Genomic DNA, 59407 nt, shown 5'->3' with positions numbered 1-59407 from the left:
GAGTTCATACCCTGAAGCACTCAACTGTTTGGCTTCATCTAAAGATGTCCAAGAGAATGTCCAGTGCCCAATTTTGTTTTATCAGCTCACACTCCCATAATCCCCAACTTTGCCTACTTAAGAGTTGTCATACTCAGTCTTTGTTAATAAGGTCAGTTATCCAAGCAGCAGAAAATTTCCTACCTGGCACATTATTCCCTACAATCCACAATTCCCCAGTACTGCTGAATACATGTAGCTCTTTTTGAGCCTTTCCTGTATGCTAACCTCTGCGAAGTCATTTTTATCTACATTATTTTATTTCATCGCTATGATATCCCTTTGAGGAGGTGCAATTATCTCTCAGGAAACTGAGGCTTAATTAAGGAGCTTAAATACCTAGCTGAAGGTCACAGAGCTAGTTAAGAGATAGATGTGGGCCTCAAACCCCACTGGAATTACTCCAAAGTCTGTACTCTAAAAACTGTTGCCTTAACTGCCTCTAGTATCATCTTTTGGTTGACTAAGCTTTTTGAATTAACATGACTTTTTTTTTTTTTTAAGATTTTATCTATCTATTTGTCAGATGGAGATCACAAGTAGGCAGAGGAGCAGGCAGAGAGAGGAGGAAGCAGACTCCCTGCTGAGCAGAGAGCCCAATTCGGGGCTTGATCCCAGGACCCTGGGATCATGACCTGAGCTGAAGACAGAGGCTTTTAACCCACTGAGCTACCCAGGTGCCCCTAACATGACATTTCTATAAAAAGCTGAAATATTTGTGAAACAAATTAGAAGTGGGTCACCAAATTATCTTTATAAAAGTGGGATGCTTGTAATGTTTGATGCCCTAACAAGCTCTTGCACACCCAAGAATGGTATGCGTATGTATGAGAATTTATAAGAATATTATAGCGTTGCTGTAATACCATACTCTTGAAAACACTGAATTGTTTGGAGGAGTGGTTAAGTCACCTGGTGCATATTCTCCCATAAGGATACCCTGCAACAGCTTTAAAAATGAGGCAGGCCTATATGCATGTACCTGGAAGATCTTCAAGACAGAAGACAGCAATCTGTAGCATAATATATTCAGTTCCATTATGTGAACAAGCCAAAACCAAGCTGGATGATCAAGTATGGAAAGAACAGAAAACCGCTGGTTATACTCAAAACTCTTAGCAGTGGCTCTCTTTGGGGAGGTAAGTGGAATGGAGAGTGAGTGGAGACTATTTCTACATTTTATTTTATTTTTTTAAAGACTTTGTTTATTTGACAGAGACACAGCAAGAGAGGGAATATAAGCAGGGGGAGTGGGAGAGGAAGAAGCAGACTTCCCGCTGAGCAAGAAGCCCGATGCGGGGCTCGATTCCAGGATGCCAGGATCATGACCCGAGCTGAAGGCAGACGCTTAACGACTGAGCCACTCTGGCGCCCCTATTTCTACCTTTTTAATCTATATACTTCTGTGTTGGAATTTATCCTACAGCAAGGAGGTATTCATGTTTGCAGTCTTCTAAATTAAAAAAGACTTTAAAGGAGCAAACACAAAATGATTATACATAGCCTGATTATAACAGTGTAGAAATGTAGAAATGTACAAAGTCAGAATTAGGTTTTGAGAAAAAATAGCTGGGGTTTTAACTTCCTGGTCCCCCCCCACTAGGTAATGTGCTTTACTGTACAAATTAAACTGTTAAAAAATAAGTGAACAAAACCACACCAAGAAAAATCTGCATGTCTGTTTTATTTCCATTAGAAAAATATTATCTATTAAAATTGTGGTCCACTTTATTCTCCTTCACTTCTACCATTCAAATTTTAGTACTTTAATTTTACTCAAGTAAAGCAGAATTATATAGCTCATGTGAGAACTAAGAATTTCACATCATTCAATTAACAGGATTTAACTGAATTGCGTGTGCTCTTAATTATCAAAAACAGTAACCCCTCTTTCCTATGATTTATTTCCCTTTCCTTTCATTTATTTGTGTAAAGATGTAATGAACGTCTCTTTCCCCACATCCAGGCACATGTGTGCGTGTGTGATTTATGACACCAGTAACTGGAGTTGTCATCTGATCCCCAGTTCAGGCTTAATTCCCCTTATTATATGGTATTTCCATAATGGCCTCAAATGTTTTAAGTCAGTCATATGCTTTCCAACGTCAACTGTAAAAATTAAGACGTTAATCTGAAAACATTGTTAAAATTCCAGACTAAATAACGCTGGACCCACTTAGAGCGATGCTGTTGTCAGAGGTCCTTGGACAGCCACTGCCTCAATCTCCACACGGCCTCCCTGCAAGGAAAATCATCAAGCAAAGGGTAGGTAATGAAGAGAGCTCTAGAATACCTACTAAAAACATATACAACTGATAGTGATACAGCATTATGAATGTTACATTTTCCAAAGAAGGGAAGGATAGGGAAGCATTCACGGAGAAGCCCGGACAGGCCAGGCTCCCATGCCAGATGTGCTCGTGCGCCTTAGCTCACAGGACGCTCTAGGCAGCTCCGTTAGACAGTGTTCTCCCTTCCATCCAGAGAACAATACGTGGAAGCTTGGAGAGGGGGTTTTAACCTGTCCCAGGATACCATGCTAAATGGCAGAGGTTCAAACCCATGTCTTGAGATTCCAAATTCAGAGCTCCTTCTACTATACCCAATACCTTAGTTTGAGAATACTGACCACTCCAAGTAACAACCGATTAAAACAAAAACATACCACTCAACAGGAGACAAATTTTCTTTACAGGGAAGTCAGTAGGCTGCTTTTTTTGTAGGTAGGTATATTGTGCTGCTAGGGGCTTCTCATCACATTCGAATATCACGGTAACAATGGTGAGAGAATATGTGGGACATGGGTTTTGAGATTATTTTTTGAATGGAAGTCTGGATGTTTCGTTATGCAAGTGAATTAAAAAAAAAAAGATTTTATTTATTTATTTGACAGAGAGAGCGAGATCACACGTAGGCAGAGAGGCAGGCAGAGAGAGAGGGAGATACAGGCTCCCTGTTAAGCAGAGAGCCCGATGCAGGGCTTGATCCCAGGACCTTGAGATCATGACCTAAGCTGAAGGCAGAAGCTTTAACCCACTGAGCCACTCAGGCACCCCTCAAGGGAAATTTTTAATTGCAGAGCTCACTACCCTGGCTCAGGGTATAGTCTCTTAAGTATGTGAAAACAATACAGCTGCTATTTTACTTTTTCTTAAAATTCAAGTCCCTCTGATTCTGTTGTTTTCATGTTCATGTGTGACCCTGAGTTCTCATTTTCTTAATTTTTAAGACAAATTTTAAAAATTTCTCAAGTTTCTTAATACCCCCCCTACATATAATACTGGGTATTTCCTTTTAGTCTTTAAGATCCTGGAAATCAGAGATTATTCCTTTTTTTTCTTTAAAAAATTTCCTGCCAAAGTGCTTAGTTTGTTATACTCAGAAAACAACATAGAAATTTATAACCATGTACATTAGTCAGTTTAAGATGTACTTACTTTGGGCAAAGCTGCAACCTGGTAAGCAGCTCTTGCAGGAAAACTATCCTTGAAATCTAAATGTGAAAGAATTTCATTTTAGTTTTCAGACCCTGTATTGTGACTACACAATTAAGACTGGTAAGTGCTTCATAGATCTGTCCATTCTTAGGTATAAGCAACACTAAGAAAAGCTCACTTTCATATCTGTTTGATAAAATATTTTGCCCTAAATTCCTATGATATTGAATACTTTTTATGATATTCATAATAATATTCATAATATTATATTATATATTATATATATAATATATATATTATATATATAATATATAATAATATTCAAAATACTCATATTGAATACTTTATGATACTCGAATACTTTCTGGAAAAAAATGAAAGTACATCCTTTGAGACTTTGATCTTGTTTGATATGAACAGGATCTTATGTTTAAAGCCATACTTACTGCTGTATGAACTCTTATTTAAGCATCCCAACAACTCTTTAAAGCTTTATCCCTATTTTGCATGTGAGGAAACCAAAGCATAAAAAATGTTAATGAACCAGCTAATGATTCTGGGAACAGAGGTGGTGGTGAGGCCTTATCACAGCAGTAAAAAATATAATCTCCGTGCTAAAAAAAATCATCAGGAGGGCTTAAAAAACCTGAGAAGCGTGTAACAATATTAAGCTTGGGGAAAATGAATTCGTAGGGTTGTAGTATATTCTCCTAGGGAGTGCCACAGAAATGTCTTAGATCTTTTTCGTGGGGTCTCACTGCATGTTCTCAATCTGACTGTTCTTTTGGGACAGAATCTATGACCATTTCTTTAGCATCTCGTATCACTCTTGATACCTAACAGACACTCAGTAAGGTGAAAAGATTCATGTCTTGTTAAAATGGAATACAGCAGTAATGCCAGATTCCTTACACTGTTTGTAGACGTCATTGACAGTGCTGAAGTCATTCATGTCCGCCAGCAAAACAGTTGTTTTTACCACTAGAAAAGAGAGACATTGTTAGCAGGTTGAGCTTTTCAGTCTCACCCAAAACATTACTGAGAGAAACATACAGTTCTGACGGTCTTGATTAAAATGGGCCTGAAATTAAAACAACTTTCAAAAGCAAGGAAGATGTGGCATGATGTATTACTGAGTGCTCTGTGCTCTTCAAAAAGCCCGCAGAAACATCAAACAGTAATCTGAAGGAGGATCAAGTCACTCACCATTAGAGAAGTCACAGCCTGCAGCTTTCAGAATTTCGCCCATGTTTTTAAGAGCCTAGGAAGCAAGGCGAGAAAGGCCAAAGGCACTAATGTTATATAGCAAAGCTTCAATTCAATGCAATTAATCAATTTTTGCTAATAACCCCTAGAATTGCTTACACTGCAGAAAAACTCTCCCGTTCTAGGAAATTCTATTCTTTCTAGGCCCACCTTTACACAATCGAATTGCTTCTTGGCTTTTGTTTAACAGAAATGGATCTTTCTGACATACAGTGAGACTTTGTCTCTTTTTGTGAGTAAAAAGACATGACTGAGGATTCTTCTTCAGTGTTCTAGTGTGTGAAGTTCTCAGCCGATGTTCACTCAGCTGAAACAGAGAAAGCTCCTAGAGTTCCTAATCACCACTTGGAGGATAAGTATGAGCTGGGGGCATTAAAACATACTTTCTTTTATTTATTTATTTTTAATTTATTTTATCTTTTCAGTGTTCTAAGATTCATTAAAACATATTTTCTTTTAAAGCAAAAATTCACTTTAAAGAGTACTTCTGTCTTTTTCTCAAAAAAAAAATCAGTAAACTAAGTATATGTTCGACACTCTGGACTTTGGAAAAACATTTTTCACTCTTTCCTTAATGTATTATTTTTTTCAATTCATTGCTCCCCTCCACTTTACTGGTCACATTATAATATTTGATATATATATTTTTAAAATCCATCTTCTAAATAAGTAACATACAGATATGGCAAAGAATTAAAAAGCTATTAAAAAGCATATCCATTGAAAGGATGTTTCTCACCCCGACTGCCCTTTTCCCAGTTTCTTTCAGAGGGAACCACTGCTTCTGGTTTCTTGTATATCATTGTGGAGACAGTCAGTGCTTATACCAGCATGAACAGGAATGTGCACACACATGCAGATGGTAGCACACTGTGCAAACTGTTTCGCATCTTGGTTTTATTTTATCACGTATCAATTTACCTTGGGGGACTTTTCTGCATTAATTCAATGTATGGCTCCAGCATGATTTATTTCACTAGTTCTTACGGACAGACATTTGGTTTGTTTTGTGTCTTTGGATAATACCAATGACTCAGTGAATGCATAAAATTATAAATTAATTCTATTTATTGGATTAGAATTGTACTCCCCACTCTTATTTAGAAAAACACATTACACATCATCTTTGATAGTTCTTACTAACAAATGTTGACTTTTACTTTTGCGGTGTTTTTCTTATAGGTCAGTGGCCCTGATAAGAAATTTCCCAATCCAGGGACGCCTGGGTAGCTCAGTCTGCTAAGCGTCTGCCTTCAGCTTAGGTCATGATTCCCGGGTCCTGGGATTTGAGTTCTGCACTGGGCTCCTTGCTTGGCGAGGAGCCTGTTTTTCCCTCTGCCTGCCATTCCCCCTGCTTGTGCTGTCTCTTTCTCTCTCTGACAAATAAATTTATTTATTTTTAAAGATTTTATTTTTTTATCTGAGAGAGACACCATTAGCAGGGGGAGAGGCAGAGGCAGACTCCCCACTGAGCAGTGAGCCTAACACGGGGCTCAATTTCAGGACCCTGGGATCATGACCTCAGATGAAGGTAGATGCTTACCTGATTGAGCCACCCAGGCATCCCATAAATAAAATCTGGAAAAAAAAAATCCCAATCCATGTAGAAGTGACAAGATACTATCTGATTTCAATACTTTGAGAGTTAAGTAATTTTACTGAGATAATGGACACAAAATATTGTATCAGTTTTAGGTATATAATATGATTCAATAATATGTATATACTGTAAAAGGATAACCACAGTTTAGTGAATACCCAATAATTCAGGTTTGAAGTCACCTTAGACGGTAGAGTTTTGCTTATTAAATGATTCCTCAAATTTTGAACTTTCTACTGACAAAGAACTGTCTTTAATCAATCAGTAAGTAACTCTGAAGGCATTTACCTGATAATCTCTATAAAAAATGTTAGCCAAATGGATGCTTAACATGAAAAAGTGGTAAAAAAGAGAATTTCAAATGTGAAAAATGACTTACTTGTTTGGCTTCTTCTGCCACCCCTCCTGGCACGAGCTGTCCACTTGCAGGGTCCATGCCCAGCTGTCCTGAAATGTAAATGGTCCTGTCGACTAACACGGCTTGACTGCAATAAAGAGAGACTGGGTGTATGTATAAGATACAAAATATGAAATTCAATGCTCAAAGATTTCTTTGCTAAGACACATAAAGCACAAAATGTCAAATAAAATAATTAATAATTGGACTTCATTAAAATTAAAAAGACTTGCTTTTTGAAAGAGATCTTTAAGAAAGTGAAAATAGAAGTCACAGATTGGGAGAAAAGATTTGCAAAACATATATCCAACAAAGAACTTGTATCCAGAATATATAAAGAACTCCTATAATACAGTAAGAGAAGATAACCCAGTAAAAAAATAGGCAAGTGATTTGAAAAGATATTTCATAAAAGAAGACACATGAAGAGCTAGGGAGTTCAACATTTTTACTCACTTGAAAAATGTAGTACAAAACCATAATAGATACCACTATCCACAAGTAGAGGTCACTGGTAGTAGTAAGTACTGGTGAAGATGGGAAGCAACCAGAACCCTATACATTGCTGGTGAGAATGCAAAACAGTACACACTTTGGAAAACAGTTTGGCAAATTTCTTAAAAACTTAAACATATACTTAACCTGCAACCCAGCAATTTCTTTCCTAGGCAACTACCCAAAATAAATGAAAATATATGTCCAAAGACCTTCTATGGAATGTTCAGAACAGCACTATTCACAAAAGCAAAAAAGAAAAACAAAAAATTTTTAAAAATCCAGAGATATCCAACCAATGGCTATATAGTATTTTATTCCACTTCCATGAAATTCCAGAAAAGACAGAACAGCAGCAGAAAGTAGATTAGTGGCTTCCTAAACCAGTGGGGATTGGCCACAAATGTATGGTATGAGAGAATTTTTTGGGGGTGATGGAAATGTGCTGAAATTTGCCTGTGGTGGCAGGTACATGAGTCCAGACACCTATAAAAACTCATGGAACTCTACACTTAAAAATGAGAGAATTTTTTTAAAAAAGGTGAATTTTAATGTAACATACTTCAGTAGAACTGTGAAACAACAACAAAAACACAATGCCAAGAGCACCTTAAGAAAATAAGTAATTATTCTCAACAAGATTCATCTGCAAGGGTACACACTTCATTTCTGCCAAGTGCTTGCTTTTGGAAATGACTTGTGTAATGAGGACACTAGATTTCAGAATTAGGATGAAATAACAAGAAACAGAATAAGCCACACTGAGACCTGAAAAAGAACCAAACACATCAACTTCAATTTTTTTTAAAACTTTTTGGATAAAGAAATCCTCTCTCTTTTTAGCTGTGGTAAAAGGTATTTACCACTTTAACGATTTTTAGGTACACAATTCAGTGGTAGTAAGTACCACCATTTCTAAAATTTGATAAAGAAACCTTAGTAGCAGTTTAAATTCAGAAGTAAAATATGTTGTACCATTTCCATGCTTATCTAGAAACAGCATCTCCTCATTTCTAATTTTATATTTCTTATATTACATCCTCATTTCTAATCTTCTAGTTCCCTATGGTGTTTTCCAATATGCTCCAAGCTTTCTTTTATTTCATGATGTTTCCCCTGATTTTCCTGAGCATATTTTTTTTTCTTTATAATTTAAACAATGGCATTTATGTATGTTTGGATGTATGTAAGCTCTGTGCCCGATGTGGGGCTTGCACCTGTAACTCTGAGATCAAGAGTTTATCAACTGAGCCAGCCAGGGGCCCCTCTAAATTTTTTAAATTTTTTGAAGAAGATAACATTCACATGGTTAAAAAATCTAGAAACTATTCAAAGAATCTCAGTGAAAAATCTCCTCCCTTCTTTCCTTATCTTCTTCCTGCTTCATTTCCAGTCCCTACAGATAACCAGTGCCCTTCTTGACAGAGTCTTCCAAAGTTTCTTCATTTATATGCAAATAAAAATGAATATATTTATCTTCTTCCTGTTTGCATATGTAGTATACTAAGCTCTTTTTAAAATACAACATGAAGTGTATTAAACTGTTCTCTACATTTTGCTTTTTTTGCTCAACAGTATATCACGATCTTCCCATAACTGTATATAGAATACATCCTTACTCTTTTAACCGTTGAGTAGTATTTCACCATATGGACATACTTTAACTAGTTACTTTTGATTCCAGTATTTTGCTATTGTAAACAAAACTACACTGAAAACCATCACACATACATTTTCCCTGGGCAGGTAACTAAGCCTTTTTTTCATCTAAACCTCAGAGGAGCTTTTCCTATACCACGTGCAGGATCCTGCCTCACAGCATCGCTCAGTCTTATCTCTGGGGTATGCCAGACTGTAAACTCCCGGACTACGAGAGCTGTGTCCCACTTTCTCCAGCTGCACAGGGCCCAGGTGACTCCTTGCACATAATGGGCACACAATACCTTCTTGTTGATGTTTTGCTAATGACTTACTAGCTTAAATGACTTTGACTGTCAGTAAAGAATCTTTTTAGCAGGACCTACTGGCTTACTGTGTGGGCTTTGAAGCATGGAAGAGGGTAGATTTAAATTTGGTAACAAGATTTAGAAAGTCTAGAAATTCTTCTCAACTATCTGGCTTTCACCCTGGCCCAGAAACAGATAACTACTGAATCTGTTAATGTGTAAGCTTTCCTCAGGTTGAAAAGTATCATCAGCTAACAAGGTTTCTTATTAACTGTCCTGTGTAGAACGAGGCTACCCTAGACCCTTTGCAAAAGTAACTTTAGCTCTCCCCATATATGAAACATAGATTAAGCCCATATACATTACCATTGGTCAAAAAATTTGTGATAGTAAAAAGGAGTTCATTTATTCTTAGAAAATTAATAGACGTCTAAGACTATTTGACCTATGTGAGTTAATCTCTTACAGATTAGTAAAGAGATCGTTCACAAAGGTAATTAAATAGCTGACCCTCTGATCATAGCATCCTACTATCCATAGACAAGTCATTAGACTCTAAAACATTTAAAAGTCTACTGTTCCATTTCCAGGTCAAAGGGTAATAACACTTTCGAAAGCATCTTAGTAATAATTCTCATACTATAATCTATGCCACCTGGACTATCATTTCCAAATTTCACGACTATTTGGGTGGTGTGTTGGCAAAATGGAAAGCCAGGCAATGTGATGTTGAAATCTCTCAAGGTTCCGTCCTGATTTGAAAAGTGAAATGTGCTGAGCTGATTAGCTAATTGGTGACAACACCCTGTCTGTCACAAGGCCAGGGACCGGAGGTTCAACACATTTGAATTCTTCCTGAAGACCAGAATTTTCAAACCGTGCTCACTACCAACTTCATGCACAAAAATTGGTTTCCAAATTGTTCTTCAAATATGTCCAATTAACTTTATGAGGATATGCTAGTTAGTTGGAGTGTGGTTTTCTTCAAGATAAAATATTGAATATTAGCACCATTTTTAGTGGCCTTGTATGATCTCTGGGTAGAAAAAAGCACAAGAGGACAACGTCCTAGGAAGTCCCCCCATAGTGAAGCTGGTTAATGTTTTGTCTTTAATTACACTGGTATATTCATTTGATTCCTTTTTTTTCCCCTTGCAGCTTTATAAAGTTAGCTGACGTCAGGTCAATCAGGAATATTGCTGTTATGCTTGCTTTCCTGAACAAAGTACACACTTGAGGAAGGTCTATGCTCCAGGCTCTATAATCACTTTGTGTTTGTTTCTGGTAAGGGTTGTTTTTGCTCTGAAGTAAAACCAGTGGGTAATGGAGGAAGAGGGACCAGGCAGAGGAGGAAAAAGATTACTGATTTTTTACTTTTATTGTAATACCCCCTGAACTAGTCTTAATGTCCTTCCCAAGTAATTATCAGAGTACTCGAAAAGAAAAGTGATCATGTCACTTCCTCTTCAAAAACATTTGAAGGCTCTTCAGTGCCTACAAAATAAAGTTTCTACTCTCCAGGTTAGAGTTGGGAAGGATCACAATCCAGACTTTGCTAAAAGCTAATTTTTAGCAGGAGACAAAACAGCAATTCAGAGTCAAAGTCCAACTCTGAACCAGGGTTTCCCAAAGTATAGGTCACACGCAAACTGAATCACAGTAAGGAAAGGATTCTTTTTTTAATCCTCTTTGAGTTCCCCCGTGGTAGGAGACAACAAACTAACTGATGAAGATTGAGCTCTAGAGCTCTGCCTAAGGTCAAATTCTGTCACAGCCCATCTTGGTGGTTGACCTTGGGCTACTTATTTAACCATGTGTCTATCAGTTTCTTCATCTGAAAAATAAGTACTGTCACAATAACTGTGCACATAAAGCATTAAAGCACCTAGAACAGTGCCTTGTGCTCAGAGAGCATCAGTAAATGTTAACAATTATGACATCAATCCTCTGATTACATCAAGGAGAAAAGAGATCAATTTTAGAAAAAAAAGAAATATATCACTTTTAACAAAGAGAGCTGGCCTCGGGTTCTGAGCCAACTGCAGCAGCTTCCTAGGATTTAATTATGCTTTTTATTTAATTGAGCTTATTTTTTTTTTCTGTTACCTTCCACTGGGTTGTCTTCTATTTAGAGTACTGCTGTAAAATTTCCTTTTTAACTTTGTTAAAGTGAGCCTGCTTAAATAAAAATGCTAAGTAAATTATGATACAGGTGGTACACAGATTTGGCAAATGGGAAAAAAAAAAAAAAAGAGAGAAGTCGTAGTTGGATTACTAAAATTTCCTCCAAAATATCTTTATGCCATGTAGTCTTCTACGACTATGCCTCATGTCCTTCCCTCTGACTTCCCGCTTAATTCCTTAACAAAGTAATTTAAAAATCATTTACAACAGTACTATACAGATGGCAAACAGAACCTTCAAAACCCAGCTCAAGGACTACCTCTTGCAGGAGCCCTCCTAGATCTTTTTCTTCCTCTGCCCAAGTTCCATGAATTTCTTTCTTCTCTTTTCCCATCCCTCACTCACCAACCCTTTACTTCCATTGCATTTTGTTTCTAACCCTGCTATAATAATTATTGTTCTGCACCTCTAAGTGTCATTTCTCACAGCAATGTGGTACAGAAGAGGGAGCTGGGGCTTGTTCAAATCAAGCTCTGCCACTTATGAACTATCTGACCTTGGACAAGTTCACTTTCAGGTTGAGTTATCTTTTTGCAAAAAGGAAGATGGGGCTCAGAGAAGAAGGAGGTTAGTTGTCATGATGCATGCACCAAATGAAAATGTTTCTTTTTCTTTCCCCACATGCCTGAGTATCTTTCACACTGCTTTAATTCTTACACATTTTTTTGTAGCTTCTGCAGTGCCTGGCCTATAGTAGGTGCTCAATATATGCCTATCATAGCTGAAGTGTTTAAGTTGTAGAAGTTTTCCATCTGTGGTTCTTTTAATAGTGAACACACACTATATTTTAAAAAGGAAAAATGAGAAAAGGTTTACACGGTATACTTTAGCGAAGAATTTAAAATAACAAAAATTACATTAAGGGAAAAACGTCTCCAAGAAGGCATAGGATAGGATCTAATTGTTTTAAGGCTGAGACGTTTTAAGGAAAAAAAGAGGGATTTTTTAAAAAAAGAAATTAACCTTTTTATATTTGCAGCACTTCTGACAAGTGGAAATGCATGTACACAAGGTAGGGTTTCTGGCCAGTATACATATAGTTAGCTAGAGCATGTCAAGGCAATCTTAGCAAACGACTTTTGGTGTGATTTGTATTTGACTTTATTAGTGGGAAATGAGCATGGGCAACGAATTCATAAACATCCCAATGCATTTCAGTATCGGTCGTAAAAAAAAAAAGTGCCTTCGGTAGATGGGCATGTATTTGCTAAGCATTTCTGTGAAAAGAATTCAGCTCTCTCCAGATGGACACCCGCATCTGCTCATGGAATTTACTCTTTTTTTTTTTTTTTTAAGATTTTATTTATTTATTTGACAGAGATCACAAGTAGGCAGAGAGGCAGGCACAGAGAAAGAGGAGGAAGCAGGCTCCCTGCCGAGCAGAGAGCCCGATAGGGGACTCGATCCCAGGACCCTGAGATCATGACCTGAGCCGAAGGCAGCGGCTTAACCCACTGAGCCAACCAGGCACCCGAATTTACTCCTTTTGAGAGGGTTAGACCAAATATGATGCTAAAATGGAAGCTGTAATCATAAAGCCCACATGTTGTAGTCATTTACACAAGAAGTCCAGAACAGGCAAATTCACAGAAACTGAAAATAGATTAGCGGTTGCCAGGGGTTAGGGGAAAAGACTGGGGAGTGACTGCTAATGGATATGGGCTTTTTTGTTTGTTTTTTTGGAGGCGATTAAAATATTCAGAGATTATATAGTGATGGTTGCACTACTTTGTCAGTAGAATTTTTAAAAATCACTGAACCGTACCCTTTAAAGGTATGAGTTTTATGGGTATGTGAATTATATCTCGATAAAATGGTTACCGGAAAAAAAAAAATTCAAAACCTGACAGCTTATGGCCGGCGAAGCGCTCTGGCCCTCCAGGTCCGGGACAGAGTCCCTGGGAGCACAGGCTCCCGCTCTACGGATCTCCAGGTGCGCTGCCTCTTTCCTGAGTTGTTTCCCGGGTTCAGCGAGTTCGAGCTAGGTTAGACCGGATGAAGCCCGAGGCCCGCGCCAACTCTGGCCCGGAGTGGCCGTCGCTCCGGACCCCCGACCCCACATGCCCAGAGTGCATCCGCGCTCCCACACGTCTCGTTACCTGTAAGGACCAATGGCCCCTGGGGCTTTCGCAGTGCTGATCACCTTTCTTATCAGAGACGCCATGGCTAACCCTTTTAGCTTGCTGTCCGTCCCTCCAAGAGAACAAACCCGTACACCGCCTCCAGTAGCGTCTCGCCAGGACTAACCAGCCCAGTGGCCAGTCCCCGCAGTAACTCTTCTCCCGGAGCAAGTTCGCTCGGCATTCTGGGAGTTGTAGTCTCAGCCAGGTTCCCGGCCACGTGGAGGCCGCGGGTGCACTGGCGCATGCGCTATGCAGATTGCTCGCCGCACACGTCTCCTCGGACGGGACTGTCGCAGATCCTTGTCATTCTGACCTGGGGAGCCCTGGATTTCTCCCTCAGAGCTTCTGGCAGGTAGGTCGTGCGGGGCTGGTGTGCCTCAGGGTCCGCGAGTTTGGGGGGAGTGTGCGACGGCCCGCGCACCGGCCCAGCTCTCCTCCCAGTTTTCCCTCAGACCCCCCCTGACCACTGGCAGCCTGCGCCTGGGCCCGCCTTGCCGCCCCGCGCCTCCTTCGGCCCCGGAGCTCAAGCCCCCTGCGTTTGTCATTTCTCCGTATTGTCCCGCCGGGCGGACGCCGCCCTTGGAATGGGCTTGCGCCCCTGTCCTGCCAGGCTCTCTGAAGGAATGAGTTGAGTCATTAAGGGGACCGCGCTGAGATCTGGGCGTCGTCCACCGTCCGCCCCTCCCATGTTCCCATTCCTGGGGGCTCCTCCAGCTTTGCAGGGGCTCTGCGCATTCTCCTTAGATCTGAACCGATCCCGAGTGACTGGGGTCTGATTTCAAAAAGGAAGATAGGCTGGTCTCTTGGCAGATAGTCATGCCGTGTCAGAAGGCGTGGTACTTGGCCAGGTATTTCTTATTCTGTTAATAAAGCATCATAAGCACGCTCCACTCCATTTATGCGTGCAGGTTTACATTCAACAAATACATACTGGGCCCTGCTTTGTGCAAGGCACATTGCTTGGAGCTGGAGGGACAACAGTGGAAAAGACAGGTTAAGATTCCTGTCCTGCCCTGCTTCTAAACGTAATGTTAAGAAAGTCCTTGTTATTCCTTCTCCTTTGTCCTACATACTGCAAAGGTTTGGTTTTCTTACTTCCTGCTCAAGAGCCTTCAGAGCTTTTTCATTGGTTTGGGGCTTCAAGCATGGAATAAAATAGAACTTCCAGTATGGTTTCCCTGGCCTGCTCAGTGTTACCCCTCCTACTGTCTCATCCTACTCAAGACATTCAGAGCCCTCGCTCCAGAAATCACACAGAAGATTCCTGAATACTCTTTCTTCCCTATCCAAATTCCAACCCCCTAAAATCCTATTTTCTCATTGACTTTTCCCGTGGATCCACATTTTTCCTTCTTACTCAGTTTCCTATTGTACCACACTGCAAAATTTGGTCTTTTAATGTTGTAGTCTTTTTTTCCTAATTGTTTTGGGTTTTAAAAGTAGTGACTAGAGCGAGACTGCCTGGTTTGACTCCCAGCACACTTACAATCTTATTGGCCTGGGTGAGGTTATGTTACCTCTCTGTGCTTCAGTTTCTTCATTTATAAGACTCTGTCTTATGGAGTCTTGAGAATTGAATGAGTAAGACATGTAGAATAGTGCTTAACACTTAACACAGTTTTCCATAAAGGTTAGCTGTTTAAGACAACCAAATTCTGTAAGGAAAGAAGCCACAACCTTATGCTACTTTTGTATACACACAGCCTGAAACTAATAATCACAGGATAGATACCAAAAGGTTGTTAAATTTGATTAAACTGGACAATTAGGAGGTGCTTTTAAATACAAAATAATTCACCATATGATTTTTTAAATAAGAAGCTCTCTTGGGGTATGACAAATAATTTAACTTGTGTAAAATATTTCTTGTGAAACGAGATACCTGTATTTTTTTTTTTAAACCCTGTGCTCTTTCCATTGCATGATGATGGCACTACCTCAGTGCTTAAGATTTTATTTATTTGAGAGAGATAGAGATCACAAGTAGGCAGAGAGGCAGGCAGAGAGAGAGGGAAGCAGGCTCCCTGCTAAGCAGAGAGCCGGATGTGGGGCTCAATCCCAAGACCCTGAGATCGTGACCTGAGCCAAAGGCAGAGGCTTAACCCACTGAGCCACACAGGTGTCCCTGTATTCCTTTTTTTAAAATAAGATATTTATTTATTTATTTGAGAGAGAGAGAGAGCGCGCGCGAGTGTTTGTGTGTAAGTGGGGGCAGGGAGCAGAGGGAGAGGGACAAGCAGACTCCACACTGAGTATGGAGCGAGATGGGGGCTTGATCCCACAATCCTGAGATCATGACCTGAGCTGAAACCAAGAATTAGACACTTAACCAACTGGGCCACCCAAGTGCCCCAAGATACCCATATTCTTTTCTTTTCTTTTCTTTTTTTTTCCAAAGATTTTATTTATTTATTTGACAGAGAGAGAGATCACAAGTAGGCAGAGAGGCAGGCAGACAGAGAGAGGGAAGTAAGCAGGGAACCCGATGTGGGGTTTGATGCCGGGACCCTGAGATCCTGGCACCCCAAGATCCTGGCAACCCACTGAGCCACCCCGGCACCCCAAAGGTACCTGTATTCTTTTTTTTTTTTCTTTTTAAGATTTTATTTACTTATTTATTTGACAGACGGAGATCACAAGTAGGCAGAGAAGCCCGCAGCAGAGAGAGAGAGGAGGAAGCAGGCTCCCTACTGAGCAGAGAGCCCGATGTAGGACTTGATCCCAGGACCCTGGAATCACCTGGAGCCAAAGGCAGAGGCTTTAACCCCCGAGCCACCCATGTGCCCCAGATACTTGTATTCTTAAGGCAGATTTTATATCAGTCCAAATCACCAACTTTTTAGATCTAGGAGAAATCAACCAGGTGATAGTAAGTGGTGTGAGAAAACATGATATGTCCAATTATCATGTAACACATTTGTAAATACTGGCATATACTTAGTGCTCATTAAAGCTAAAGGAGTAACTGTGGAAACACACAAACTGAATGTTAGGAATAGATATAAAACTCACCTGATTGTCCAGATAGGAGTTAAAATTTCTTCTGGAAGCTATTTTTAAGCAAAATCTTTAGACCTCATAAGGATATAATCTGTAGTCATTCTCTTCTACTGTTGGAACAGTTTGAGGACCACTGCTAGTTTTTCAGTCTGGTATCAGAGCTTACCCCAGTCCCTGGGTCCCAGCCTCCTCCTGGCCTGTTTTAGTGCTCAGTAGATTCAAATCCAGATTGAATCAGTAGCATACTTCCCTGGCAGTGTGCTCTGTCTTGCTGGGTAAGTTCTGATTCAAGCAGATAATAGTAGCTGAATGAAATTGTTTTGTGAAATCATTCTGAATGGTTCTTAATGCAGACTGATCTGACCATGTCATTTACTAGCTGATTGGTTCTGCAGAACTTCATTTGCTTCCTATATATTTTTTTAAATTTGAGAGATGGTTTTGGGTGTACATGTACTTGTCTTTCATTTAGGTGAAAGTGAAATGACATAATCTTTGTAATTTCGGTCTGGCCTCCCTGGGCCTGCTCAGTTTTATCTCTCCTCTGTTTGAGAGTAATAGCTACCGTAAATGAAGCCCTTAGTTTTTGCAAAGTGCCATGCTCAGTATGTTATGTACATTACCTTATTCTCACAGCAACGTTGTGATGATTCCCATTTATAGAGAAGAGGACTGAGGCTCAAAGAGGGAAAGTAACTTTCCTAAGATTATGTAACTAGAAAGTGTTAAGGAACATATTTGATCCAGATTTTTCTAACTCCGAAGGAAGGGTTCTTAAATACTACACAACACTGGTTACTTTTAGTTTTGAATGAAGCCCTGCATTGGGAAGGAGGTAAGTGAATGAGTGGCAGTTAATGCAGTGGCATTCGGTGGGAGTGGTGCATGTCTTGATGTGGCAGTCTGTTAGTTTTTGCAGGTGTTTTTGGTTGGCATAACGAGTGGGGTAACACTGGTGGCATTTCTCGGGCAGGGACCAGGGATGTTAGACATGCTGGCATGTGCAGGGAAGTCCCACAGTAAGTAGCCCAGTACCTGTTTTACATAAAAGTACAAAATATCGGTTACATGGTTTTAATAGACCCTGAACTTTCTTGGAGTGCAGTAAATCTAAACAAGGCTGTACTTCCACCTCTCTTCCTTTTGCTGCTTTAGCAAGGGATGTTCACTAGTTTGGAAAGCTATGTCGACAGTGACATTGCTGCCTTCTCTTTGAGGCTCTGGTACAACCCACCTATATTACTTTGCCTTTGTAGCTGTTGCATTCGTGGTAATTCCATGTATAGGTACCAGTAAAGACTAGTGTTAAAATATCGAAATGCTTTGAGAACGGCTTGGCTCTGCTACTCCGAGCTTCCTTCCTTCATGCCGGACTCTTCAGATTCCCTATAGTCAGTAAGAAAAGAGTTAATGACTATGGCATGGGGGCTTCCAGGCCTCTTCTCCAGCTCTACAGGTTGCAGCAGTGCCTGTACTGGGGCCTTTGTTGTGATTATACCCCTGAGTTCAGACTATCTCCCTATTACATAAGGTCACCCAGTAGAGGTGACATAGTTACATGCAGAAGGTACACGCTATTTTATTAAAATTACTTTTTAGTTCTCCTTTACATTATAGTTAGGCCACATATTGTAGGGTATATATTGTTAAAAGTTAGATGACTAGTAGGTTATGTTATTAATGAATTTAATTTCAAAATAGAAAACAGATGTTTCAGGCCATTCAGGAAAGAAGAGGGAGGAGCGCCCGGGTGGCTCAGTTGGTTAAAGGGTTTGACTCTTGATATCGGCTCAGGTTATGATCTTGGTCATGAAGTTGAGCCCCATGTCGGACTCCATGCTTAGTGTGGAGTCTGCCCAAGACTCTCTCTCCCTGTTCTTTTTTTTTTTTTTTTTTAAAGAGTTTATTTATTTATTTGTCAGAGAAAGCGAGAGTGCATGCACAAGCAGGCAGAGTGGCAGGCAGAGGCAGAGAGAAGCAGGCTCCCTGCCGAGCCTGATGCAGGACTCGATCCCTGGACCCCGGGATCATGACCTGAGCTGAAGGCAGTGGCTTAACTGACTGAGCCACCCAGGCGTCCCTCTCTGCGTCTTCTGTTCCCCACTGCTCTTTCTGTCTCTCAAATAAATAAATAAACAAACCGGAAAACAGAAAGAAAAAGAGGGCTGTTGAGTTTGAGAGTTGAGAACTACTGAGTAAATCCATGAGGCTACTGGAGGATTTTGTCCTTTATCCTTGTTTTAAATTGAAATCTTTTGGCTATTATGAATTACAGGTACAGCTGGCCTTGTCTCAGTGGCAGAAATGAAAACATCAGTAATTTATGTGTTTGTAGAGGGCATCATATCAGAATAGCGAGTAGTCTAGATCCATGATTCAGGTGGCTCTTGTTTCAACTAAGAGTTTTTTGCCTTGGCAGAGGAATCTTCTCTCATAACTCATTTTTCATTCTTTCAGTAGACTTTGTGCAGTGTCAGCATTGGGATGTGATTGAATTATCTGGCGATACATTCTGGAATATACTAATAATGGTCTCTTCCATCAGTAGACTTATTTTTTTCCTGTTGAATTGGTTTTTTGGTGTTAATACCATTCATGGCTCTCCTAGAGGTGCCCCTGGTGATGCATCTTCTGTGGATCAGTATCGTGATAACATTTTGATCTCATCAGCCCACCTATAAGTAAAGATTCATTATAGTGAAGAAACAGATTTTGTACATGAATTTTTGTTTACTACATATATTTCTATTTTTGTATGGAAGTTCCCTGTGCCTGTACTAAATTTATTACTTTCTTTCCAGAAATGTCTAATGCAAAAGAAAGAAAACATGCTAAGAAAATGAGGAACCAGCCCACTAATGTGACTTTATCTTCTGGCTTTGTGGCCGATAGGGGCACAAAGTACCATAATGGAGGTGGAAGACCTTTCCACCAAGCTCAAAAACAAGGTAAGATACACAGTACTTTCTCCACTCTGTTTGGATAAAAATGCTTTCTTTTTAAGACTTTTATTTTATTTACTTGAGAGAGAGAGAGAGAGAGTGCACGTGAGCCTGAGTATATGCATAAGCAGGGGGAGGGGCAAAGGGAGAGGGAGAAGCAGACTCCCCACTGGACAGGGAGCCCGACTTGGGGCTCGATCCCAGGACTCTGAGATCGTGACCTGAGCTGAAGGCAGACGCCTAACCAACTGAGCCACCCAGGCGCCCTTTGTCAGTTCTTTTTGATAGGTTTTTTAAAATAGTGAATAACCTGCATTAAAAACAGATACAGTTGACCCTCATTATTCGCACATTTTGTATTTGCAAATAAGTTGATTTGTAACCCCCAAATTAATACTTACAGTACTTTGGTGGTCATTCGTGGACTTGTGAAGGAAGGGGAGAAATTTGAGTCACTCCACATGGACGTTCTTAGCTGAGATTCCTGACTCTGTTCTTGCTTCTGCTTTCTTTTTTTTTTGCTTCTGCTTTCTAACAGAGATGACCAGATGGGGGACACTAGCAGGGTTTCGCAGCAGAGCCCAGGGAGCTCTGTCTCCCACTGGGGATTGAGTTCCAGCAGATCACTTAGCACTTCTGAATCTCTTTTTTCCTTTGTAAATAAAGGAAACAGAATGTACCAGGATGAGTTGTTTTTATGGTGTGAGATTGCAGTCAGTGTGATATGTGTGTGTATGTATTTCCTCTAGGAACAGTGGTTCAGTATTTGCTAATTCAATGTTCTTTGTGACTTTATAGTACATAACTGCTGGGAATATAATTGGCTGTATTAGAGTGGGTAGGTTATAATTCTGCCTCAACACAATTACTATTAAAGCACACTATTTTCGGGGCACCTGGGTGGCTCAGTCTAAGCATCTATCTTCGGCTCAGGTCATAATCCCAGGGTCTGGGATGGAGCCCAGCATAGGGCTCCCTGTTCAGTGGGGAGCTTGCTTCTTCCTCTCCCTCTGCTTCTCCCCCTGCTTATGCTTGTACTCTCTCTCTCTGACAAATAATTAAATAAAATCTTTAAAAAAATTCACTCTATTTTATTTTCTAAAAGAGGCACAGTGTGTTTATTTTATATGCGTTTAATTTATGGGCTGATTTTAGAACCTTATGATATGAAGGTAATAGTTATTCTTTGGGTAGCAGTGGAAAATGCCAGTTTGGAAAGACAGCAAGCAGGTGACTAAGAACTTTATGGGGACACTTCAAAGAAGAGCATGGATTGGGTCTGATTAACTGAGTTTTAGACACATGTTCAAAAATTGAGATTCGGATCCAATAGTTGATGCCTACTATGCCATGTCAGAAGCCTTAACACATACTATCTCATTTAAACCTCCTAGCGACAAACTTTGTAAGACGTTTCATGGTGTACAAGGGCGTAATAATTAAAACTATAATGGAAGTAAGCTGGAACACCATAAAATTCTCTATTGAGCTCTCCCTCCATTTACAGACAGTGATTCAATGTTATCTCAAAGTCAGTGGTTTCATCGCCCAGACATTTGTATAGAGACTTTGCTTTCATTTCTTTCTTTAATTTAGCACGGGCTCCCAACTTGAGTGTGCCAGAGAATTATGATAAAAGACTAAATATGCAAAATTATATAAATTGTAGCATTTAAGAGAGCTGAGATTTAAAAATCTATTTTGTACTGTTTGGAGAAACGGTCCCTTTTATCAGTTATATGCAAGGTTAATTTGTCATGCCGACAACATTAGCCAGTGTGAGGCCCGCTAGCAGTGTCACCTTGGGCAAGGTAATTCAATCATCTCACTCTCTGAGATTGCCACCTCTTTAAAGGGAAGATAGTAATAACCTCCTTACAGGGTGGTTGTAGGATTAAAAACATGATTAGTGTTGCCACTTAGTGAATGTTCTCTACTGTAATGCAGATCCCTGGTAAGGCTGACCTATTTCTTTCTGTTTTCTTTTTGAAAATAAATCAGAGCCTTTCCCCGGAACTTCACGACAGCGGCAAACCAAAATGACCCACCACTCCCCCATGGATCCTGATGTGAAGGAGCAGTCTTCCTCCAAAATCATGTTTAAAAAGAAGGGAGGTTGGAAAGCAGGTCCCGAGGGCATGTCTCAGGAAATTCCCAAGTATATAACTGGTAGGTGTTTGTGAAGAAGTGAAGTTTGATTATACGATGAGCTCTCGGTTTCTGATAAAGCCAGATTTCAGTATCTGTCTTGGCCCTGCCTCCCCATCTCCCCTCTCCTCCTTCCTTCTCGCCTCTGGCCTAGACTTTGGCTGTAGCTTCCCCGAACCTGATTGTTCTCCTCTCTTCAGTCTCTCTTTTCCCTCTTACTTGTCTTCTTATAAGTCCATATCTGTGAACTCTTCCTTTTTGCCTTAAAATCTTCTTTTCCCTTCCCCTACCCGTTTTTAAAATATAAAATGCCATCTCTGCGTCTCAGCAGCCATTTTCCAAAGATGAAACCAAATTTAACACAGTCCTAGGATAAGACCTCCAGGCCCTTTAGACCGTGTCTCCTCTCGCTTCTGCGATCCCCCAACCCTGTATTCTTAGGTGTGTCTTCTAACCTCTGTGCCTCCTGTTTACATCCAAAAAATTTCTGTTTTTCTAGAAGGAAAAGTAGTAATAGTTATGGGTACATATTTGGAAAAAGCAGAAAATATATATATATATATAAAAAGCCCTTGAAGTCACAACCATTGTTAAAATCTTGCTTTTTCTTTGTTTTCTTATGGGATTGTTGTCCTTAAAAATGGCTGAGATTATATTGCCTGTAGGCCTCTGTTTTAAGAAATTCTTTGTAAACTTGCTTTAAACTTTTTATCTGATTAGAAAAGTAACACTGAATCCTGGTAGAAAAGAAGTTGAAACAGAATAGTTTAATAATCTTTAATACAGAAATAACCACCCTTGGTATTAATCTAATTGGGGGTTCAGGTGGTGGGTGAGTTGTAAGCCCACAGACTTTAGCTCTCGCTTCCTTCTGAGATCTACCAGAAGTACGGATTTGAGACTTAATCTTTATTGATGGTGCTGGTTTTGTCGACAGCTTCTACTTTTGCTCAAGCCCGAGCTGCGGAAATCAGTGCTATGTTGAAAGCAGTGACCCAGAAGTCTTCTAATTCGCTGGTTTTCCAGACCCTGCCCCGGCACATGAGACGGAGAGCCATGAGCCACAACGTCAAGCGCCTTCCCAGGCGGTTGCGGGAGATTGCCCAGAAAGAGGTAGGAGTTTCACTTAGTGTAAATGTTTCAGTTAGTAGTTCCTAAAAGAAATTGAGAACTGTTAACCTAATAGAATTAAAATGAAAAAAGCAAAATGCTCATTTTGCATATTTTGATTTAATCATGGTTCCTCCCACCACTCCTTGCTATCTAATTAGCGGGCATTTGGATATTACACATAGTATTTGGAAGCCCTTTCTTTTTTTTTTTTAGTTTCAGGTTGGAAGCGCTTTCTTTTAATGGCATTAAATAGTTGATGGTCCCTTGCCAGATTTAAAATAAAATCTTAACCTTACCAAATAAGCGATTTTAATTCTGTATTTTGGGGGTGTGGCCAGCTCAAAGTTGGAAGGTTAAGGAAAAAAGCATTAGTGCCTGGTATTTGCCTTTTGACTTTTTCAACATCGAAAACTTGACACTAGGGTTTAATTGTCATTCAAGTCTAGTTGTTTTTGGCTTTACCAAAATCCTTGAGTTGGGCATTGTCAGATGTCTAGGCTACCCATGTCTCTGCTAGTTGATTCAGAAGTTCTCCATGGAGCACCTTCTCTGAACTGGTATTATTCTGGTGGTGGGGTTAGAGTTCATCAACATAAACTCTTTATCCTTAGGGGCCCGTAAACTAAAGGGGAAGAGTTTTGGGGCTTGTTTCCCCCCGCCTAAAAGTTTTGCTCAGCTATGAAGGAGATTAAGAGTGAAAAGTGAACAGGGATTTTGTGCTTTCTAGACATAATATAAGGTTTGTTTCCTAGTGATCAGGTTTGCCATTTGTCTCTCGGGACCTAGGTGAAATATATAGGTTTTCCTCGCTTGATGTATTTCATCCTATGTTTTGAGTTTCGTTCTAATCTCAGAGGTTAAAAAACCAATAACAAAAAAGCTAGCATCTGACTGTTGTCTTGCTCTCTCATATGAATAGCCACAGTAAGCTTATGTTATTGTGTGGAGCCTTTTATAAATATTCTAATCCTCATAGTCCACGAAGCTTGCCCAGTTAGTGATAGGACTGGGCTTCCTCTCTAAGTTTGCTTATCTCTGAGGTCTTCATTCTGTTGCCTCCCCTTCTGCTCTTTGGAGAGATAACCAAGTTAAAAAAATAAGCATACTGGGGTGCCTGGGTGGCTCAGTGGATTAAGCATCTGCCTTCGGTTTAAGTCATAATCTCCAGGTCCTGGAATCGAGCCCCGTGTTGGGTGCCCTGCTCAGCGGGGAGTCTGTTTCCCCCTCTTCCTCTGCTCCTACCCCTCCTTGTGCTCTGTCTCTCTCAAATAAAATCTTTAAAAAAAAATTAAGCGTACTAATGGAGTCTACCTAATCTAAAGCTAGTCGTTTGAATTCCTCACACATAACTTTGTTTTGAGAGTGTTACAAAGTAGGATCTGCCTCTGTCCTTGAAACCGCAGGCCGAGAAAGCAGTACATCAGAAAAAAGAACATTCAAAGAATAAATGCCATAAAGCTCGGAGATGCCACAAAAACCGGGTGCTAGAATTCAACCGTAGACAAAAGAAGAACATATGGTTGGAGACTCACATCTGGCATGCCAAGCGGTTTCACATGGTCAAGAAGTGGGGCTACTGTCTGGGGGAGAGGCCGACGGTGAAGAGCCACAGAGCCTGCTACCGAGCCATGACAAACCGCTGCCTCCTTCAGGTGTGTGCTTCCGGCTGCGCTTCTTTTTTGGTTTGTTTCGACAAAATGGAAGTGATGTCTGGGCTCAGTCCTAAGGGGTAAGACAGTGGGAGAGTTGGGGAGGCAGAGGAAGTCAGGTAAGACAGAATAACGGAAATAAATTCGGTGTGATTAAGACGAAGAGAGTGGGATTGAAGATAACGTGAAGGGGAGGTTAGTTTGGGAGAAATAAGGAGGAACCAGGTCCTGCAGGGTCTTGGTAGTCACATTTGAGATTTCTTCAGTACTGATTCATTTAGAAGTCACTGCTCCACACCAAATATTTGTGTGCCCTTAGAGCTATGTTCAAAATACTGTTCTGGATGCTTATGATTCAGTGGGATGCTGGGAAGTTTGTTCCAAATTCTTTGAGAGGACAGTTTGTTGTAGAGCTGGTGGTAGTATTAATCTTGTCCCTCTCCCCTATCCCAGTTGCTCACAAATTGCTTTCTCTCTCCCAGGAAATATTTAGAAATCTCCTCTAGGCAGAGGATCTTTCAATGGCAGGATGACCTTGGCCAGATTTTTTTTTTTTTAAACTTTTTTATCTGAGTGTAGTTGACACTCCTATTCTTAATGAGTCACAGGTGTACAACAGTGATTCTGTTTCTCTCTGTTATGCCACACTCACCACAGCATAGCTGCCATCTGTCACCACACAACACTATTACAGTATCATTGACTGTATTCTGTGCTGAGCCTTTTAGCCCCGTGACCTGTTCATTCCATAATTGGAAGCCTTGACCAAGTTTTGAAAGCCACTGATACATGATTCTTTGATACCAAGATCTGGAGAGCAATATAGCAGAATAATCAATATAAGAACCTTTAAAAAATTGTGGTTAAATGTACATGACATCAAATTTGTACACTTTAATTACTTTCTTTTTTAAGGTTTTTGTTTTTTTTTAATTTGACAGAGGGAGGCAGAGCAAGAGGGGGAAAACAAGCAGGGGGAGTGGAGAGGGAGAAGCAGGCTTCCTGCCAAGCCAGGAGCCTGATGTAGAGCTTGATCCCAGGAACCTGGGATCATGACCTGAACCGAAGGCAGATGCCTAACCAACTGAGCCACGCAGGCGCCCCAAGATTTTGTTTTTAAATAATCTTTACACCCAACATGGGGCTTGAACTTGCAACCCTGAGATCTAGAGTTGCATGCCCTACAGAGTGAGATAGCCAGGCATGCCCTTTAATTATTTTTAAGTGCGCACTTCTGTGGCATTAACGGTAGTCCCGTTGTTGTGTAACCTATGGTCACTGTCCATCTCCAGATCTTTTTCATCTTCTCAAAATGAAACTACCCCTGTTAAACAATAACTCCCCGTTGCCCACCCTCTTGCTCCCAGCAACCACCATTTTACTTTCTGTCGCTAGGAATTTGACCATTCTAGATGCCTCATATAAGAATCTCACAATATTTATCCTTTTGAGACTGACTTACTTCACTTAACATAATGTCTTCAAGGTTCAGCCATGTCGTCTCATGTGCTGGAATTTCCTCATGTTTGAGGCTGAATAGTACTGCGTTGTATGTGATACTCCCGTCTTGTTTATCTGTTTATCCAACAATGGGCATTTGAGCCAGCTAGGAGCACTCACAGATATTCTTTCTGACAAGGATACCGTAACTTAACATTTTAAATGAAAATTCATTTTGACTTTGCTTAAGATTGGTTTAAGAATATTTGGGGCGCCTGGGTGGCTCAGTGGGTTAAAACCTCTGCCTTTGGCTCTGGTCATGATCCCAGGGTCCTGGGATTGAGCCCTGCATCGGGCTCTCTGCTCAGCAGGGAGCTGCTTCCTCCTCTCTCTCTGCCTGCCTCTCTGCCTAGTTGTGATCTCTGTCTGTCAAATAAATAAATAAAATCTTAAAAAAAAAAAAAGAATATTTGCTAATGTCCTAGGAATAGACAGATTACAGATTTTGATTTATGAAATGATAGCTTTAGCAATTTGGTCTGTGTCATGGACCTGTAGAAGTTTTTCTGATGTGGCCTTTGGCTTCTCACAGTTTTCCCCCATGTCCTTTCCTGAGTATTTAATTATGTCTCTCCCTCTGTGCAGGATTTATCCTACTACTGTTGTTTGGAGTTGAAGGGCAAAGAGGAAGACATTCTGAAGGCTCTTTCTCCGATGTGTAGCATAGATGCAGGTAAACCTGTTTCAAAGCTGAGCACTATTTTAGTCTTTGAGTATTTACTCATATCCCTAGCAAGGAAGCTTTTTGGAATTTAAACATAAATCAAAATGCGAGAGAGAGTTCTTGTTCCCAAGGAGCGTGTTAATGTTAGAGAAGTGGGGGTTGTTTCAGATCATTTCTAACGTTGTCAGGTGTTAAGTGAGAGAGCCGTTGTTCGGGTGGAGTGACTTCAGTCAGGCAGAAACTCAAACCTCTTCAAATTATTCATTCACTGTTTATTGAGAACTTACCGTCTGCCAGGATTTGATCTATGCAATGATCAAAAGCAATGCCTCATCCCTCAGGGAGATAGACAACAAGAAACAGTGTGGCGATCGGGCGATAGCACAGCCATCTAAGCACCGGAGATCATGATGTGTTATGTGTTGTCTTTGTTTACATCAGGACTGACTTTCGCGGCAGTTCACTGCCTGTCTGGGAGGCGCCAAGGTAGTGTCCTGCTCTATCGGGCAAACAGATACCCTCGAGAGATGCTGGGGCCCGTCACATTTATTTGGAAGTCTGAGAGGACACCCAGTCACACTTCTGAGAGCAGGCAGTTGTGGATCTGGCTTCATCCAACGCTTAAACAGGTATAATCCTTGAGATGATTTCCTCACAACTCTGTTACTGCATTCTTTTTTTTTTTTTTTTTTTAAGATTTTATTTATTTGACAGAGCGAGAGAGGGAATGCAAGCAGGGAGAGTGGGAGAGGGAGAAGCAGGCTTCCCGCCGAGCAGGGAGCCCGATGTGGGGCTTGATTCCAGGACCCTGGGATCATGACCTGAGTCTAAGGCGGATGCTTAATGACTGAGCCGCCCAGGTGCCCCTGTTACTGCATTCTTAATTACCATTGAAATCAGTGCTTTGGAAGTGTAAGTAGTATAAAAGTTGGGCGGATAGCTTGGTATTTGAATATAGGGAAAAAAATGTTATGTGACTATGAAATGAAGCAAATCTTGACCTTTTGCGTTTTGGTAAACCATACGCAAAAGTAGAGATAAAGACCCACTGTATTAATAGTGGCTTGAAGGGCTGCATTGGTCTGATGCGCCCATGATGCCTGAATTCACTGGTATCTATGTGCTTGTCAGAGCCTCTTTGATGAGGAGTAGCTGTTTTAAGTAAGTCTGATGATTTTTAATCTCTGTTACTCTTTTTTTTTTTTTTGGTCTATTCACTGGTTTCATATGGTAAGCTGTAAATTTTCTCTTTAAACTCATTTTCAAAAAAATGTTAACTGTTCAGAGTAGTCATGTTGTTTACATTACTCTTTCATTAATCTTCACAAACTTAGGAGTTTGGTTTTGTTTTTTTTTTTTTTTAAGATTTTATTTATTTATTTGACAGAGACAGATCACAAGTAGGCAGAGAGGCAGGCAGAGAGAGAGAGGAGGAAGCAGGCTCCCTGCCGAGCAGAGAGCCCGATGCGGGACTCGATCCCAGGACCCTGAGATCATGACCCGAGCCGAAGGCAGCGGCTTAACCCACTGAGCCACCCAGGCGCCCCAGGAGTTTGGTTTTTTAAAAAGATTTTATTTATTTAAGATTTTTTCTTTCTTTCTTTCTTTTTTTTTGGTCAGAGAGAGAGAGAGCGCAAGCAGAGGGAGAGGCAGGCACAGGGAGAAGCAGGTTCCCTGTTGAACAAGGAGCCCATGCAGGACTTGATCCCAAGACTGTGGGATTTTGACCAACCGAGCCACCCAGGTGTCCCAAGATGTTATTTATGTATTTGACAGAGAAGTGCACAAGCAGGCGGGTCTCAATCCCAGAACCCTGGGATCATGACCCAAGCCTAAGGCAGAGGCTTAACCAACTGAGCCACCCAGGTGCCCCTGACACTTAAGAGCTTTTTTGTTTCAAATGCCATGCCGTGTTTAGAAGCAACAAAAAAGCTTTTTTTTTTAAAGATTTTATTTATTTGATAGAGTGAGACACAGCAAGAGAGGGAACACAAGCAGGGGGCGTGGGAGAGGGAGAAGTAGGCTTCCCACTGAGCAGGGAGCCCAATGCAGGGCTCAATCCCAGGACCTTGGGATCAGGACCTGAGCCGTAGGTAGACAGTTAACGACTGAGCCACCCAGGCGCCCCAAAAGCTTTTTGATGATGGTGAATTTCATTTAATTTGTAAAGGGATAAAGATGTAAATTTTTTATTTATTTATTTATTTTTAAAAAAAGATTTTATTTATTTATTTGACAGAGAGAGATCACAAGTAGGCAGAGAGGCAGGCAGAGAGAGAGAGGAGGAAGCAGGTTCTCCGCTGAGCAGAGGGCCTGATGTGGGGCTCGATCCCAGGACTCTGGGATCATGACCTGAGCCAAAGGCAGAGGCTTTAACCCACTGAGCCACCCAGGCACCCCAGGATGTAAAATTTTTAAAGGGCGTAAAAATAATATGAACTAAACCCCCTGAAGTGTCTCAATATTTCCTTAGGATATTTTAGAGGAACTCAAAGCGGCGTGCCAGTGTGTGGAACCCATCAAACCCACCGTCTGCACCCCCGGCCCCCTGCCGACAACTTCTGAAGAAAAAAGCCAAACTGAACTGCCTGATGAGAAAATTGGCAAGAAAAGAAAACGGAAAGATGATGGAGAAAATGGTAAACCCGTTAAAAAAGTCATCGGTGACGGAACTAGAGACCCACACCAGCCGTCTTCTTGGATCTCTGCAGCCACAGGCATTATAATCAGGTATAGGCTGGATTCGCTCTGAACCCACTGAGTAGTTTTAGTGAAGACTTGCTCTGTTTTCACCAGTGGCTCAGACACTGTGTACAGTGGACGTTTCCATCTCGAGACCTTTTCTCTCTTTCAGTGATTTGACGATGGAGATGAACAGGCTCCGGTTGATCGGTCCGCTTTCCCACTCCATCCTGACTGAGGCGCTGAAGGCCGCTTCTGTCCAGACCGTGAGAGTAAATGCGACTGTGGTGCTTTATTCCACTCATGTCCTTCTTAGCAAATTTGTGAGACCTAACATATTTCGGTACCGTCTGGGGCCACGGCCTATAAATGTTTCTTTCTCTGTCTCTGCTTCTTATCAAAGACTTGGTCACCTTCCACTTCTAGAAGAACAGATCTCAGTGAATCTAATAAGTAAACAGACTTGTTCTTATTAAATGCAGACTATCCATGTAGATGGTGAGTTTTGTGGGTAACAGAGCCCTTAAAGTCACTAAAATTCTGTGCCATTTTTTGTTTGTTTGTACTTGTGTGGTGCATATTTTCTGGGGATAGTTTTTTCTTTTTTTAAAATTTAAATTCAGTTAACACACAGTGTATTGTTAGTTTCAGAGGCAGAGTTCAGTGATTCATCAGTCTTACAGAACACCCAGTGCTCATTATATTAATTATATTAATGGCCATCACCCAGTGACCCCATCCCCCCACCTCCCCTCCAGCAACCCTGTTTGTTTCCTATGATTAAGAGTCTCTTACAGTTTGTCTCCCTCTCTCATTTCATCTTGTTTTATTTTTCCCTCCCTTCCCTTCTGATCCTCTGTTTTGTTTCTTATTCCACTCATTCCACATGAGTGAAATCGTATGGTATTTGACTTTCTTTGAGTGACTGATTTCACTGATTTATCATATCATAAGTGACTGATTTATCATAACATACTCTAGTTCTATCCCTATTGTTACAAATGGCAAGATTTTAGGTTTTTGATGGCTGCATAATAGTCCATTGTGTGTGTGTGTGTGTGTGTGTATTTTTTAAAGATTTTATTTATTTATTTGACAGACAGATATCACAAGTAGGCAGCGAGGCAGACAAAGGGGTGGGGGCAGGCTCCCTGCTGGGCAGAGAGCCTGATGCAGGGCTCGATCCCAGGACCCTGGGATCATGATCTGAGCTGAAGGCAGAGGCTTTAACCCACTGAGCCACCCAGGCGCCCCTCCATTGTATATTTATATCACATCTTCTTTACCTGTTCATCTATCAATGGACATCTGGGCTCTTTCCATAGTTTGGCTATTGTGGACATTGCTGCTATAAACATTCGGCTTCACATGCCCCTTCGGATCACTACATTTGTATCTTTAGGGTAAATACCCAGTAGTGCGATTGCTGGGTCATAGGGTAGCTCTATTTTTAACGTTTTGGGGAACCTCCATGCTGTTTTCCAGAGTGGCTGCACTAGCTTGCATTCCCTCCAGCAATGTAATAAGGCTCTCTGGGGCTAGTTTTAAAGGGCTGTGGTCCCGAAAAGGTTAAGAGCAATATGTCTAGTGTGTCACTGTCCAGCTTTCGTCAAGGGTGCACTGAGTGTGGTAGCTGTTAGCCCATGTAGCTCTTGAGCACTTGAGATGTGGCTGGTGTGACTGAGGAGCTGAATTTGTACCTTCATTGAATTTTAATTAACTAGAAATTAAATAAAAATAGATCTCTGTGGCCGGTGGCTACCAAGTTGCCCCTGCGGGTCTAGAGAAGAGTGACGAGGTTAGGAATCAGATGCTCCAGGTTCAGATTTGGTTTGTTTCCTTGTGTTAGCACAGCTGGCCCTTCCGTGCCGGGGCCTCCCACAGAGTTCATGTGGTTAGACAGGATGTAGGTGGGAACAGATTTTGAGCTGTTAGAAGAAAAATACTTTAAAAATCAAAAGCTACTTCTCTCTCTCTGTGCTTCTACACCGGCCTCAACCAGTGTGTCTCACCGAAGCAGCTTCCTCACTTCCTCTGCTCTTCCTTCCTTTCACCACAGCCTCCACGCAGGGAACAGAATGGTCTCTCTCTTTTTTTTTTTTTTTTTAAGATTTTATGTATTTATTTGACAGAGAGAAATCACAAGTAGATGGAGAGGCAGGCAGAGAGAGAGGGAAGCAGGCTCCCTGCTGAGCAGAGAGCCCAATGTGGGACTTGATCCCAGGACCCTGAGATCATGACCCGAGCCGAAGGCAGCGGCTTAACCCACTGAGCCACCCAGGCGCCCCACAGAATGGTCTCTTAACAGTTGGTTCATATATTGTCATTTCCCGATCTAAAGCTATTGAGTAGCTTCTTAACTGTATTTGTGGTCGTTCACATGACTGCGTGCTCTCGTGGCTTCCTGCCTCTGGCTCTGTCTCTCCGCACTGCAGCTCAGCTGTGCTGTCCTTCTCTCAGGTCCTGGAATATGTCAGGTCTCTGCTCCCTTAAAGCCTTCACACCTGCTTTCTCCCCACCCTGGCCGAATGTTCTGTCCTCGCCCCCTCTTTGCTTGGTAAACCTTCCTTAGTCTTCAGATTTCAGCCTTTATCTCATTTCCCTCTGTGGAATCCCTTCCTGACCCCCAAGTTAAATGAAATCAATTATATTTTATTTCATTACATTTTGTACATTTCTCAGTTTATATGTTTAGATTTGCTTGTGTACTTAGGCGATGTTCATATTGAACTTGGTGAGGGCAAGGACTCTGTCCTCAGTGTTTAACACAGAGGAGGGGCTCCATTCCAGCTTATAAGTCGCTCAGGGAGGATTTGAACCTGAGAAGTTTGGTTCCGGAGCCTGTGCTTTAAACCAATAAGCTATGCTATCTGAGTGACATAAATAGCTCGTATGTTAACAGGTTGCTTCCATAGAATCTGTAGGAGCACGTCCTACTTCAGTGAACTTCCGTATGAATCATGGCTGTAAGTCTCTTGCTCTGTGTGCACCTGGTACGGAGGTGCTTTTCGGTTTTCTTTTTTTTGTTTTTGTTTTTTAAGTCTCTAAAAATTATTTATTTATTTATTTATTTAGATTTTATTTATTTATTTGAGAGACAGAGATAGCAACAGCATGAACCAGGGTGGGGAGGGAGAAGCAGGCTCCCTGCTGGGCTTGGGGCCCTAGGATCAGGGCTTGATCCTAGGACCCTGCGATCACAACCCAAACCAAAGGCAGATGCTTAACTGACTGAGCCACCCAGGCACCCCAGGTTCTTATATTTTTATTCATGTAAGTAATCTCTGTGCTAGCATGGAGCTCAAACTCATGACCCTGATGTTAAGAGTTTCAGTCTCTTCTGACTGAGCCAGCCAAGTACCCCTGAGATGATTTTTGAAACCTTGCTCAATGAGGAATTGAAAATCTGGGGAAAATACAAGTAGAAGACTCGTGTATCTTATTTGAAGTTTCTAGGAATAAAGCAATTGTAAGATATCATTTTACCAAAGATATCTTCAGACAGTGTAGGTTTGGTGTTTCTTTTTGTGGGGAAAGTCTTATTGCTTAAATTGGTATGAAGTTGGCAGTAGTGGGAGAGGAGCAAGGGGCAGGCCTCTTTCCTCAGTAGTGTGCTGAGAGAAGAACGCAGGTGTCTCTCTGAAAACCATAGGTGTGGTTTTTAGTGTGTGAAATCTTGAGAGAAGTGTAATGCTATGTCCATGCCTCTGATTAGAAGAGCACTTAGGTTGGTGTGAATTAGTGTGTTAAACAGGGGAGCAGTTGTCCACGGATCTCAGCCCTAACAAAATGATCAAGTCTGATTCATCATTTCTCTGGTGAATAGGAGTTGTTATTTTTCAGGAGGGAGAAGACACGGAGAAGACACCTCACCACTGGTGGATTGAAACCTGTAAGAATCCTGATAGCGTTTCCCTTCATCACAGACAAGAAGCCATTTTTGAGTTGTTGGGAGGTATTCAGAGGGAAGACTGACCGGGTGGTTTGGGGACGGAGGGAGGAGTGGGAAGTGCATTAAAAGAGTGTTTTACAGTTGGGCTAACTACACGGAGCAGTGCCTTTTAACTTGGAACTCCTTGTCATAATACAGCAAGAGAACATGGAAGAGTGGTGCCTGACTCAGTGAACTTAGGAAACTCTGAGTTTATGTTAGTATGCCAAATAACTGGCATTCTGATATGATAGGTAAACACATAGTCCAGGTACTGAAACGAAGGTCTCTACTTATCCGTACACAATTACGTTTGTGTGTGAAGCTACTGTAGTTATCAGTGATTGAAATATACATGTTCATGTTGTAAAATAATCTGTTATGTTAACTTAATGCTTTTGGTAAGAAATGTTACTCTCTATGAATGTTAATTTACTCTCTAAAAGTATTAATGGGACAAAAGAGGAATGTAGGTTTTTTAATAATTAGCCCAAGAAGCAATTTTTATTAAAAAATTTGAATATTCAAGCAAGTGTATATATTGTGAATGGCTTTGTAAAAGGTTGGGTTTTATTTGTTTTTTGTTAAAGGAATAACATCACCAGCAGAAATTCCAGCCGGTACTATTTTGGGACTGACTGTTGGGGATCCTCGAATAAATTTGCCTCCAAAGAGGTCCAAAGTTTTGCCCAATCCAGAAAAATGCCAAGGTAAAGTTTCTAGAACACTCCTGGTTTTCCTTTCAATTTTGAGTAGTTTAGTTCCCTGAGAAGAGTTCTGACAGTTCTGCATTGACTTCATCTGTAAAAAGTTAGGGTCATCTTTACCTGCCTCCCTTTCAAGGTGATTATAACCAAAGGAGATGGTGTGTATAGAAGTGTCTTTTAGCTAGGAGACGTGTAGCCTTATCCTTATGTTCATTTTTTTTTTCCCCTGAGTTCTTTATTTTTAGTATCTGGTAAAAACCTGTCGTTCTGCAAACCGGGTTCTCTGAAAATGCCTGGCATTTCAGAATTTTAATTGTGAGGAAGGGATCTGCACCCGCAGCTGGTCTTGTGCTCATTGGAAGCCTCTGTCTGACCATACAGATGATCCAGGTTCGAATCCTGGCAAGGCCATCCCAGGTGCTGAAGGGTAAGAAGTCTTGGTTTAGACTCAGTAGAGTGGCCTGTGGGAGGTTGTTGGGTAAGGTGGCATCAGATGGTGGTTAGGAGCCTGCTAAAATTTTAGTCTGATCTGGGATTCTCAACAATGGTGATAATATCGTGTTGTATTTACTGTCATTTAAACACTGAATTGGAAGAATCATTAAAATTACCTTCTGAATTTTGAGAGGAAAAATACAGGTATGTGTAGTAATAACTTCAGTTTTTTTTTTTTTAACCTCCACATGGAGTTAATAGCTTATTAAAGGAGCAACAAATTAGTCTGTCAGATCTTTACATGAAAGGAGGGTTGGATGAGAGAGGAGTTTGAAGCTCTGTAGGCAGGTTAGTTAATCATGGAGCCTCAGACATTACTCAGTGAGTTGTTGCCTCTTTTCTTTTTTAATGGCATTATTGTCTGATGCAACCCTCAAAGTTGCAGTGTTGACTGAGCATTAAACACTGACTGTCTTAATTGCCTTAAAGCTGTAGTTTCAACTCCACTTACTTTCCCTTGCTGCCTCAGATCCTTTTTTGGAATGAGTTATTTACGTGTTAAATTCTTTTTAAGGCTTTTATCTTCATAGGAATCAGTTCCAGGAAAATTAAAGTCTACCTTAAGACATAGGATTTAATTTCTTTAAGAGCCTACCATCTTGGTAGTCCTTGTTGTATTTTATTAAAACCTGTTTTAGGTAATTTCATTGAAGAAGTATTGGTATGTGAGCTACATAAAGAATTACACTTTTTGTGGGGCGCCTGGGTGGCTCAGTGGGTTGAGCCTCTGCCTTCAGCTCAGGTCATGATCTCAGGGTCCTGGGATCGAGCCCCGCGTCGGGCTCTCTGCTCAGCAGGGAGCCTGCTTCCTCCTCTCTCTGCCTGCCTCTGCCTGCTTGTGATCTCTGTCTGTCAAATAAATAAATAAAATCTTAAAAAAAAAAAAAAAAGAATTACACTTTTTGAGGAATTAGGATTATAACAATATCACTAAGAGATGTAATGTATCATCTAGGATGGTAACTTAAAACTAAAGTTAGAAATAGACTTTGATGAGCCGGGTCAATTAATAAAAGATTAATCCTTGGAAGAGTCTCGGTGTCATGATGATTGAAAACTTAATTCTCTGATGTACTTCCAGTTTCTCTTTCTACATCTGAAGTCGTTCTCTGCCTGTTTTAACTTGGACAAAACAGACCAATTTTGGTGCTACTTAAACCATAAAGAAGGGTTTGCCCTTCTTATTTGCAGGACAAACTGTCTTCTTGTGTGTACTGGGGATTAGAGGATTCTGAAAAGAGGGGGTATATGACTGTGATATTGCGATATAATAAGAAATATGTATTTTGGTCTCCGTGCAGCTGCCCCTTTCCTGGTATAAAGCTCCTAAAGTCCTTGTAATTCCCTAAGTGATAACAGCCTTAAAGCCTTAAAGGCTAAAGGAGTGTCTTTTCTTATTCATTAAAGCCCCTTTCAGTCACAACTTTTATGTTAATGAGGTAAAAAGTCTCTAGGATGGTGGGCTGGTTACCTGGGGAACCAACCTCAAGGTTAGAGCGTTAGAACTTTCTCAAGACACTTCTACCCCTGCCCCATCCAGACCTGCCTCTGGGAGGGGGAGGTGGGTTAGAGATTGAGTTTGATTGTCAAAAGGCAGTGATTTAATTGGTCATGCCTACTTGATTATGCCTGTGTAAAATCTTATACAGTTGGGGTTTGGAGAACTTCCCGTTTGCTGAACACTTGAAGATGCTGGGAGGGCAGTGAGTTTGAAGAGGGCCAGGGCCTCCTTGTTCCCTTGTTCCCTCATACTTACCCTGTGTTTCTCTTCCATCTGGCTGTTGGCTGAGTTAAATCTTTTCATTAAAAAACAAAGCAAAACAAAACAGTAATGGAGTCAGTAAACTTTTCTTGAGTTCTGGGAGCCATTCTAGCCAATTACTGAATTTGAGGAGGGGGTCGTATAGGTGGGACCAATTTCTAGCCAGCTGGTCAGAGGTACTGGAGACCAGGGACTTCCAACTGGCATCTGAAGAAGGGGCAGTCTTGTGGGACTGAGTCCTTAACCTGTGGGATCGGACACCATCTCCAGGAAGGTGTGTCACAACTGGTGTGAATTGTAGGACACCCAGCCCGTGTTGCAGGATTGCTTGCTCTCTGGAAAACGGCTGCATGTTTGAGTGTCAGAAGTATTGGGAGTAGAATAGCAAGACTGTAGGGAAGAAATAGTCTTTCAGTGAAGAACTTGAAGTAACGGTGCATATTTTCAGATTCGCTGAAAAAGTTTACTTGATCGTTTGATCCTGGATTTTGATTTGAATATTAATAATTTGTTTTTGCAAATCTTTTCAACTTAACAACAGCATTGCACTATGTAAGTAACTGGCTTTCCATGTGAGATTTTAAAAATATAATTCCTGTTGCACTGTCATTGTAGGATTTATTCTCCTTAATCTTTTTCTTTATGTACTCTTCGATAGTGTGTACCCAAAACACAGGAAGAATCGAGTTGGCTTTAGAGGGATAGGTGAGAGATCATCCCTTTTTACAGCTTTTCCAAGTACCTTTAGAGCACAGAGCTGCAGGTGACTTCATGAAGTGTCCAATTATTGGTCATTTTGCACCGACTCCTCCATTTCTGCTCTTGGGAGAAAAAGCCCTCGTAGCTTCAGTTGGTCCCTTTTAACTGTTCTGCAGGTTTAATTTAGAATAGAGTGAATTTGAAGACTAAACTTTGGTTTATTTGATTCCCAAATGAGGCAAACTTTAATTTCCTTTGCTTCCCTAAGGAAAACTTATTAAGAAAGTTTTAATTGAAAATTTGGTCATCTTCAAATACATTTAAGAAAGAAAAACGATTTCCTTCAACCTTTAAGTTATTCTGTAGTTATGCAGTGAATTAGAAGGCTTTTGCCTGGTATGAAAGAAAGTATTCTTGATTTGGGTCTTGGGCCAAGGACTTAGAATTCCATTCAGAATCACTTGTCATTCTAGGCCCACTTAGGTACATGCTGGCTCAGCTGTTAACATTCTTTTTCCCTCAGTACTAGACTCTTGACCTAAAAGGGTCTTTCCCTTTGCCTTCAGGCATACTCTGATATGTTTTAAATAGTTTATGTTTTAGAACAGTTTTAGGTTCACAGCAAAGTTGAGCAGAAGGAATAGAAAGTTCCTGTATTCCCCTGCCCTCACGTACACACAGCCTCCATGAACCTGCACTGACATATCATTGTCGCCCAAAGTCCACGGTTTCCATCAGGGTGCGCTCTTGGTGTTTTATATTCTGTGGGATTTGACAAATTTGGAACAGCATGAGCCCATCATTATAGTATCATGAAATAGTTTGACTGCTCTAAAAATCTGTGCTCTGCCTATTCCTCCCTCTCTCTCCCAGCCCTTGATCTTTTCACTGTCTTCATAGTTGTGTTTTCTCGAATGTCATCGCATTGGAATCATACACTATGTAGCCTTTTCAAATATCTTCTTTCACTTTGTAGTAAGCATTTCAGGTTCCTCCATGTCTCTTCGTGGCTCAGTAGCTCATTTCTTTTTAACACTGACTGATATTCCATTGTCTGGATGTCCTACCTACTTTGTTTCATCTATTTATTTATTATTATTTTTTAGAATATTTGGAGTTGTGGGCGTCTTTTTTGTGCCTTTGCAAGCCTCAGGCTCAGCCCTGTCTTTTGTAGAGTCCCAGTTCTGTCACTCACATTGTTGGCAGCTCTCCACAGGGAAGCGATTCTGGGTGGACAGAGGCTGTTTGAAACGGAGCCCGTTTGCTCCTAGACAGGCCGTGGGAACTTTCACATACACAGCATTGCGCAAGATGCTGTTGGTTATTATCTTCTGTGAGGAGCAGCAGAGGACTAGAAGCAGTTTCTGCTTTAAGGAGCTTTGATCTCAGATCTTTACATCAATGTAATATTCTATCTTTGCTCTCCCCTGAAATCTGTCACATTGTGGGCCAGTCGATTCCACCTTATTTTTTTCCAGCCATCAGACCCATGCAGGTATGTGCCTTTGAGTGTGACCTTTCTGTGTAGGTAGTTTAGACATTAGCCAAAACTCATGAATTGTCTGATTTTCTTTTTTTCTTTATTTTAATTTTTCAGTCCAATAAAAGAGAGTTGGAAGATTTTTTTTCCCCCTAGCGTTTCAGTGACTTCATGTGGGAAATCTCTTCTATCAGTATATATGTTTCCAATTGAAAAAGTTTCTCCTTTTTTTTCCCACTGGAGTACTTTTTGGCATGGTGCAGTTTCTTTAAAGGGATGAAACAATACATTTCATAGAAAATAGGCTCATTTTAAAGGAATGAGAAAAACATGTTTTACAGAAGGAGTAAATATTCAGTTCAATGGAAAAGGATTATAAGAGACTTGAAATAATAGAGCAGAAGAAAAAGCTGGTATCTTTTGGCGCACAGCTGTAGGGACAGGAATGGTATAAAGAGCCCTTAAATGAGCAGTTAAAATATGGCTTGTACTGTCCTAGCGTGTTATAAAGAAATTGTTCACCGTGCAGGGGTTCCTAGAATTTGGTTATCTTAAATGTGGGATTAGGCAGTTATTTACCTGAATGTGATCTTTATATCTTATACATTAAAAATACATGTCAAAAAAATAAGTTTAGGAGCCTTTGCTCTTTTATGAAACCAACTATAGGAGTAGCTTAATTTCTAGTCAAGTATATTCATCTAGAGAAGTTAAGTGAGCACCTACAAAATATTTTCTTGTAACAGAAGGTCAACCAGCAATGTTTAGAGTTTGACTTCATTGATCTAAAGGATGTAGTTTGAAGGCTCTTTCTTTTCCCTCTTAGATAATGAGAAAGTTAGACAACTGCTTCTGGAGGGTGTGCCTGTGGACTGTGCGCATAGCTTTATTTGGAACCAAGCTATCTGTAAGAATGTCACAGAGAATAAAATCTCGGATCAGGTAACTAATGGTGTAAGGATTGTTGGTCAAGTCCTGAAGACAGGTTGAAATTCCTCACTCGAGATGCTGTAAAAGTTATTTCGTTCTTTAGAGAATCCCATAGACTCTCTTTTATTTTCAATTTATTGATGCCTTACTTATGACTTTTTTCTGTTCTTAGAGAAGAATAATCTCAAGAAAAATTTACTACGAAGACTTTTTCTTAAAATGATAATTCCACGATTTAAATATATGTTTTTCTTTTATTTTCTTTTTCCCTTAAATGTTCTGTCTTTAATCTCACAGTGATTGAGCTCTTACCCAGATCAGGGATTATAGTAGATTGATGGGCTAGATGGCTAGGATATGTTTGAGGAAGTAGAGGGTCAAAGGAAGCCCAAAGAAGGGGCACTAAGCCCAGACTAGGGAAGTTGGGATGATCCCAACTGGATGGGGGAGCTGGTGTTTGACCTGACCCTTAGGTGGGTGGACAGAATTAAACCAGACTTCTTGGGGGCCAGGAGCCAAGGCTGCTGGAAGTGAGACCAGCATGTGCAAGGGCCCAGGATGATGTGTTCAGGAATCTCTAAGTGAGTCAGTAGCTTGGAGTTGAGGGTGGGGCAGAAGATGAAGAAGTAAAAAGGGTTCAGAGCATAAGAGACCTTGAAGTATTTAAAGGATTTGGGCAAAGGACATAGGGTGTCACTGATGGTTTGAGCTGGGCCATGACATGATCAGATTTCACCCCGCAACACTGTGGAAGGTAGATTAGACTAGGAATGGGGGTTCGGCAGAGATGCTGAAGAGAGGGCTTGTGGTTGGATGGCCTTAAAAGAGACCCTGCAAATAGTCCTTAATTGAGGACATGAGGGGGGCCTGAATCGAGACCATGTGGGTGGAGTGGAGGGGCTGGGGTTGAAGACAAAACACAGTCGTTGATTGGATGGCGGGAAGTGGGAAAGGAGGAGACATGTAAGTTAGCTCCTAAGAGTCTAGCTTGAATTCAGTACTTCAGGTAAAAGAGACCCAGAGCCTGATTTATCACTGCTCTATTCCCAAGTTCTAGAAGAGTGTTTGTCACATAAAATGTACTCAGTAAACATTTGAATTCAATGAATGAAGAGCAGACATGTGAATGGATGAATGAATGAGTGAGTGAGTCAGTCCCCCAGCTAGGTGGGGAACACAGGAGGAGAGCGGATGCAGTAGGGAAGATGAATTCAGTCCTGGATAAACTTGAGTTGGAAGGTCCTCAGGACTTTGCCGTCGGAGTAGATGCCCAGGAGACAGGTTTTGATCCCAGGAGGAAAAGCTGGGGCTAGGAGGTGGATATTTTAGAATCAACACCATGTAGAGATGGTAGTGGAAACTCAGAGGTGAGAAGATTACTCAGGACTTGGTCATGATCAAGGAGCATCCGTGAGGTAGGAGGCAGACTTGGCTGCGTGGCAGCGGTCTCTTGTGTAGTCTTTCCTGTGGGTGCTGGGCCTCTCTCCTGCCCGTTCATCTCTTTTTACAGCTGGCAAGACAAGTCTGAGGGGCTGTTGTGCACCACTCCCTACAGTCCACATAACAAGTAATTTATAGCATCTTTAAATCTTTAAGACCTGGTGAAAAAATTTCTCAAGCGCCCCAGAGTGTTTGCCCAGTCGCCCCTCCTTGAGAAGTTATTGTTTGTACCTTTTTTTGTTTGTTTGTTTATGTCACCCACCATTTTTTTTTTTAAACCTCCTGACAACGAACCTTAACGAATGTAAATTTAAGGACTGAACATCCAAATACAAAATTAATCCTGACATAAGAGATTAGCAGAATGGATGTGGGTTATTATATAACTTTGAATCATCTGGTATAGTGTAGCTCAAATTTAAGATAATTTGGCATTTTCTACTGAAACACTTGTATAGAGGAAAATCACTGAAGGAGGAATACCATGTATTTCAAATGGCTTCCATTTATTTACTGAGAACATTTTTTTCCCTTGTTTTTTGAAAGAGCATTTAACTTTCTAAAGCTGCTCATCAGGAAAGCCAGTAGAATCTCCCAGAAAATTAGGGTTGTTTGTCTTGAATGATTTTCTTCCGCTTCAGGATTTAAACCGGAGAAGAAGTGAATTGCTGGTGCCCGGGTCACAGCTTGTTCTAGGTCCCCAGGAATCCAAGATACCTATACTTTTGATTCAGCAGCCAGGGAAGGTGACCGGTGATGACCGACGAGGCTGGGGAAGTGGCTGGGACATCCTGCTCCCCAAAGGCTGGGGCATGGCTTTCTGGATTCCATTTGTAAGTTCTTGTCCGTTCCCACTGTAGAGTGTAAAATACATTCCTAGTCCATCCCACATGCTGAAAGTATTCCACACTGCATGCCCCACTTAGAAATCGAGGGCTGTTTTTCCACCCTTGGAGCTATAATTCTGATCCAGGGTACTTCATAATGTCCCCAGAGCCGGGTTGTCATTAATAAGAGTTTGGGCTGACACAGTGTGAATTTCTGAGATTTTGAAAGTGTCCTGATTTTTATTTGACAGACAGAGATCACAAGGTAGCCAGAGAGGCAGGCAGAGAGAGAGCAGGGGAAGCAGGCTTCCCGCTGAGTAGAGAGCCCAATGCAGGGGCTTGATCCCAGGACCCTGAGATCATGACTTGAGCCGAAGGCAGAGGCTTAACCCACTGAGCCACCCAGGCACCCCAGAAGTGTCTTGATTTTTGAATAGTAGTGGTAGCAAACTGGGCAGGGAGCCTGACATGAAACTTGATCCCAAGAGCCTGGGATCATGAGCTGAGCCAAAGGCAGATGCTTAACCAACTGAGCCACCCAGGCGCCCCTGAGATGGCTTTTTGTCTTGTTTTATGTGTGTGGTGTTTTTTTTACTCAAAAGAATTTGTTACAGTTTAAAAGCAGTTTTTATAATTTTCTAATTTTTATAGATGTATAGCATACCTTTTTTAGTTTCAAGTGCTGACCATGTATTCCTACTAGCTGCAGCTAAAAGCTTTATTAAAATCCAGTGCATTTTTTTCTTCTCAATAGTTTTTTTATTGTTTTTTTATTGTTATTATTTTCTAAAGATTCTATTTATTTATTCTATTTATTCTATTTATTTATTCGTCTGAGAGAGAGAGACAGAGCGTGGGTGCACAAGCAGGGGGAGGGGCAGAGGGCGAAGCAGGCTCCCCAGTGAGCAGGGAGCCTGATGTGGGTCGATCCCAGAACCTTGGGATCATGACCTGAGCTGAAGGCAGATGCTTAACGACTGAGCCACCCAGGCATCCCTCTTCTTGATAGTTTAAATATTACTTTGAACCAGCGAGTATAATAGGTAAGACTGTTAGAATCACATAGGTAATTAATTTTAGCAATTATGCTTAGTGTAATAGACATTCGGTTACTCATTTAAGATTCATTTCTTGGGCTCCTGACTGGCTTAGTTGGTAGGGCATGCAACTCTTGATCTTGGGGTCATGAGTTCAAGCTTCACAGTGAGTGTAGAGCTTACTTAATAAAAAATAATAGTAGGGGTGTCTGGGTGGTTTAGTGGACTGCCTTTGGCTCAGGTCATGATCTCAGGGTCCTGGGATCCAGCCCTGCATCCGGCCCCCTACTTTTCAGGAAGCTTGCTTCTCCCTCTTCCTCTGCCTGCTGCTCCCCCTACTTGTACTCTCTTACTCTCTCTTGCTCTGTCAAATAAATAAAATAATAATAATAATAATAAAAAGAAGGGGAATATTTTAAAACACTTCTAATTTTTTTTTCTTTCTTAGTCTTTTTTTTTTTTAAATTTTTTATTTTTTATAAACATATATTTTTATCCCCAGGGGTACAGGTCCGTGAATCGCCAGGTTTACACACTTCACAGCACTCACCAACGCACATACCCTCCCCAATGTCCATAACCCCACCCACCTTCTCCCAACCCCCCTCCCCCCAGCAACCCTCAGTTTGTTTTGTGAGATTAAGAGTCACTTATGGTTTGTCTCCCTCCCAATCCCATCTTGTTTCATTTATTCTTCTCCTACCCACTTAAGCCCCCATGTTGCATCACCACTTCCTCATATCAGGGAGATCATATGATAGTTGTCTTTCTCCGCTTGACTTATTTCGCTAAGCATGATACGCTCTAGTTCCAACCATGTTGTCCCAAATGGCAAGATTTCATTTCTTTTGATGGCTGCATAGTATTCCATTGGGTATATATACCACATCTTCTTGATCCATTTATCTGTTGATGGACATCTAGGTTCTTTCCATAGTTTGGCTATTGTGGACATTGCTGCTATAAACATTCGGGTGCACATGCCCCTTTGGATCACTACGTTTGTATCTTTAGGGTAAATACCCAGTAGTGCAATTGCTGGGTCATAGGGCAGTTCTATTTTCAACATTTTGAGGAACCTCCATGCTGTTTTCCAGAGTGGTTGCACCAGCTTGCATTCCCACCATCAATGTAGGAGGGTTCCCCTTTCTCCACATCCTCGCCAGCATCTGTCATTCCCTGACTTGTTGATTTTAGCCATTCTGACTGGTGTGAGGTGATATCTCATTGTGGTTTTGATTTGTATTTACCTGATGCCGAGTGATATGGAGCACTTTTTCATGTGTAAAACACTTCTAATTTTTAAACTATGATCTGTTTTAAGCATACAAAAAAGTGTAGATACTGAAATAATACATATGGACCCTTCACCCATCCTGCAGCTTAAGAAAACATTACAGGGAAGCCTGGATGGCTCCGTCTATTAAGTGTCTGCCTTTTGCTCAGGCCATGATCCCCACGTCCCTGGATCAAGTCCTACATCGGGCTCCTTGCCCAGTGGGCAGCCTGCTTCTCCTCTGCCTGCTGCTCTCTCTGCTTGTGTTCTCTCTCTCTCTGACAAATAAATAAAATCTTTAAAAAAAAAAAAAAAGAAATGAGGGGCGCCTGGGTGGCTCAGTGGGTTGAGCCACTGCCTTCTGCTCAGGTCATGATCTCAGGGTCCTGGGATCAAGTCCCGCATCGGGCTCTTTGCTCATCAGGGAGCCTGCTTCCCCCCCTCCTCTCTCTGCCTGCCTCTCTGTCTACTTGTGATCTCTCTCTGTCAAATAAATAAATAAAATCTTTAAAAAAAAATAAGAAAAAAAGAAATGAAACATTACAGAATTATTGGAAGCACTCTCTGTAGCTCCATTTCCCGTCCTCTTCCTAAAAGAATCACTATTCCTGTTTTCAGTGTTTGTCACTACCTTGCCTATTTTTATAGCTTTCTTAAGTATGCTCTGTATTCCCACATAAAATAACTATATTTTGTTTTTAAACTTTATATATCGCACCACATTTATGCTTTTGTGACTTACTATATTCACTCAACATTGAGATTTTTTCTGTGTTGATTGATGAAGCTGTTCCATCATTTTTGCTCGTGTATAACCCCTTTTAGGATTATTCCACACTTACCCATTCTCTTTTTGATGGGCATTTAGGTGGTTATGCATTTTCTCCATACAAACATTAAACGCTAATTTTACTGTAGGTTGGTGTATTAATAGGGTCTTTTTGACATTTCTGTTAGATCTATCGAGGGGCAAGAGTTGGCGGGTTAAAAGAGTCCGTGATGCATTCGCAGTACAAAAGGTCACCGGACATCCCCGGAGATTTCCCAGACTGCCCCGCGGGTGTTGTGTTTGCTGAAGAGCAAGCCAAGAACCTCCTCGAAAAATACAAAAGGTAAGAAACCGGCTTCTCCAGTTTCCTAACATCTTGCGAGGAAGAGAAGGGCCTTCTCAATGTTGGCCAGTGATGCTCGGAATGGCTTCAGTAACTCTTACATAACGTGGAGTGTTCATAGACTTTTCCTTGAGTTAACAAAACAAGACGTAGCGAAGTTAGGAGATCGTCTTATATGTGGCTCTTGTAGGCCTGTCCAGGTTACATACCCTTCCCACGGTCATTTGCTTACATTGATGTTGGTGCGTGCCTAAACTGGGGGCCTGAATTTCAGACGCCCGTCCCCTCAAAATAGCATTTGTGTTTTTTTACTACCAGTTATAGAGGTAATACGTATTTATGAGACTTCAATGAAACTATGGGAATAGTTTCCCATAACTATGTAACTATGTAAAAGTGCTTTTTAAACGGGTGTATTCCTTCCATCCAGACAGATAAGTAACTATTTTTACATGTCGGTATCTATCCAGCTAGCCTTATTTTTTTCCTTCCTTTTCTCTCCCCGGGGGACTGGCCAGCGAAGGGGTTTGCATCTCTTACACTGTGAAGTGCATGTCACCTTTTAGAGCCTGACTCTCACCTCCATTCCAGGCTTCCAGGAGCACAGAGACTCCCTTGTTTGTTGTGGCGTCGGTGGCATCTAGCCAGTGCCTGGTGCATAGTGTCCTTAGTAACTGTCTTTGTTGACTGATGAATGGAGAGATAGTGGGATGGTGTAGTTCCTTGACCATGAGCTCCATGATTGAGCTTTCCTGTTCACCATCCACCACAGAGGCAGGCAGTGCTCAGTGTTCGGACTTTATCAAGTGACAGGTGAATGAATGAGTAGAAAGACAGGGGTGCTTTCCTGGATTGCTGGCTTATGGGCTCTTTTGAAGGCAGTGATCATGTATTTCGTGCCTCCCAGAATACTAAGAGTCTTCTATGTGTTTGTTAAGTACTATTTGACAATAGTACTTATTTCTCACCCTTTAGATTTCTTTATCCATGCAGATTTTTCTTAGGTACAAATTTTCTTGAAATGGGATTATAGTATATATACTATTTCAAAACCTGTACTTTTTATTTAGCAATCTATTATGGATAGTTTTCCTGTATCAATAAATGTGACTCTAAACCAAGTGTCAGCAAACTTTTTTGGTAAAAGGCCGGATGATAAATATTTTCGGCTTTGCAGGCCTTTGGTTTCCATGGCAGCCACTTAGCTCTGCTCTGCCTTGTGGCACAAGGACGACCACAGATGATACATAGAGGAATGGGCATGGCTGTGGGCCGGCTTCATTCTGTTTATGGACACACAAGTTTGAATCTCATATAATTTCATGTGTCATAAAATAGTCTTTTTTTTTTATTTAACCATTTCAAAACACAAGAGCCATTTTTAGCTCCTGGGTCATAGAAAAGCAGACAGTGGGCCAGGCTTGGCTTGTGAGTCATCAACTGCCAACCTTGCTCAAAATAGAACTCAGCAGTTACCTCCAGGGCTCCCATATATTGAACTGCAATATGTCAGCGGCTCTTTAGTTTATTTCTAATTTTTTGCTCTGCACTTCTGTGAACAGCTTTCCATATGCATCTTTACCTGTTTGTCTGACTTACTCATTCATTTAATATATCTATTTAGAGCCTACCATGTGTCAAATGTCTTCTAGGCACTGGCGCCTTTCCCCGTGGAGCTTATGTTCTTGATGGAGTTCTTTTTTTTTTTTTTAAAGGATTTTATTTATTTATTTGACAGAGAGAAATCACAAGTAGATGGAGAGGCAGGCAGAGAGAGAAGGAAGCAGGCTCCCTGCTGAGCAGAGAGCCCGATGCGGGACTTGATCCCAGGACCCTGAGATCATGACCTGAGCTGAAGGCAGCAGCTTAACCCACTGAGCCACCCAGGTGCCCTCTTGATGGAGTTCTTGATGGAAGCACATGTTTCTAGGCTGGTAGGGGAGGGACCCAGCAGAGGGAGGGAGGCTGACCTTGCAGGAACAAAGCCCTTGAGTGGGGAAGAGAGAGGCTCAGATCTCTCATTTCAGTCGATTGGAAGGCTGACTCTGAGATACAAATGCAGATTTAGGGAGGGTAGACTCTGGCCCAGAGATAGGTAGAACTCTCCTCATCCTGACTGGCTTCTCAGTGAAAAGAGAGAGGCGAGGTTATCAGTTAGGACTAAGAAGGGGAGAGAGGCTGTTGGAGATTCAAGGAGAGAGGAATCTATAGAGACTGTTTTCTGGACGAGCAGAAGATAGAATTGACTGGAGAAATGTCAGGGCGTGCACTTGTTCACAGCAGGACCATTCAGGGCTTCTGGGTGTTCTTCCCCAGCCCTGTTCTGTTGATCGGGGCTGGCGTGGGGGTAGTTAGAGGGTTGGATGTAACCAGGATGGGCTTTACCAGGTCAAGGGAGTTGAGGGTACCTGTAAGGGAATGACTCTCCTTATGAACCGGAGAGTTTAAGCTTAAGAAGAGACGAGTGAAGGCGCCTGGGTCGCTCAGCTGGTTAGGCTCCTGCCTTCAGCTCAGGTCATGATCTCAGGGGATCTCAGGGGATCGAGCCGTGGGATCAAGCCCCACGGCCAGCTCCCTGCTCAGAGGGGAGCCTGCTTCTCCCTCTCCCTCTGCTGCTCCCCCTGCTTGTGCACTCTTTCTCTCTCTCTCTGTCAAATAAATAAAATCTTTAAAAAAAAACCAAAAAGAAAAGACATGCAAGAACGGTGGTGAGCTATGAGGAGATGGTGGAGGAATAGTAAGTTCCAGCACTTGAGGAGTTGTGGTGAGGGAGGGGCAGATGGGCTGGAATGGGAGGTATCGCTCTGAGGGTAGACACTTGAAATTGAGATTTTAAGGAGGAGCAGGTGATAGCAGTGACCAAAACCTAAGTGGCACCAGGAGAGTGGGTGTCTGAGTTGAAGTAGAAGATGGGAAATGAGGACATGAAGTTTCTGGTAGCCCAGGGCGTCACAGCTGATCTTGGTAGGTGCCGAAGCCGCTGAGTGACCAGAGTCAAGATGGCGGGGGAGGGGGTGTGTGGGCTGCTGGAGGAGGACCTGGCTGAGGAGGGAGAGTGGATGGTCTTTCTGAGGGCGTGTGCTTCAGGGGAGCTGGGATCTTGGAGGAGGAAGAAGAAGAAGACAAAGTGGTCTGTGGGCATCAGGGGATCATCTGACCCCCCCCCCCGCCCCCCAGGCCCATGGCGTGTAAGAAAGAAACTGCGGTCGCTGGAAAGGAGCTGGATGGGAAAGAAAGCACACATCTTAGTCTGAATTCCATCAATAAGATTTCTGGTTTAAAATATATATATATATAGCCCACAGATTTTTTTGTACTATCCATCAATTGCCGTTTGTATTAATTTAGGATTTCACCTGTAGTTAGGAGCGTGGCTGTTTTCCCTCACACTGAATAACATAGGGTATTACCAACTTCTAATATTGATAGAACTGATGGGTGGAAAAAGTAACATCTTATTGTTTTAATTTTTTGTTTAACGAGTATAAAGTGTTTACTTTTAAGTATTTTTCACTTTTTTGTTGTTGTTGTTACTAGCTCATTTATTTCCATTTAAAGGTCTTCAGGGGAGGCAAGTACTGTGGGAGTGTTTTTTACCAGCTTGCCCATCTTGGGAGGCCAGAATACATTTGGTTCAAACTCCACAGCAGAGGCTCAAACTGAACCCCTGATGAAGTCTGCGAGTTCATTGTCTACCTGGGGTCCTGGGGCATGGCACAAAGTAAGAAGCATGTGAGGGAAGGAGAGTCAGGGCCTGTCCTACAGGACACTGTCAGTCCAAGGATGGGGTCTGGGACTCCCTAAGAGTCCTCCAGCCCAGAATGGCCAACAGTGCGGCTGCTCCCTGCCTTTCAGGGTCCTGGTTCTCATTAGCTTGTGGTATTGCTGAAAGGCTCTTCTTTCATACATTGCTGAAAAAAGCTGATTGCTGTCACCCTGTGAGTTTGGAAATCTCTCTCAAAATTGCAAATGCTCATTGTCTTTGCTTTAGCAGTTCATTCAGGAACTTATCCTGCGGATATACTTGTGCTTGTGTGACATGTTCAAGGTCATTCCTTGCAGCATTGTTTCTAGAAGCAAAGATTTGAAAATACCAAAATGCCCTGCAGTGGGGGACTATCTCATCAGCTAGGGTATAATCCAGGAATAAGATTGGCAGCCCTTTGCAAAAGAATGAGGGATCTCTTCGTGTACTCATATGAAATGATCTCCAAGGTATGTTGTGAAATGGGAACAGTTAAACAAGAAGTACCGAGTCTGGGATATCACCACCTGTGTAAAATGGGTAACAAAACCGAAAGAAAAGGGTACATATCTGCACATAGGTCCACAAAATGTCTCTGGAAGGATGCATTACAAAACAGATAATGATGTGATCTCTTTTTTTTTTTAAAGATTTTATTTATTCATCAGAGAGAGAGAGGGAGAGAGAGCGGGCACAGGCAGACAGAATGGCAGGCAGAGTCAGAGGGAGAAGCAGGCTCCCTGCCGAGCAAGGAGCCCGATGTGGGACTCGATCCCAGGACGCTGAGATCATGACCTGAGCCGAAGGCAGCCACTTAACCAACTGAGCCACCCAGGCGTCCCAATGACGTGATCTCTTGAAGGGTGGCTGGGTCATTCATTTCCTCCTCCGTGTCCCCGAGTGAGGCAAGTACCCCAGGGCCGTTTTTCACCAGCTACAGGTCGAGTGGGGGAGAAACCTCACCAGCACCCCTTCCGTTCCCGTGGAACTGAGAACATTGTCACACGCAGGGACATTGCAGCACGACTCCAGGGACACCGTGAACTTGCAGTCTTTCAGGAAGGGCGCCCCCTGGAGTTGTGAGGTGGCCACGTGGGGCCACTTTGCTGGATGTATTACCTTTTAAAAGTAAAACCAAAGGAAACAAAGAAGCTTGGCCAATAGAGTTGGTTGTTATCTTTATCATACTTCTTGGAAAACTTTGTTTCATAGGTTTGTTTTTTAAGTAGAGATGTAGTGCAATGGCCGAAATTATTTTTGTGGTTCCGATCCTAAATTGTTCAAAAATTGGTTCTCCTCCTTGATTTATACTAGGCGCCCTCCTGCAAAACGGCCCAACTATGTGAAGCTTGGCACCCTGGCTCCTTTCTGCTGTCCTTGGGAGCAGTTAGCTCAGGAGTGGGAGTCAAGAGTCCAGGCCCAAGAGGAATCCTTTGTGGCCTCCTCTCCAAGTGGTGAGGACAGTGACTCGAGGAGAGACAAGTTGCCTGGCGCGCCCACACCTGAAAACACGGATCTGCAGTCTGACGAAGGGGGCACATCTCCGAGCAGCTGCAGTGAGCCCCGAGAAGTCATGGACACAGAGTGCCCAGCCCAGGTGGGGACCGCGTGGGTAGCGGGCCAGGATGCCACCGGCAGTCTCCTCTGTGTTCTGCGGTAAGTGCCCATGACCCCCGGATGCAGTTTACGTGGTCTCTTTTCCTCCTGACCAGGCTATAGACTGTAAAGGTTCTCATTGTCCCTTTATGCAAAGCCCTAGGGAACATCTGGACTTTCTGGGGTAGGGGTGGGGGTGGGGGCCAAGCCAGTCCTGTGTCACCCAGCCCACAGAGGGCTCGGGGACACAGCTGAGTCACATCTGATATGGGGCACGATACTAATGTGCCCAGATGGTTTAAAGTACCGTCACCCACTGACATAAACCAAGGCAGTTGTTCTCTGTGACCTATTTCATTCAGTCTTTGCTGACAAAGCTGTCCCCTTGCACCAGAGGGTGCCCCGAGGTAACAAGGAACGTTCCCTCTGTGAACTCTGAGTAAGCATTCTTCCCTTTACATCCCCAAATTCCGTTTCTTCTGGTTCCTTTGGAATGACCAGAGTTTAGGAGTGATTCCATGTCCCCTCACTGTAACATCGTCCTGTCAGAGAGGCCGCTGTACGAAGTGTGTTCCTGCCGCTCCCTGCTCCATGGGGCTTCACAGTCCCGCTCTGGTCTGTGCTCATCCCTCTTGCCTCGCACTTCTTTTCTGTACAGTAACTTCATTTCCTGTCCTTCCTTCATTTCAGAGCTGTCTCTCTCAGCCTTAGATTCTGTCTCATTTTTCTCTACCTTCAACTTCTTAAACTTTAGGCCTTCATCTACGAATGGTAGACCCATAAGAAGAAAAATATGACAAAAATGTATTAATGTCTGTTTTCAATTTTTGAAGAAATTACCATTTTGATCCTTCCCCACATGGATCATAAAAAAACCAAGTTAACTCCCAACAGTGCCCAGTCTTCTGACGGCATGTTTTCTCCCCGAACAAAATCTCCTCAAACATGTGTCTCCCACTTCACGTAGGAGTAGGAAATGGCTGAAGCAGCTGTCGACCTGGTGTGGGCCCAGCTCCAGGGACAAGCGGGCAGCCCGGCGGACTTCCGGCAGCGGGGAGCCAACACCGACGAGAGCGGCCTACCTGCCCCTCCTGGAGCGTTTCCCCAGGGCGCTGGTGTGGGTCAGCCTGGCCCTGCTGAGGAAGGGCAGCCCTGAGCCGCACTCCATGATCTGTGTCCCCGCCGAGGAGGACTTCCTCCGGCTCCGTGGGGATCAGCTGTACTGTGGGCCCCAGGAATCCAAGCACAGTGACCCCTTCAAGAGCGAGATTCGGAAGCAGAAAGAGAGGAAGAAAGTGGAGAAGAGGCAGAACAAACAGGCGCCCTCTGAGCCTGAGGGTCTGGCCGGGGGCCCCCCTGCAGCCGGACACCGAGCTCTGACCCTGGGCCTGTGGTCAGGCCCCCTCCCTGGGGTGACTTCTCACTGCTCCAGAGTTCTCCTCGGCTTTGTCACGCAGGGAGACTTCTCCATGGCCGTCGGTGGCGGAGAAGCCCTGGGGTTTGTTAGCTTGACGGGCTTGCTGGATATGCTGTCCACCCAGCCGGCAGCCGAGAGGGGGCTCGTGTTGCTGAGGGCGCCCGCCTCCCCGCAGTATCGGTTTGCGAGAATTGCCGTGGAGGTGTGAGCGCCCGTGGACACCCCACAGCAGAGACGGGCTAACTGCTTGTTTGCCAAGGCCCCCCGTTGGAGAGTTTTGTTTTTGCCATCCTCTGCTTCGAAATATCACACGAAATTCCTTGGAAATGAGAATAAAGATAAGGCATTATGCAGACGAAGGGATACTGACATCATTCCGGTAATCTCATGGTAATCTCCTGGATTGCTTCCATCTTTCCTCGTCCTTACTGTATGTAACACTTGAAAAGTATTGGGCGGAAAGCTTTTGTATTGATTTCTTGGTCTGTGTTACTCTTATTGAAAATCATTAGATGCTCTGTATGTTTTCTTGTTCCTTTTTCATTAGGAACAAAGGACTGTCAAGTGTATTTGAAAAGCCCTGTAGACACGAGATGAGCAACAGTGTTGCTTAACTGATTGTTACGGGCAAGGGAAAGGCTATAAACACTTGGCCTCTGTGCATGACATGGGCCCCCCCATCTGGACATGTTCGAGCCCGTCCTGGAATCAGCGTGCCTAACACTTGACACCATGCGGAAGGAAACCGTGGAAAATTGCTGCCTGTTTTCAGGCAGGCTCGGTGTATGGCAGAGGGTTTGGGGTGGAATCAGAATGGGGCGCTGGTCTTTAGGACCCATTGTCCCTTTGCTGTTGACCAACAAATACATGATCCTAGAAGCTACTTGGTTCTTCTGTGCTTTTTGTTTCTGCAAAAAATTTTTCAAAGCCATGGAGGTTGGTTTCTCAAAATGTGTTCTATGAAGTGTGTTATCTAAAAAAAAGAAAGATTCTAACTTCATTGAGTTGGGAAACTATGGGTTAAAGGAAGCTAAGCATTTCTTTTTAAGGGATTTCTAGAACCTTCCATCTGATAATATGCATTGTGTCTCTCCAGGAAGCAGATAACAGCCTACAGTATTTTCTAAATCTTTTTTGATTCCCAAACTCCTTTTGCAAGGAGCACTCTGTAGGACCAGTGTTTTTAGGGACACACTTTGGGGAACGTGGCTGTACCATGTAGTACTTACCTCTCTGACAGGTGATTAAAAGGACGGCCTCTTTTAGACACTCATGCAGTCATGATGTACACCTGACAGTGGAGCAGGGTGTCAAAGAGGTCTTGTCCTGTCCCACACAGGAGTGCCGTCATTGCTTTTTTCACTTGCTGAGAAACTGGGTGCTCCTTCACGTTTCGTTACCCTGTGTGTCTCACACCCTCAGACCCTTGTCATCCCGCCCCCCATTTCTAGCAGAGCCTGAGTGGGGTTTGTTTTTTAATTTAAATGTACAGTTAGGTGTTATTTCGTTTAAATGTATTGGGTTTTGCAGTAGCAATCGTTAGAAATGTCTCTGGGGGAGACGGGCTGCGGGGAGGGACAGCAGGTGTTCCAGTGGCTACTGAGCTGTCCCATGTGTCTCCCTCTCACCATGCCTCTGGATGTATTTGTGTCCAACCCAAATGAGACTGCAAAAAAATAAAGAAAAAGAAAAAGAAAGAAAGAAAGGAAGGAAGGAGAAAGAAAGACAGACACCAGTGTGACGTGGTGTCTGTAAACAGAATAAATTCAAATGTCACCTGATGTTCAATTGTGAGTGTTTATTGGGCCATTCCTCTTTGGTTTTCTTGGCTCTAGGCCACTCCGTCTGTGGCTCAGCTTGCTGGATGACAGAAGCCTGAGCGTGCCGCGAGTCCCCTAACCTCTTTCTGCCTAGCACCACGCCTGGGGCCTGCCGCCCTGCCATCACAACAGGACAGGGCACGCTTACTCTGCTTTGTGTCAAAAGGCCCAGGAACTATGTGCTGGGAAACACGTTTCCCAAAATTGGTTCATGGGAACGCTGGTCCCTGGAGCTGTCTCCTGGAAAGTGATGGCCGAACAGATTTGGGAGGGCTGCAGTCCACATTCTGCTCTCGCTGGTTCCCACCGCACGAGTATCACCCAGCCCCTGCAGATTCCAGGAAGGAAATCGAGCGGTCTCTCACAGACCTCCCCCTCTCCCCCGTTGTTCTTTTTTTGGCATACCTGTTGTCCAGAGAACATGAGTTTCGGGGAATATACTTCGCAGAATCACTGACAAGATCCGCACATATGCGGGGAAGAATCCATTTCTCCTGTGAAAAGACACAGGAAGGGCGTTACTGTCCACAGCAAAAAATGATCTACCGGTGCTGCAGAACTGCCAAAAAAGTACGACGTGGCCCCTGGCCTCTTGTCATGGGGGTGAAGCCTCCGGAGTTTGCCAAGTCAGGAAGTGTCCGAGAAAGCAGCGTTGTGGGCTCAGGACCTGGAGACCAGCTACACACCACCTGAGTGGTGTACGACAGAGTTGACTCCTTCTGTAAGACGATGCTCAGCTTTTCAAAAATACTACACACAAGTAATATTTTTGTATTAATATTCATCATAGAAAACCTAGAAGATGCTAGTAAGCAACAGCAACAACAGTTAAAATCACCGGGTTTTCAGCACCCATGTCTAACCTACGTTATCTTTCTGGCACATACCCTTCTAGACCTTGAGATGTGTGTCAGTAGCTTTCTTTTAAGAAAAACAGGGTCATGGGTGCCTGGGTGGCTCAAGTCGCTTAAGCGTCTGCCTTCGGCTCAGGTCATGATCCCAGGGTCCTGGGCTCAAGCCCGGCATTGGGCTCCCTGCTCGGAGGGGAGCCTGCTTCTCCCTCCGCCTGCTGCTCTCCCTGCTCATGCGCGTGCTCTCTCTCTCTGATAAATAAATAGAATCTTAAAAAAAAAAAAAAAAGGAAAAAGAAAAACAGCGTCAGTAATTGCTCATATAATAATCCATAGGGTACCTCTCAGGTTAAGAGCGTGTTGCCAGTTCCTTACGGAGCTTCATTAGCGTGAACCCAAATGTTCCTCCTCTTTCGCGGGTAGGAGGAAGTTTGTAGGTAATGGCTCTGCTGGGAACTCGCTGCAGCATTGCTGGCTGAGCTGCTGCAGGCCTAGGGAGGCCAGTGGGAAGGGAGGTGGACAGGTGACAGCTGGATGGACAGCTGAGTGGTCTTAACTGGTCAGGACTGGGCTGCTCAGCAGGGAACAGTACGTCACAAAGACCACCGGGGGTCCTCAGAGTCACACCCCCTGTTACACAGCTATCCCTGCCACGGAGGGCCGGTCCAGCACTCAGGGGTACGGGTACTGTCCTTTGGACAACCAGGACTCTCACTCCTGGCTGCTCGTTAGAATCCTCTGGCCGCCCAGAAAGCCATCTTGGGTCGGGCCCAAGCAGTGGTATTTCTTCAAAGCCCTAAGGCTGCTCTGACATGTGACTTGGGCTGAGGCTGTAGGGGTGGGAGGTCTGGCTCTTCTGAGCCCTTGCACCTTGGGAAGGTATGACTGGACCTTACCACCCTTGTGGCTGGAACAGGCCCAGCTCACAGGTCTGTGCGCTGCGCTGTGAACTTCATGGGAATGTCGGGGTGGGCCTGGGCGGCCCCGAGTGGGGGCTTCCACCTGAGAGAAGGCCTGGGCTTGAAAGAGAGAACAGCCCATGATTTACATAACCTTCACTACCGAGTACAAAATGAGGTCTCTGTTTTCTCTTCCCTTTCAGAGACTCTGATCTCAACTTTGGCTCCACCTTGGGAGTCGCTTGTGGAGTCTTCCAAGCCTGGGTGCCTGGGGCCCGCATCCGAGAGATGCTGAGTTAACTGGTGAGGGGTGTGACCCAGACACTGGGATTCTTAAGAGCTCCCCAAGGTGACTTGCAGCCATGATAGAGAACCACTGTTCTAGACTTTTAATGTGAGGGTCCCATGTAGTTAGGCAAGAACACAGAAGCCCATCAGTGACGGGGAAACCTGCAGGGTGGGGGCAGACGTAGGCTGTCTTGAGTGAGGCACCCGGCTGACACTGATGGCCACGAGTAGGGTCCTGCAGGGTCGGAATGAACAGCCAAGTTCATGTAATGGCATTTCCCTTCCCTGCTTTTTTAACATGAAAATTTAACCCAGTCAGGTACTGTTCTAGAAGAAAATACCCACACCATTGTGTGCTTTCACTTCAGGAAATGTTTATAAATACCGGATCCTCCTAGTTTCTCCCTCCAATCGCTGTTCTTTTGGCTTCTTGAACAGCTAAGCCCTTGGTGCCCCCAGGACTAGGAAGACTGAGCACGTGCTGTGCCGTGTTTGTGGAACGTTCTTGCCCCTCCTCCCCGCTCGCTGCACCCCTGTCCCCTCTCATCCCATCCTTTCTAGTTGATTTCATATTTCTCGGAGAGGCTTCCTCCTGCCTACGTTATTTTCTATCACAGAGGGGTTTATTTCTGGAAGGACATCAACCTATAATAATGCTTTGGTTATTTACTTTTCATTGTCTACAGCTGTGAGCCTCATGAAGGGGCTACTATGTCTTATTTGATTACTGTTGCACTCCAGGCTCTAGCTGAGTCCCTAACCCATGCCTGGCATTTATTTTTGTTGAATTGCTGTGCTAATCAAAGAGCGTGTTGATAGTAAATTTTATGAGCCTGTTTTAACCCAAGCATGTGTTGCAATGGACTAATGTGCCACTAGGTGGTGCTAAGACCTCATGAGAAAACAGATGCTCTGGCAAAACATCAGAACTAAAATACGATTCAGTTGTGTATATCATTGTGCAAATCGGGGCCAGGGGGGTTATGAAGTTATGGGTCACTCAATATTCCTTCTTTTGGGGCAGAAACAGACTGAAGCAGGCTTCCCACTGAGCGGAGAGCCCAATGCAGGGCTTGATCCTAGAACCCTGGGATCATGACCTGAGTTCGGCAGTCACTTACCCAACTGAACCACCCAGGCGCCCTAGTCTCCAGGATTTTTAAAAGAGGGTCCTAGATAAGAAACAATTTCTCAGCTCTTTTCTGAAAAATGAACCCCCTCCGCATTATCCCTGGTAAGTTTGCCCTCCCTCCATTCCAAGCTGAATGCCCCCAGTGACAGGGAGACAGTCTCGCCTCGGCACTACAATGGTTGCACAGCCCCTTCAGCCCCAGCATAAGCCTATCTCCCCTCATCCTTACTTCTGTCAGCTCAGACTGAGAGCCAGCCCTTTCTTAGGGCTTTTAGCCCCTTATTTTTAAAAATTTTATTTCTTTATTTTTACTTATTTGAGAGAGAGAGAGCGCACTATCAGATCACAAGTAGGCAGAGAGGCAGGCAGAGGGCAAGGGGGAGGCAGACCCTCTCCTGAGCAGAAAGCAGGATGGATGCAGGCCTGGATTCCAGGACCCTGGGATCATGACCTGAGCCAAAGGTAGAGGTTTAACCCACTGAGCCACCCAGGTGCCCCTTCGCCCCTTATTTTAGGAAGCGGGTTTTGCTTTCTCCTCTTCAGGCGAACGAAACAATCCTCATTCTTTAGCTTTCCTTCTGGTTTCCAACATCTCACAGAGGATCTTCAATTTACTTTTTGGACACAGCATAATTTGTTCCATGAACAATCCTGCACAGCTGCGTGAGCCTCGGGCAGGGCCTCTGGCCTCAGGGAGTCTCAGATGTTCTGGGTCACCGGGGGCCCTCTCTGAAGCCTCCAGCTTCCTCTTCCCTTGCTCTGCAGGGTTTCGCAGCTACTACTTGAGGCAAGCGTGAGCTTGGTAGTTCTCAGAAGCAGAGCCCGGATAGCGGACCTGCAGGTAGTTTATTCCAGGTGACCTCAGGAGATGGGAATGTGGAAACTGGCAGAGCGAACTGAGAAGGCGTGGAAGCTGATCCAAGCGAGCTTTATTCAGCTGCTGACCTACGGAGACAGGGGACGCACCTCTGAGAGCGAAGACAGTCTGTATTTACCAGCTTGCAGGCCCCTGACCGCTAGGGGCTTCTAGTCACAGAAAAGTTGCAGGAGCAGTGGACTGAGTCAAGGGCTGCCCCAGGGAGTGCTCATTTCCTCGCATCTTCGCGCAGGTGCTAGAAGGGCTGAGTCCGCTATGTGGGCGCCACAGGGAAGGCCCCCCAGAAGCCCCAAGGGCAGAAACAAGAGGAGCAGCGAAGGCAAGGTGCCTTGGGGCCACACCTGTGGCCGGCTGGTTGCTGCAGAGAGGGCTGGACAAGAAGTGTCCTGCGGGAATGTGAGCCGGGATAAAAGATACCTCCACCCGAGCCCTCAGGAGACGGGCTGTTACCTGGTGCAACTCTTCTAGGAGCCAAGGGGCACGTGTGCGCACCCCCTGCCCGCCTCGTTGTTTTCTAACCCCTCCCCCACCCCGCACCGTGCCTGCCACTCAGTCTACCTGTGTCCTCGGTGGGATGGAGGAGGTTGGGGAACGGGGTGGGCCTGACACCAGCAGCATCAGCATGAGAAACATGGCCTCTTGGGCTGCAGCTCAGACCTGAAACAGGTCTGCATTTGAGTAAGACCGCTAGGGGCTTCTAGTCACAGAAAAGTTGCAGGAGCAGTGGACTGAGTCAGTGGCTTCCAAACCTGGTTATCACCCAAAGCAGCTGGGGAACTTGCTACAGACACAAATTTCTGAGCATCTGCGGCGTGGCCCTGGAATCCGTAATTTTTATTAAGCGCCCGACATGATTCCAACACAGGCCGATCATGGGATCGTGTTTGAGGATCACCAGGATAGGCATCTTCTGGTTTTTTTTCCCCACTCCTAACATTCTTCTTCTTTTTTTTTTTTTAAAGATTTATTTATTTTAGAGAGAGAGAATGTGTGTACGAATGGGAGGGACAGAGGGAGAGAGAATCTCAAGTAGACCCTGTGTTCAGGGCAGAGCCCCACGCAGAGCTCAATCTCACGACCCTACGCTAAAACCAAGAGTCGGACGCTTAACCGACTGTGATAGCCAAGTGCCCCCAAAGATTCTGGTATTTTTGACACTGACTTTTCACAAATGTGAATGTTACCCTTTTAGGGGGTTAGGTATTCGTGGGGCCGAAGTGTATGTGTGTTTGTTTTAATAGTGAGGCCTAGTTTCTGGCTGCTGACTCTTCTGTCAGGAACTTGAGTTTCTTCCAGCATTTAATAGCTGTCCCTTTAAGCCATCTGTGGGTACTCTGCCAGGCCCTGCAAGCTCCCACGACCTCGCACTTCGGGGATCCTTCAGTGGCGCCTGGGATGGCGTTTTGCTTCTGCCCCTCAGCTGTTAGGCACTGGAGGGATGTGTCTGAGATGCCAGGTCCTGACTCCCTGTTGAGAGATGGAGCCCGAAGCGTGTCCAGAGAGAGGTCAGAGTGTGTTGGTATTTGGTCTCACCCAGCATTTTGGATGGCCCCGAGTCATTCCTGTCCACCCACATCATGCCCGCGCAAGCCTGAGTGGCCTTTGAGGGAGCATTCCTCTCCTTTGCCCTGGGAGCCGTGGCTGGGACGTCTATGTGGATACCCACTGAGAGGAGAAAAGCCGAGTGGGCACTTGGCCTGAGCTGGCCCTGGGACCACTGAGCCCTGGGAGGCGAGAGAAGGGAGGCCGAAGACCTCGGGGCACCCGCACCAGGTTGAGAGGTGACAAGCTGGCCAGAGGCTCCAGACCAAAAGAAAGATTTCCTCAAAAAGGCCTGGAACTTGGGCTCTTGTGCAAAGCCATGAAATTCCTTTATGCATCGTTCATTGTTTTCTGTCAGG

The 59407-nt window shown here is 43.2% G+C and overlaps 2 protein-coding genes across 4 annotated transcripts; one reads left to right on the top strand and one right to left on the bottom strand.

The window, feature by feature from the left end:
• Positions 1 to 1703: 1703 nt before the first annotated feature.
• RIDA (reactive intermediate imine deaminase A homolog) lies at positions 1704 to 13646 on the bottom strand. The gene is made up of 6 exons (XM_044245230.1): positions 13464 to 13646; positions 6722 to 6827; positions 4683 to 4737; positions 4389 to 4457; positions 3477 to 3532; positions 1704 to 2278 (listed from the first exon to the last, which is right to left on the bottom strand). The coding sequence occupies exons 1-6, from the start codon at positions 13526 to 13528 to the stop codon at positions 2216 to 2218; spliced, it is 414 nt and encodes a 137-aa protein (XP_044101165.1). The 5' UTR covers positions 13529 to 13646; the 3' UTR covers positions 1704 to 2215.
• A 104-nt stretch (positions 13647 to 13750) lies between these two features.
• Positions 13751 to 51994, top strand: POP1 (POP1 homolog, ribonuclease P/MRP subunit). 3 transcript variants are annotated; one of them, XM_044245228.1, is made up of 16 exons: positions 13751 to 13839; positions 19289 to 19435; positions 21431 to 21598; positions 22515 to 22690; positions 24094 to 24342; positions 26425 to 26512; positions 26945 to 27132; positions 28977 to 29233; positions 29358 to 29457; positions 33029 to 33140; positions 33707 to 33826; positions 39086 to 39201; positions 41271 to 41462; positions 44727 to 44881; positions 49941 to 50282; positions 51190 to 51994. In XM_044245228.1, exons 2-16 carry the CDS (start codon positions 19291 to 19293, stop codon positions 51845 to 51847), a joined length of 3066 nt encoding a protein of 1021 aa, XP_044101163.1. In that variant the 5' UTR covers positions 13751 to 13839; positions 19289 to 19290; the 3' UTR covers positions 51848 to 51994. The 3 variants fall into 3 exon arrangements, with proteins under 3 accessions (XP_044101163.1, XP_044101162.1, XP_044101164.1); XM_044245227.1 differs by having other exon boundaries at positions 29358 to 29508; XM_044245229.1 differs by lacking the exons at positions 13751 to 13839; positions 19289 to 19435 and having other exon boundaries at positions 21578 to 21598; positions 22604 to 22690; positions 29358 to 29508.
• Positions 51995 to 59407: the final 7413 nt, after the last annotated feature.

This window comes from Neovison vison, chromosome 4, assembly GCF_020171115.1.
Source record: "Neovison vison isolate M4711 chromosome 4, ASM_NN_V1, whole genome shotgun sequence".
Taxonomy (NCBI): domain Eukaryota; kingdom Metazoa; phylum Chordata; class Mammalia; order Carnivora; family Mustelidae; genus Neogale; species Neogale vison.
Note: the sequence above shows the minus strand (reverse complement) of the source record. Positions and strands in the feature narration are given on the sequence as shown.

Bases quoted from the DNA above. Each gene is read 5' to 3' on its own strand.
- RIDA (XM_044245230.1), bottom strand. From the start codon at position 13,528: ATGGCGTCTCTGATAAGAAAGGTGATCAGCACTGCGAAAGCCCCAGGG. The intron at 6,828-13,463 runs GTAACGAGACGT...TCTTTATTGCAG, and splicing joins GGGGCCATTGGTCCTTACAG to TCAAGCCGTGTTAGTCGACA. The intron at 3,533-4,388 runs GTAAGGAATCTG...TTTCACATTTAG, and splicing joins CAATGACGTCTACAAACAGT to ATTTCAAGGATAGTTTTCCT.
- POP1 (XM_044245227.1), top strand. From the start codon at position 19,291: ATGTCTAATGCAAAAGAAAGAAAACATGCTAAGAAAATGAGGAACCAG. The intron at 24,343-26,424 runs GTGTGTGCTTCC...CCCTCTGTGCAG, and splicing joins CAAACCGCTGCCTCCTTCAG to GATTTATCCTACTACTGTTG. The intron at 33,141-33,706 runs GTATTCAGAGGG...TTTTTGTTAAAG, and splicing joins CATTTTTGAGTTGTTGGGAG to GAATAACATCACCAGCAGAA.